General features: G+C 46.3%; 2 protein-coding genes across 3 annotated transcripts; one reads left to right on the top strand and one right to left on the bottom strand.

The window, feature by feature from the left end:
* Positions 1-18,856: 18,856 nt before the first annotated feature.
* HINFP (histone H4 transcription factor) lies at positions 18,857-33,151 on the bottom strand. 2 transcript variants are annotated; one of them, XM_063139205.1, is made up of 10 exons: positions 33,116-33,151; positions 31,032-31,207; positions 29,534-29,760; positions 28,215-28,326; positions 27,230-27,382; positions 25,176-25,253; positions 24,965-25,085; positions 22,562-22,700; positions 21,611-21,735; positions 18,857-20,483 (listed from the first exon to the last, which is right to left on the bottom strand). In XM_063139205.1, the coding sequence occupies exons 2-10, from the start codon at positions 31,195-31,197 to the stop codon at positions 20,009-20,011; spliced, it is 1,596 nt and encodes a 531-aa protein (XP_062995275.1). In that variant the 5' UTR covers positions 31,198-31,207; positions 33,116-33,151; the 3' UTR covers positions 18,857-20,008. The 2 variants fall into 2 exon arrangements, with proteins under 2 accessions (XP_062995275.1, XP_062995274.1); XM_063139204.1 differs by having other exon boundaries at positions 32,944-33,119.
* A 3,275-nt stretch (positions 33,152-36,426) lies between these two features.
* POU2AF2 (POU class 2 homeobox associating factor 2) lies at positions 36,427-54,910 on the top strand. Its single transcript, XM_063139363.1, has 5 exons — positions 36,427-36,436; positions 42,675-42,784; positions 48,052-48,094; positions 52,531-52,829; positions 54,500-54,910. The coding sequence occupies exons 1-5, from the start codon at positions 36,427-36,429 to the stop codon at positions 54,908-54,910; spliced, it is 873 nt and encodes a 290-aa protein (XP_062995433.1).
* The last annotated feature ends 16,435 nt before the right edge of the window (positions 54,911-71,345 follow it).

The raw sequence follows: 71,345 nt of genomic DNA, 5'->3' as shown, positions 1-71,345 counted from the left end.
TCACGAATTCCTGGGCTCAAAGGTATCCTGTTCCTTAATTCGCAGCATTCGTCCGCCTGCCTAAGCCTTTCTTTTGCACCTGGCTCTGGTTTCTCTTTTTATTTTTATTTTTACTTTTAGTATTTTTACTGCGCTGTGAGATCAAAGAAGACAGTGCAAAGGTTGCTTCACCTCTCAGGGTTCTAGCAGAGAGCAAAGTAGAGGTTAGGGGGTTGGACCGAGACTGGGAGATCTGGGTTCAAGTCGCTATGCGAACATGAAGCTCACTGGGGGTCTTCGGGCCAGACACGGACTCTCAGCCTAAGCTACCCTACAGGGTTGTTGTTAGGATAAAATGAAGAGAAGGAGAAAGACCATGTAAGCCGCCTTGGGTGGGATATAAATGTACAAAGCAAATATTTTATTTATTACATTTACGTCCTGCCTTTTCTCCTCTTGCAAGGAAAACTTATCTTATTTATTAATAAAAAGAGCAATAAAGACAACAAACAACAACAAAACAGCAATAAAAACAGGCAATTATATTAGGAGAAAGCCAGAGCAAAATAATATGTTTTCAAGGCCTTCTTAAAAGCCTGCAGTGTTGCAGTGATGGCCACTTATTCCAGAGGTAAACAAACTTCATCCCAGGAATCCAGACCTGGTTCTACTTCCACCCCCTTCTCAGGATGTTTCTATCATCCCCATATGACAGTCTTCCCCAACCTGGTGCCCTCCAGAAGCGTTGGACTGCAACTCCAGTTGGGAGTGATGGGAGTTGTAGTCCAAGGCCAATGGAGGGCACCCAAGTTGGGGAAGCCTGTCCTCAGGAGGAGAACTTCCAAGAGAACGCCTCACATCTCCGCAAAGGAAATGTCTCGCTGGATGGCACCACAGGTCCACAGCCTGGCATCCAGGTGGCTCCAGTAAGTCCTGAAGCAGGGCACAAAGGGCAGAGGAAATGAATGGGTCTACTCTAAGTAGGACTAGCATGGAATAGTGCCTGAAGCGCCCTCTCCTGTTTTGTCCCCTGCAGGTGGGATTCTGGGGCAGACTGCCTTGACCACAGAAGATCCATCCAGCTCTCATGGACACGGGTCAGGGACAGGTTTTTCTCCATTAATTTCTGTATCTTTTTACAAACAAACACCCAAGAATACCATCTAAGCTAGCTGTTATGCCCCATAACTTTTCACCAAACACATTCCTCTTCGGGGTGAGCATCTTCCAGTCCACAAAGCATGTGTTCAGTTACCACTTTGAGCAGCCCTTCCTAAATGCTGGTCCCAGTTTTTCAGCGTATCGCTGAGAGCAAGCATTGCGTAGTAGCGAAAAGTGTCGAGCTAGGACTGGGGAGACCCAGCTTCCAATTCCCTCCGACCCTGAAAGTCCTTCCCAGAACGTGTGTCTGGTGTCGCCTTTCCTTCAAAACCTGCCTTTTCCATGTTTTCCATGTGGCCTTCCATTAGTAAACATTGGCTGGGTTCGCACAACACCCTAACCCATCCAGCATGGCTTGTTGTTGAACTGTGGGTTATCGTGTTGTCTGAACATAGCAGGTTTTCCACAGGGTTGCTCATTAACCATGCAGTGTGTCTGAATAACCACCCTGAACAATCCAACAACACAGGCTGTGGATTCTCAAGGTGGCTTGTCTGAGAAAAACAAATACACTGCATGGTTAAGAAGACACCCTGGGGAAAACGTGCTGCGTTCAGATAACCCGACAACCCACGGTGAGTTAGTGGGTTATGTGAACCCAGCCATCCTGTGTTTTCTCATTATATCAGAAACAACACGCTTTGAGGTGGAAAAGGCAGAATTGGTGCATCATACCAGTGAGAAACCGTTCGTCTGGAAGACCTACAACTCTGCAAACTGCAAATCAGAATCCCAGGCCTGGATCTCCCTCCATTCATTGGAATGGCCTTCTGCTCAGCGCTCGGCTTCCTTGTTAGTCATATGCTTCACCCACGTCCACCTTGCCTGGAAGACAAAAGGCATATGGAAATGAGTGGCGTTAATTGATGCCAGGCCCGGCAATTGCCATCTGCTGCCCAACTTTCCCTGGGCTGGGAAGGAGATGAAGGATGCGGCACAGGCGATCAGCGAACAAACTGGGAATATAAACAGATACAAATGCCTCCGTTCTGTTCAAGCTTTATTTGCTTAAAACCAAAGGCCATTGCAAAACAGGGGAGAAAAAGGAGAACACCCCTCTCCAAACAAATCTCTAATAAAGGATCAATCAAACAATTTCCATCAATTCCGTCTGATTTTCAAAGCAGCAATTGCAAATAATGAAACTTGGTACGTAACGTATTTGTTGTGGTCGGCTAAAAGCGTACCAATTTTATCAAAACTGAACATCTCAGGACAAGAAAAAGAAAACAGGATGAAAGATCTCTGTATAGGTGGCCTTATGCAATATGGGCAGCACAGCAAATAAATTCGCTCATTGTTTTGCCCCCAGCCATGGCAGGAACGCAGGACCTGAAAGCTTCTCCAAAACTGAATCCAGGCTTTGAGCTGGAATTAGTTCCCCCACTCCAGCCTTCCTCAACCTGGGGCGCTCCAGATGTGTTGGACTACAACTCCCAGAATGCCCCAGCCAGCTGGGGCATTCTGGGAGTTGTAGTCCAACACATCTGGAGCGCCCCAGGTTGAGGAAGGCTGCCCCACTCCCTGACCTAGCTCTATATCGCCTCTTCTGACTGGCAGCCCTAATTCTCCAGGTTCTCAGGTAGAGATGGGACATTTCCATCACCTGGAACCTGGTTCTTTTTACTGGTAATGCTAGGAAGTGAACCTGCGGCCCGTGGAGAAGGGAAGGCCGCACAACAGCTGCATCCATGAAGAGCAGGGAGGTCTTCCCACACTGCACAGAACTCTAGGTCAGAGAGAGAAAAGAAGACCCAGGCAAAGGGAACTCATTTTACCACGGCAGACAGACCTCATCTATCGTCACAAGGCGATTTCCATCCCATTATCCATAGAATGTCTTTATCCGGCTCACTCAAATTTCACAAGAAATGTGCAAACAGCGGTGTCAAAAGCTTGCAGGTTTGAGGGGTGCAGGGCAGAGTCATCTTTGAGGCAGCTGGATAAAAGTATTACACTATATGGATTTCGGGATTTCGCACCTGCCCGTCTTTTCTGCGTTCCAGCGTGTGGCATGAACGCGCCCTCTTGTGGCAAGAATGGAGTTTTGCTGCCCCAAAGCACACTGAATCTGCTCCCAGATTTTCCCAATGGGTCTGGTAGGATTATGCCCAGGATTTGACTAGTGTCATTTTTGTTTCAGAAAGCAGCGGCCACAACCTGCTCTGATCTAGCAACTTGTACGTAGAGGAAAGCAGTTCCTTCTTACATTCCTTTGCACCCCGTAGCAGGGTTTGGCTACGCAGATTGCCAGAATGGATGGCATAGAAATGCAATCAATCAATCAATACCTTTCAGCTTAACCCACTGGTCTGTTGTGAGAATAAAAGCGTGCGTATGTGTGTATGAGCAATGGGGAGGGTATTTTAAGCTCCTTGGAGCAAAGGCAGGATATAAATCTAAAATAAACAATGCAGATGGACTCAGTAGGGGCATCCTCACCCACCCCAGTGGTATCCCCGAGTGCACCTGTTTCCTTTTTCTCACCCACAGGAGCGAACAGGAAACATAAAAGCAATGAAATTCTGCAGCAAACGGGACTGCGTGGATAATGTCATTACATAGCTTAGTCACTAGGTGGCCCTAGACTCGGTTGTACAAGGGCAGAGTCAAGAGTATTTCCTGTTGCTGTTTAGGAGACGACAATGCTCTTGTCTAGGTGTGTCCATGCCTCTAAGCCACCCAGGACAGACACTTGCATTCTCCCTCCCTCTCCAACCCCCCACCTCACCATGCCAGGCTGTGCGGCCCTTAAGTATAGGATCGGGCAGGGGCTGCTTTTAAATAGAGGACTCTTCTCTGACAGCCCTACCAATAGAGGACTGTCCTCTGCAATGTAGGGCACATGGACACACTGCTCCACCACCCAAATCCTGCCTGTCCTAATGGCAGCCATTAGGAATCAGTTACCTAGGGAGGTTATGGGCTCTCCCACACTAGAGGCCTTCAAGAGGCAGCTGGACAACCATCTGTCAGGGATGCTTTAGGGTGGATTCCTGCATTGAGCAGGGGGTTGGACTCGATGGCCTTGTAGGCCCCTTCCAACTCTGCTATTCTATGATTCTGTGATTCTATGAAATTACTAGTCCAAGCACAGCATTTCGGATGTGTTTGACATGCACCAGGCAGCTTGGCTGTCGCTCACTGCAGGAACCCTGCAAACTTGAGCTTGCTGCAGGAGATTCCTCCGTGGGGTCTGTGCCAGAAGGTGACCCCCACAGCATCTCAGGGTAAACATGCCTTTGCAGAATTCTCTCTCCAAAACTCCCAGTCTCGCTCTCTTCCCATCTCGTCTTTCTTTCTCTGGGTTATTTCCTCCTAGCTGTATATCTTGCGTCCTTTTGCTATTCATGAGCCAGCTCAGACCACTCAGAGGAACATAGGAAGCAGCCTTCTTTTGAGCCAGGCCATTGGTTCATGCCAGGAATCTTCCAGAAACGCTGATGTTTAGGAGCAAGGCAGAGGCAGTTACATTTCGCTATTTGCCTTCGGCCGCAAAACGTTGCCTGCTGGCTATGGAGATGTGAAAGAACCGCTTTAAAAGCAGACGGGCACCTCTATGACCCACCCCCCTTGTTCACATTTAAGTCAGGGGAGCTGCTAGACAGCCAGCAGCATGCTCCCCCCAACTCCCCAAATCTACCTCACAGGGTTGTTGTGAGGATAAAATGGGTAGTGGTGTTGAGTCACTCTTGAACACTGCCTTGGGCTCCTTGCAGTGTAAGAGTTTCTCTCTTTCCCCACACCCAGGACAAAAACATAGGCCCTTTCTACAACTAAGGATTACCCCAGGCAAATGGAGGGAGCATCCCTGCCTGCTCCTGGGATTCCAGGTGTCATTTGGATGCACAGGGATGATCCCGGGGAAAAGGCAGGTGTGGAAACAGCCATAGTAAGAATCTACAGGGCCCATCAGAGGCTGTGGTTCCTTCTGAAAGAAACACCCTCCAATATATTTTACATCACCTTTTCTCTCCCCAGCCCCATACACCTTTAGACACTTTCATCTGCATCGTCCTTACAACAGCCCTGCAAAGTAGACCAGTACTATTCCCTCAACTTGTAAACAGAGGGCCGAGAGGCAGCTTTGCCTATGATGGCGCTGTAAATGGGAGTCGTACCTACGGTGCTTGCTGGATCCCAATTCGTTTTCTTCCATTCACCCAGCGGCCTAAGGCTTTTCATAGCTCCCTCTCCTGCCCTCTGGTTAAGGGGTAGGAAGTCTGTTCAGGCAGGGAAGCAGTTGAAGGGTGGGGAGAAGGCAAACTGAGTGGCTGTGGCAGCACCTGCAGGGCTTCACATGCCCATCTCGTCCTACACGTGTGCCGTGGGCCACCTTTCTCCTTGAGGAAGGGTGCTCTTGGGAGCAACTGCTGCGGTGAGAATGTTTGCCTGAAAACCTAGCACATTTTGCTTTATCCTTCCTGTTAACCTTGGAAGATCTGCCACTGTCTTCCCCAGATCTCTCTCTCTCTCTCTCTCTCTCTCTCTCTCATCACCAGCCAAACTGCAGGCAGTTGGAAGGGATGTGGGGAGAGGCCGGTACAAGGCAGAGGAAATAAAGGCAAAGATTTCCACGCTGCAGTTGCATGTGGGCGTTGGGGGAAGAGACACTCCGCAACTACCTCCTTGGAATCCCCCGTTGCGGTGCTCCCACTTTGAGATGCTGAATGCCAGCAAAGCATCTTACTGGATCCGTGCAGGCCAGCAATGCAAGGGAAAAGCCTGCTCCGTCCTTGCAAGAGGGGTACCGACTGAAGGCAGTTCTCAAAGGGCAGGGCCGGAGGAACGTTTTGAAGCTGCTGTGTCTGTCTAGCTCAGCTCTGCCTTCTCCAGCCTTCCCCAAAACCTGCTGCCATACTCATGCCGGCTGGGAATGGTGGGAATTGCAGTCCAGCACCTCTGGAGGGCATCAGGGGTGGTCTACTCCCATAGTGCAGCAAGCACTCAGATTGAGCTTCTCTCTCCGCCCAGCTGCCTGGGAACCTTGAATTGACGATGGCAGAGGCTGAACCTGGGCTATTCCGCATGCAAAGCAGATGTTCTGGACTGAGCGATGCCTCTCGACAGCTAGGAACCCCCGTCACCTAAGAACCTCCCAATCCGTCGATGCGAAGGAGACCCCCGTCTTAAGCAAGAGCCAAGACGCACATGGTCTTTGCAACACAGGTTTTATTCATGCACAATTAGAAACGCTGCAGTCCCCAGCAACCCTTGTCTGTTCCAGAAACGGATCAGGAAGAAGACACACGCCCAGTTTCATCCTCGGGTGAGAATCCAGAGGAAGTCAGGCTTGCTTAAGACCTGCTGAAATCAAGAGGATGTAAGTGGGGCTGACCCCATAATAAAGATGTCTTAGGGCTAAAGAGCCTGGTTAGCTGTTTTGGACTACAACCTCCAGAATCCCTGATCACTGGCCATTTTGGCTGGAGCTTATGGGAATTGTAATTCAAACATTAGGAAGTCACCAGTTTGCCTACCCTGCCTTAGACCATCAAATGACCAAATTGGATAAAATTTGCATACACTTGCATAGAATCGAATCCATCCTTTTGGATGGTGCACGTGTACATTGTAGCAGGTAGCACCTTTGAAAAAGCACCTCTCTTATTTATTTATTTATTTATTTATTTAGAATATTTATATACAGCTCCCCATTGAAAAATTTCGGAGCGGTGTACAAGGTAAAATGAAAATAAAAACAGAATAAAACAGTTAAAACAAAATTTAAAAAGAAGCAAAAAACAGAAATCCAAAGCTGCATGTTAAAGAAAGGCTTCTTGGAATAAAGATGTTTTCAGGAGGCGCCGAAAGGAGTACAAGGTCGGAGCCTGCCTGACCTCCAGAGGCAGGGAGTTCCACAATTTCTCTTCTATGGAATGCTTCTTCTAAGTTGCTGCCTCCCACCTCTATGAAAAATAATTTTGTGGGTTATTTTTTTTTTAAAAAAAAAAGTGTTACCTGATTAATCAAATTTTCTTTTTTGGGTGGATTTAGGGCGCAATCCTATACATGTTTAGACAGAAAAAAAGTCCTGCAATTCCCAGGATTTCCCAGCCAGCCATTCTGGGAGTTGTAGGATCGTGCCCTAAAAAAGGCTTAAACTGATTACAACACTTAACCGCTTAAATCAGGCCCTCCAGATGTTGTTGAACTCCAACTTCCATTTGCCTCAGTCAGCAAGGAATAATGGGTGTTGTAGTCCAACGTAATCCAGAGGGCCACATATTCCCCAACCCTGGCTTAAAGGTTCCAGACGTAAGGTGCAAATGTGCCTAAAACTTACACAGAAGTTAGACGTTGTAACACATGGACCAGCTGCTGCTTTGGTGTTGGCTTTTATCCTGAGGAAGCTGCAAAACAGAACACGTTGGGTTTAGCATCTGGTTTCCCACCAGCAGTGCAACTTCTAGAGATCTCGGTGGAAAACACCAGGCCCCTATCCACATGACGGGTGTATACTGGTTTTGTTCTGCTTTAAACCAAATGATAGGGTGGCCACCTACTCATCCCACCACCACCCCAAAAAGACAGGCCGGAAAAGGGCTTCAATTTGCATAACATTTGCATACCCTGATAAGTAGAGATGCACATCTAGAAAGAATTGCTATAACTTAAATAGAAATGCAACACCCGTACTGGGAGAAATTGTGAGCAAGCGACCTATATGCCTTCCTTTTCAGTCTGCTGTTTAGATGCTAACTCTTGATGGGTAAAGTTTAAGGCACTGTTCTCCCTCTTTGTGGGTTTTTTCCCCTTTAAAGCAGACTTGGGCTGGGTACCCTCTGCAGGGACGATGCCTTGAGATAGAGGACTGTCCTCTGTAAAATAGGACACACGGACACCTTAAGAAATGGCTGAAAACCATCCTACATTTATATGCCGGACATTGTACTTTGCTGCTGAGAATGCTCTTAAGAGAGAACCCTCTCTGTCAGGATCTACACTACTGCTTTTAAAACAGTTTAGAACAACAGTGACAACTTTTGGGGCCCAGGACACACTCCGTATACAGTTTTCAAACTGTTTTCAAAGTGTCATATTCTGCTTAGTGCAGATCTGGCCTCCTTCTTCCAAACTACAGTTCCTAGAGTTCCCTGGGAAGAGTACAGGACTGTCAAGAGCACCCCAGCTAGATCAAAGCAAAAGGTTCACCCTTTCCCAACCTGAGCCCCCTCCAGAAGTCAACACTGATTTTCCACGTGAGTAGAAGGGGCGAGAATGTGTTGTGGAAATAACAGGCAAGCTTGTTTTATTTGTCTAACGCTTGCGGACCAGGGAATCCCGCTTTCCTCGCTGCAGACACACTTACAGCAGGGGACGTAGCAGTCACACTCACAGAAGTCACAGCGGAAGAACCAGCGGGTCCAGCCGGATTGCTTGGTGACGCAGGAGGAGATCTTGATGCAGCCGTGGTTGAGAAAGGCGCCCAGGTGCACCTTGTGGGGACAGGTGGAGGAGCAGCTCCCGTCGATGTCCCGCTCGTTGATTTCAATCCGGCCCCGGAGGCAGACCCCTTCACAGGAAGGAAGAGCAGAGGCAGCAGATGCGTTATACGTGGGGCTGCCTTTGAAAACGGTCCGGAAACTTCGACTGGTACAAAACAGGGCAGAACATTTACTAACAGGGACTGGCCGATGAGACCACATCACGCCAGTCCTTTTCCAGCTTCATTGGCTGCCAATCCAGGTCCGGGCCCGATTCAAAGTGCTGGTATTAACATTTAAAGCCCTAAACGGCTTGGGGCCAGGCTACCTGAAGGAACGCCTCCTCCCGTATGTACCTGCCCAGACCCTAAGGTCATCCTCAGGGGTCCTTCTGCATGAGCCCCTGCCAAAGGAAGTGAGGCTGGTGGCTACCAGGAGGAGGGCCTTCTCTGCTGTGGCACCCCGGCTGTGGAATGAGCTCCCTAAGGAGGTTCGCTTGGCACCTACATTATATGCTTTTAGACACCAGGTGAAGACCTTTATATTCTCCCAGTATTTTAACAGTCTATAAATACATTTTCACTTGGTGTTTTAAATTTCTAATTTTTATTGCTGCTGTTTTTATCTGGTTGAGCTTTTATATTGTATTTTGTACTATGGTTTTATACTGTTGTTTTATACTTCGAATGTTTTTAATTTTTGTGAACCGCCCAGAGAGCCCCAGCTATTCGGCGGTATAGAAATGTAACAAATAAATAAATAAATAAATAAGCAGAAGGACTCAGAGGGGGGTTCTGAGAAAAAATGAGCAAGTAATACAACAAGGCCTTTTATTTGGGGCACAGCGGTGTTGGGAGCAACACAAGGCGCTATTGGATCCTGGAATGGATCTTGGTTATGTTTTCCATTGCTTTGTTAATTGCTGAGGATCTGGAAGAACAGAGGACTCAGCAGAAACTTAAAGGTCAACTCTACACCTGGACATTGAGTGTAATAATTGAATAATTGTCTAAGTGATTGTCTTCAATTAAGGGTTGCAAGGAGTTGCATCATTGTACAGGTTGTCTATAAAAGTAAATGTGTTTTGCATGTTCAGTATCTTCTTCATCTGCGTCTGCTGCTTGTCCCACTATACAACTTGATGTGTGCTGTATTGACTGACCGTTTGTAAGTATTTGTATCTGTACTGCCATTAACTAAATTATACGTATTTGCCAGTGAAAAGGTTTGTTTTAACCTACAAGAATCTTTGCCTTAATTCATGTCTTTGCTGTCTCTTGGCTGAGAACCGCTGCATCCTCTGCTAGTCTCTGGAGGCCCAGACAGAGACTTAATACAAAAAGGTTATGTGCCAGAGTCCCAGTCTGTGCCATAACTAATCAGCTTTTATGCCATAACTCAAGAGACGCTTCCTTCTGAGGCAGATTTATGCAGCGAGCGACATCCGTTTCTGTGTAGATTGCAGGACACTGTGTTGATGCCTACATGGAGAAGCTAAGAGGTGAACTGCTATGTTGGAGAGGTTGTCAAGAGAAAGGAACGTATTTACATATGTGGTGGGAATGTGAATATGTACAAAAACTCTGGAAAATGGTGTTTAAAGAGATAAAAGAAATTTTAGGAATGGAGATTGAAGAGACACCTATTGTGGCATTATTATCAGTTTATGGAGAACTGAATTGTAATCAAAAGACAAAAGAATTGATAACGAATTTGCTAACAGCAGCAAGATTAATGATTTCTAGGAACTGGAAAGTTCAAGGGGATTATCATATAGAAGATTGGTATAAGGAAATATGGGACATTGCTATTAATGATAAATTAACATGTAACATGAAAGTTAGAAGAGGAATGATAAAAACGAATGATTTTGAAGGAATATGGAAACAGTTTTTAGAATTTGTATTACTAAAGGGGAGAAGGAAAACACCTCCAGAGGAAGTAATGAGATTTTGGAAATATGAATAAGATCCCGGGGTTTGAGGGAGCACACTTATGTTAATTATGTTATGTTAAATGGAATTAAGTTAGAACATATGTTTATTAAATTGTTTACTTTATATTATTTTGTATTATGGGGCATTGTTTTATATTGTATTGTTCGGATGTTTTAAAAATAAAAATTATTATATATAAAAAAAGAGGTGAACTGCAACAGATCTAAGGTTGCTGCTTTTCCTCCCCTAGTCAGGATCGCTGTGCCGTTGAACAGCTGCATGGTGAAATTCAGCAGAGTGCGGCTTTCACGGTCACTCCTTCTGCAAGCCCCACTAAGGCAGATAAACCACAACTGTGAGGCTCGCATGTGGATATGGGCTCCATCACGACATCTTAGCCACAGCCGACTTTGCAGAGCGGTTAGGCGTGTAAAATAGGGATGTGCACGGACACCCCCCCCGATCCGCCCCGCGGGCCGATCCAAAAATTTCGGATCAGGCCCGCTCCGCTCCGTGCCGCTCCGCCCATAGTCCGCTCCTCTTCGCCGCGGAGCTCCGGCTCCGAATCGGAGCTCCGCTTTGGAAGGGAGTGGCGCCAGGTAAGGCCCCCCTCCCTCCTCTCCCTTACCTGCAGAGACCAAGGGGGAGGGGGGCCTTACCTGCATCCGTCTGCGGTCCCTCGGCTTCTTCAATTGAGCCCGCAGCTCAACCAGGAAGTCTAGGCCGCGGCCTAGACTTCCTGGTTGAGCCGCGGGCTCAATTGAAGAAGTCGAGGGACCGCAGACGGACGTAGGTAAGGGAGAGGAGGGGGGGGGTACCGGGCCCTGCCGCTGTCACCGCATGGGCGACAGTGGCAGGGCCTGGTAAACCCCACTTACCTTTCTTGCGGAGCTCCGGATCGAGGTGAAGGATCCGCCTTCACCTCGATCCTCTTCGCCACGCTCCGTCGGCCCCCCAATCCTCTTCGCCTCCACTTTAAGGGCAGGCGAAGCACCCCGCTCCGCTTCTAATTCGCCGGTCCGATTAGAAGCGGAGCACATCCCTAGTGTAAAATGGGGCTGGGTTTGAGAACAGCGTCCATCCACCACTCCCAGCCATACAGCTGTTTCTGCTGAGCTAAAGTCCACCCCGCTCCTAACCACTCTTGCAAGCAATTACTTACGGAGGCAAGTAGGTTTGGGGGTCCAACGGCCACTGGACTGGCAGGCACTAGCCGGATCCCCCACCAGCAGGAAGCCGGGCCGGCAGCTGTAGCGCACCACCGAGCCCACCCACCAGTCATTGCCGTAGACCACCGAATTGAACTCTGCTTCTGGTCGGCCGCAGTTGACTGAGGAGAGAAACGGCAGGGGGGGGGGTGTTTCAGCAGCTTTTCGAGCACTGGCATGGATTGCATTTGTGGGGACAGACATGCTCACTGGAAGTTCTCAAACCTGGAAAACACTTTTCTCCCTCGGTGTGTTTGTTTTTGCGTTTGCGTGCGCGCGGCGGATGAGTTCAGCTCCTGCCTCTTGCTCTCCCCCGCGGTGTCATCTCCCCGGGACTCTCTTCGGTGTGTGCTCGCACACGCGCACGCCAACGCAAATACAAACACACCGAGGGAGAAAAGCGTTTTGCAGGAGGAGCCGCTGCCGCCGGGACGCGCCAGAAGAGCCGCCGGGCGGGAGGGGGGATTATTTGAATGGAAGAACACGCGAGGGGGAAGCAGCCCGAGCAGCGTCTTTGAATGGGGAAGAGATTCTTCCGCAGGTGGCGCTGCCTAGCTCACAGTACACAGAGTAAAGAAAGAGGCGCTTCTTTTAGGTACGTCTTTAAAAAAGGCGCACGGAAGCGCCTTCGCAACGACGTGTAGATCTGGCCTTGTGGTCAGCCAGTTTATCCCATTTCAACCCTTGCTTCTAAAAAGCCTTTGTCCCCGAAGAGAAAGCTCGCCTCCATTCCAGGTGAGCGTTCTGGATTCCCTAGCCTAGCCTTCTGTGCCCAAGTGTGGTCAGCCAGGTGCCTCTGGGAACCTCAGAATCAGGGACAATATCAGCTCCATATTTTGGAGGGCCCTTCGGCAAGGCACCGTCAACTGTCCCCCTCCCTCGGCCTTTGTCACCAGCTGCTCCTGCTCCTCTTCCTCTTCCTCATCATGGCTCCCACTTGCTTGCTTGGCAGTCTTGCTTGCTTGCTTGTAATCTCCTGCTTCTCCTCCTCACCACCACTGTCGCCTGGGCCAGAGCAAGAGGAGGGTTGCAATGACATGGAGAAGGAGCAACTCCAGGGTGCTCAGGTAAGTGAGCCCCTGCTGGGCTGTCGGCCCTTGGCAGGTGCCCAAACACACTGACCCTAAATGCCAGCCCTGATCAGCGAGGCAACAGCCTACTTCTGCCGTGTGTCCTCAGTATACAGAAGTACACAATGGGGCTGTTCAGAAGACACCTTAAACCATGGCTTTAATGGTGGTGCATAAGGCCTTTTGCTTTATTCACCATGGTTAAAGCCATGGTTTGAGGTGTCTTCTGAAACCAGCCTGGTTTTCTGGTTTAACCACCATGGTTAAAGCCATGGTTTAAGGTGTCTTCTGAAACCAGCCTGGCTTTCTGGCTTAACCACCATGGTTAAAGCCATGGTTTAAGGTGTCTTCTGAAACCAGCCTGGTTTTCTGGTTTAACCAGCATGGTTAAAGCCATGGTTTAAGGTGTCTTCTGAAACCAGCCTGGCTTTCTGGCTTAACCACCATGGTTAAAGCCATGGTTTAAGGTGTCTTCTGAAACCAGCCTGGTTTTCTGGTTTAACCACCATGGTTAAAGCCATGGTTTAAGGTGTCTTCTGAAACCAGCCTGGCTTTCTGGCTTAACCACCATGGTTAAAGCCATGGTTTAAGGTGTCTTCTGAAACCAGCCCAGCTTTCTGGCTTAACCACCATGGTTAAAGCCATGGTTTAAGGTGTCTTCTGAAACCAGCCCGGCTTTCTGGCTTAACCACCATGGTTAAAGCCATGGTTTAAGGTGTCTTCTGAAACCAGCCCGGCTTTCTGGCTTAACCACCATGGTTAAAGCCATGGTTTAAGGTGTCTTCTGAAACCAGCCCGGCTTTCTGGCTTAACCACCATGGTTAAAGCCATGGTTTAAGGTGTCTTCTGAAACCAGCCTGGTTTTCTGGCTTAACCACCATGGTTAAAGCCATGGTTTAAGGTGTCTTCTGAAACCAGCCCGGCTTTCTGGCTTAACCACCATGGTTAAAACCATGGTTTAAGATGTCTTCTGAATGAGACCAACCTCTGAATTGGTAGGGTCTGCTTAACCCTTAGGGCAAACTGCCATTCATAAACCACTCCTAACAGGCAAGGTTGGTTTCATTTAAGTTCCTGTATACATAAACAATGCCATAAATCAAATCAAGACCACTCCCATTCCATCAATCTGAGTGATCCCTTTAGAACAGCCTTCCTCAACCTGGGGGCGCTCCAGATGTGTTGGACTGCATCTCCCACAATGCCCCAGCCAGCTGGCTGGGGCATTCTGGGAGTTGCAGTCCAACACATCTGGAGCGCCCCCAGGTTGAAGAAGGCTGCTTTAGAAAGATTAACCCTTTTGTAATCCATCTTGTCCCATTGCACGTCCGCACACAAACCAATTACTACTATATGATTAGCTAAGTGCTAAACCATCTCGATTATGTTTTACCCTTGTGAACAACATCGAATGTCACTTATATAGATTTTATTGGGACGGGGAAAGGGTGCCAATGGTGGCTTGCCCAACAGTCTTTTGGCGGAGGTGGAATTTGAACCCACGTTTCCCAAATTTAAAGGCAACTCACAATCCATCACAGTGATTTTTAAGCGGCTCCTACCTCGGCAAAATGATTTGTATCCCAACCAGCAACAACTTCCGTTTCCACACTGGCTTCTCTTCAATTCTTTGTGTTTCCCTTTACAACCTCCCAAGCAGATCGGGGCCGTGCCAGACCAGTAGGTGTCCAAATTTGCTAGAGGAAGCAAAATTTAAAAGGTAATAAAAATGTGTGTTTTTAAAAAAATTCTTTAAGCAAAACCCCAATATAAACAGTGGTTCAAACTATTTCTGTAATCTGCTTGCCATATTAGTACAGTTGGATGGGATACCCAAAAATCTGGCATGCTCCTGCTATTAGTACACAGAAAATAAATAAATCTGGTACCGTACCTATGAAAAAAGAGTTGGCGTAGGAGTCATTGTTTATTTAAAATATCTGTATGCCATGTATTGCAAAGTGCTCCCTGATGACAAAATCAACAGCGTTTTATAAAGCAGAAAACAAAAAAGACCACACCATAAAAAACCCATTATTATTGCAATACAGAAGCTACTAAAAGCCAAAAAAAGAAGAAAACAATTAAAAAGCCTCAATCATATAAACCAATAAAAGTAATAAACAATTGTGAAAAGCCATAAAGCGGTACAAATTAATAAAACAGTGGCCCACAGCAAGAGATGTGTGGGGAGGAGCATTTGAGAAGGGCCTTGGTGGGGTGCAGGGGAGCCCCTCAGCCCCACCCCAAATAAAGGGTGCATGAGGCCCATGGGTTTATTCTTTTAAAAAAAATTAGGCTGTCTTTAATTATTGCATGTAACAGTGTGAGCTGAAAAGTCCAGTGTTCAAATGTCAGATGAGGTGTGGATTTATTGGATAGCAATAGACAGCTATTCTTAGTGCGTACACACACACACACACACACACTCGACAACCCCCACCCCCATGTAATGATACTTCTACTTCCCCCTTACAGAATTGTTGTAAATTAGTACTGCAATCGTTTATGTGAAGTACCTTAAACACTCTGAATGGTTAATACTTACATACTTTGAAAAAGAAGCAATAATACTATTTTAAGTGGTTTTCATTCTATAACAACGGCACAGGATATAGCATCCTATAATGGACAAAAGGGGCATTTACATATAATAAGTAACTAAACAACTAGAAGCAAACAAAAGAGAGGAATAAAGAGGGTAGCATCACAAAAACTAGATTCACATCAAAGGATCAAGTATGGAAGCAGCCATTTTTCATGTTTTTATTAAAGTGAAGACGAGTCTAAAGGCAAGTAATTTTGCATTTGGCCTGGAAAAGTTGGTCAGTATTTTGTTTGTATTGTGTTATCGTAATACGGCACAGGGAACATGTGTGTGTGTGTGTGTGTGTACACATTCGTGTAAGTAAATCTTTTTCTGGAACTACAACTTTTTAAAAAAGAAGTAGCTCAGAATTTTTATCCCCATTTTGCAGACACGTGACTGAGGCTGACGGAGGCTGTTCAAGGTGCTTCTAATGTGCTTCTGGCTAAGATGAGATTTAAACCAGGGTCATGCATTTAACGGTTGTGTTGCAACCTGGAAATTGCATTTGCACAACTAGCTTGCAAGGATAGACCAGCTTTCCCGTCCCGCTGCCACCCCACGACCTGGGACTCTCTGTCTCTTCTCCCAAAGCATTACTCCAGCCCGTGCATGCTGTTCTCAAGTCCTGGGCGAGGGGTCTTTATCCTTACCTTCCAACCTTGCGCTCTGCAAGTCAAACTTACCTTCCAGTTCCTCACCTGAGAGGAAGTCAAGCACAGTGAGCATGAAGAAGGCGGCTTTCAGCGCCATAGTACACATAGCAGGGCTGCTCCCCGTTTTTTTCTGGGGAGCTTCCTCTTCAAGTCGCTTTAACTCTTCCCCTTCAAAGGACTTGGGATCTGGGGGAGGAACTCCTTCATCTTCCCCCATGGGCTCAGCCAAGTTGAACTGGTTGCCCGAGGGCCTTGCAGTGGCCCAGATCCATTCTTGGCAGAGAGAAAAAACGGCCTTTGCGTCTCCTTGCCAAGATACCATGCAGGGCATGGAGAGAAATGCACCGGTGAGGTTGGGAAGTTCCCATTAATCCTTCTGCTAACCTCCCCACCCCCTTCCTGTCCATGCTCCGGATAATCCCACAGCACAAAGCGATTACTGACAACACATACTCTCTCTCTCTCCTCTCTTTTCCAGTTCCATAACGTTGCAGGACCACCAGGCCTGGAATCTCACACAGAGGCTGCTGCAATGTGGAGACACATTTGCAAAATTGTGGGGGCCCTTTCGCTTCTCAGATTATCTGTGGGAAGTGGTAAAACACAACAGATAAGAATTTGGGATTTGGAGGCCCAAGACTGGGTTACTTTGAACGAACTACAAAGCTTTTCACAGTCTAGCTCCTTCCTATCTTTCCTCTCTCATCTCATACTATTGCCCCGCTCGGGCTCTTCGCTCCTCTGATGCCATGTTTCTTACCTGCCCAAGGGTCTTTACTTCTCTTGCTCGGCTTCGTCCATTTTCTTCCGCTGCCCCTTACGCCTGGAACACTCTTCCAGAACATTTGCAAACTACAAGTTCAATCACAGTTTTTAAAGCTCAGCTAAAAACTTTTCTTTTTTCTAAAGCTTTTAGAACTTGATTTTGATCTGACTTTTATACCATTAGTTTTACTCTATCCTGTGCCTGTTTGGTGCATTCTCTTCCCCTTCTTATTGTTTTATTATGATTCTATTAGAATGTAAGCCTATGCGGCAGGGTTTCGCTATTTTATTGTTTTACTCTGTACAGCACTATGTACACTGATGTTGCTTTATAAATAAATAAATAAAAATAACAACAAATAGCAACTACCAGGTTGTTTTAATCCACTTCAACGGGGGTGGTGGTGTGAGACTAAAATGCCACAAGAGCCTACAGAATATTTCGGAAAATTCAACCTGAGGCAACCTCTGAAATAGAAGGCAGCTTCCTTCTAAGACAAGCTTGATAAAGGGCTGGATAAGGAGATTACATGAGGCTCTGTTAGGATAGTGGCAGACGCTCTTGTTAGGGGTGGGGGGTGACTTGGATCAAGGAGGCCAGGCCAGGCTTAGAAGGGCCCCAGTTACAAGCACAGCCGGTCTCATCAAGCCTGGGAAAGCTGCTAGTTCCTAAGACCCGGGAGTTTCCCAGCCTTCTCTGCCATTTGTTGCAGGCAAGTGACAGCAAGTTAGACTCAACTTCTTTTGTAAACCGCCCAGAGAGCTTTGGCTATGGGGCGGGATAGAAATGTAATAAATAATAATAACTTTGCACGAGGTTGCACCTGCATCGAAGCACACCTTTAGCTCCGCAATGCACGTGCCCCCATTTCAAGGTCAAGATACAGAATCCACACCACCATCTGTCACAAGCAAAAAAAAAAAACCGCACAGGTGCAGGGGCCCACATCGCCGTCGCCACGACCTGCTGGTGTCTGTTTGGTGCAGCAGGAAGTGGGAGATGGGAAGGGTCTCCTCTTGGGCTGCGTGTGCTGGGCCAGAGGGGGGCTCAAAACCAGGAAGAAGGGCCTCGTTGTTGCCAAGCTCCTCCAAAGCTCAGTGTGATGCAAGAGAGGAGCTGCTGTCCCTCCCCGCAAGATCTCTGTGTGAGGACGGGGCAGGATCAGTGGAGACCATAAATAAATGTTGCCAGCAAATACCTCCAAATATCCAAACCAGCAGGCCAAGCAGTAGGTAGCCAAGGAAGGCCGTCTCTCCCACCTGGCCACACCACTTCCAGAGTAGCCATCCAAAGTGGAGCAGAAACATCTTTCCAGCTCCAGTCTGGTCTGCAGAGGCCTCCAATGAGGGAGGAAGCAGCAGCCAGGCACCTCTCCATCGTGCCTGGGTCCAGCTCCAGCTCAGAGCCCCCTCCCTCCTCCTACCAACTGACACTGCAGAGGCCTCCAATGAGGGAGGAAGCAGCAGCCAGGCACCTCTCCGTCATGCCTGGGTCCAGCTCCAGCTCAGAGCCCCCTCCCTCCTGCTACCAACTGACACTGCAGAGGCCTCCAATGAGGAAGCAGCAGCCAGGCACCTCTCCATCGTGCCTGGGTCCAGCTCCAGCTCAGAGCCCTCTCCCTCCTCCTACCAACTGACACTGCAGAGACCACCAGTGAGGGAGGAAGCAGCAGCCAGGCACCTCTCCATCGTGCCTGGCTCCAGCTCCAGCTGAGAGTCCCCTCCCTCCTGCTGCCAACTGTCAACTAACTACTGAACTTTGCAACTAAGATTGTAGTGCCTGAATTTGCTTTCCTTCTCCCCCTCCTCCCTCCCAATCCTCTTTCCTTTTGTGTCATGTCTTTTAGATTGTAAGCCTGTGGGCAGGGGCTGTCAAGAAATACTTTTGTAAGCTGCCATGAGAGACTTTTTTGGCTGAATGGCAGCATAAAAATGCTTAAGTAAGTAAAGTAAATTAATCAGACACTGAGCATGGAAAGAACACCCATGCCCAAGACCTCCAAAAGGATTTTTTTTTAAAAAAAAAAATCCGGATGCAGCTCCCCTTCACTTGCGAGAGCCCCTGGCTCAAATATAACTTGGCCTCTTGAAATGTCACGTGGATCGTATCGGACCCAGTCACTCACACCTCCAAGGTAAGTGGAAAGAAACGTCACGCCCAACACAAGACTTGGTTGTGGTTTAGTTTTAATTAATATTTTCGTCGCAACACAAACCTTGCAAGCCAGGAGCTGGAACCCCCAATGTGGGGGAAAGACCCCTGGGCGAGAACCGGCTCCCCTTTTTCCTCAGTCTCTTTAGGGTGTGGGAGTCCCTGTGGCACATTCTTCTCCACACTGCTTGGGGAATGTGGGAGGAGGCACAGAGTGGGTTTCCCCCACAAGGCCCACAGCTTTCCACATTGCCCATATGGCTCCCAGACCACAAAGATTCACGCAGGGAAGTGGGGAAGGCTTAGCCCAGAAAAAGCAGGAAGCAACAAACGGCGGGGTAGCAACTGGAAACAACAAGGCTCTCGTGTTTTCAGGCTCTTCACTCACAGGGGACAGGAGAGCCAATGAGAAATCAGTTCTGGGACTAGAATGCCGAATAGTCTGGAAGGAACAGAGGTACAGTGAGTGGGTCCGGTGTCGCTGCCTATGTAGGGGGAATGTGATAGCCGAAAGGGCCTGGCTGAAGGCCAACAAGACCTCAAAAGGCCAGGGGATGGGCAGCTAGGCCTGCGGCAGAGGAACAACCGAGTCTGAGCGTGGCGCAAATGGCAAGGAAGGAGGCTGGCCGAAGACAAAGAAAAGAGAAACATTTCTGGCAGGACACTGGACTCATCCAAGGCAGGCAGCGTAAGGGTCGTCCCAAAACGGGCTACACAGCACAATGGTTCCACAGCACAATGCAACTCGGGCACAGCAGTCGTCTTCACCTTCCCACACAACTGTCGGGTGAACCCGTCCCTCCCCTCCCCTCTGGGGCTCCCTCCTCCTTCGCTTTGCCAGACCAGGCACCATCAGACCCCAGGGGCAAGGGGACATCGGTGTGGAACCTGGGGCCTGTGAAGCGCTGCTGGAGGAAACTCTTCCCTTTCCCAGGTAGCACCAGCTGACTGCCTTCGGTCCTCGTGACGTGCATAAAGGGAAGCACAGGCACCAAGAGCAGGGCACTTGCCCTCCCAAACCGCCCCTAGGGCCGGGGGGCCGGAGTTCGATCCGCGGGCCGGAGCCTCACACAATCTGAATGCCCAGCTCCTCGGCTGTCTTCTGAAGCCTGTCCATGACGTTCTCCTCGGACTCAGCGGCAAACCCGCTTGGCGCGACCGCCCGACTCTCCAAAGGTGCGTTGGCCATAACGTAGTACACCGTCTCGCTCTCCCCGCGCTCATTGGTCCTGTTCACGACGCGGATGATGGGGCTGGGCGGTGCGCTCAGCTCCCGGTCTGAGGATGCGTCGGCCTCTTGCTGAGCAGAGCCCTGGGGAGGCACAGCCGCTTGCAAGTCCACGTCGACAGTCTCCTCCGTCGGCGGCTCAAGGATGATTCCTTGCAGGCTGCCCTCGGCCCCCGCCAGCACCACGCACTGGGCTGAGTCGTCCAGCACCTCACCCTGCTTCTCCCGGTCCTTGAGCAGCTGCTCTGTCAGCTCTACGCTTTCATAGCGCACCAGCTGTAGCCGCATGTAGCCGTCTTCGTGTTCCTTGTACCTATGTGGGGTTGTAGAGGGAGGAATTAGTGGGGGGGGGGGGAGAGGAGAAGCCGTTCTGCTATGGGGAGTGGATTCTCAATACCACATAAACCAGAGAGTGGAGTCACAATACCACACAATTCAGACGGCTGCTAGAAGGACGGCCAACTCGTACGGATCCAAGGGACGAACTGGAGAGGTGTCAGGCCACCTCTTGGGCAAATTAACACAACGATTCTTTATATGGAAATTGCATCACAAGGTGATAAAATGCCTTAGAGGCGATATATATGGTCCCATAGAACAATTCCCCACCCACCCCCGATCCTGCATGGATATTAATATAACAGAAAATGGGTTCGACAACAAGAGAACACAAACGTTTACGATACCAAAGTTGAAGATGCTCAACAAGGGAGAGGGCCTTCTCAGTGGTGGCCCCCCGACTGTAGAATGATCTTCCCAGTGAGGCTCGCCTGGCGCCAACGTTATCTTCTCAGCGCCAGGTCGAGACTTTTCTCTTCTCCCAGGCATTTTAACAGCATTTAACAACGTTAAGTTTGTTTTTAATGGACCCCAGAATTGTTGCTTTTAAATGGATACTGTTGTTTTTATACTGTTTTTATGTTTTTTAAAAAAATTTTGTATACTTTTAATGTTTACTATTTTTAATGGTTGTAAACCGGCCAGAGAGCTTCGGCTGTGGGGCGGTATATAAATGTAATTAAAAAAATAAATAAATAAATAAACTTCCCCACCTAGCGGTTCTGTAGGGAGCCCAGATTTTTATGGAAAGTGCTGCAGCCTGCCTTTTAAGATCCCTGTAGAAAAGTGTCATAGCAAAGAATCTGTGGGCTCCTCAAAGGCCTGCCCCACCGTGAAAAGTCTCACAAGGAGCTGCAGGTCACGCTTTCGTCCCTAGGCTTTGGAGTCAGAGCACAGGGCACCTCTGCTTTCTTTCTTGAACCTTTGATTGCCTGGCCGCTGCCATTTCCACGCCCGCCCACCCACTAGCCAACCAAAGCTCCATGCAGCTCCAGTAGGATTTCCCCAAGAAAAGTTGTCTCATTTCCTGGCCTGCAAATTTGGGGCCAGGAAATTGGGAGGGAGGCGGCACTGCAGCTGCCCAGCCCTAAGTCTGCATACCTGAAGCGAGGGTGACCCGAAGGCCACTTGAACTGGTGCTTTTTCCTGAGATGCACGGTCAGATTGTTCCCGCGTGTGAAGCATTTGTCACAGACGTGGCATTTGTAGCGGGGCTCTGAGTCGCCCTGAGGGAAGCAAAGAGGGAACACAATGGCATGAAAAAACTGTTAGCCACAGACCTGGTTTGCCCGACCACCACAACCCACTGAGGGTTATTAGCTGCAATGGCTTGCAATGCTGGGTCTGGAATTTAGCATCCCGAGAACCAGCTTTCACGATCCTAACCCTAACCCAGAGTGCACGACACAGAATAATGGGCTCAAGTTACAGGAAGCCAGATTCCGGCTGGACATCAGGAAAAACTTCTTGCCTGTTAGAGCAGTACGACAATGACCTAGGGAGGTTGTGGGCTCTCCCACATTAGAGGCCTTCAAGAGGCAGCTGGACAGCCATCTGTCAGGGATGCTTTAAGGTAGATTCCTGCACTGAACAGGGGGTTGGGCTTGATGGCCTTATAGGCCCCTTTCTACTCTGCTATTCTATGATTTGGGTTTCTTTTTAAAGCAAGTTTTTAGACCCTATGGCCACAAAGACAGGCTTGAAATTTATACTAAAAAACCGCCTATAGTAACACCTTTAACAACAAGAGAAGTTTTGATTTGGGTTGCTAGCAGCAAAGGAGCCGAGCTTCAACAACTCCTCTCTATAACTAGAGTATTTTTCAGGGACACAAACACACAAATTAGCTGGTGCAGATATCAATCAGCTCTGTGCTCTACTCTTTTGCTAGACAACAGAACACATTTCACTTTAGCTGGAGCCCACGGCATTTTCTAGGCACGGCCCATATCCTGTAGGAATTCTGCAAAGATTCTGGTAGCCCCTCAAGATTCAACACTCGTTTGGAAATCAACGAAGAAACAGCCCCAGGCTCTCCCACTCCCTTCGCACCTCGTGAACCTTCTTGTAGTGCAGTTTGATGGAGCAGAGGGACCGGGCACTGAAGTTGCAGGTCTCAAACTCACAGCGGTAGGCCGGCTCTTTGCTGTGTGTATCCAAGTGCTTTCGTAGATCAATGAGATTCTTACAGCTGGAAGAAACGTGCAAAAGAAAGGATCTAAAACTCTAAGCGCAAAGACTAGAACAGTAGCTTATAATAGTCTGCAGAGTTCACAAAATGCACATATCATGTCTGGACTCTTAGTCGTAACAGCTCAGCTATTTTTGAGTGCGGAACAATTTCCCAGGAAGAGAGATCAGCTAAATTGCGGCATGCAGTCATTGCATTTCCCTACCAGTCTAAGATCCAAGTTTCTTCCACCAAGGAAACCTGTCCATGGTCATCATCAGAGGCCACCCTTGGGCTTCTCAACTGTGGTGACCCAATAAAGGAAAGCTCTCCCCAGGCAGTGGTGCAGCTGGGTAATTTCAGACCCTGCACTTAGTAGTTTTACGGGGCTCCCTTTAGATGGCCATGCTATTAATTCAGTTACGAAGCACACAGCTAACATTTCTCTTTGCTCCTAACCATTGCTCCATGCTTTACAACACTGTTTGCCAATCCTGATGACAATAATAATAGCAATACTCTGAGCATGAGCAATTTCCCATTTTAAACTCACTTATATTATAGCACCATCATGACTATGGGAATAAAATGGAGTTTGCTGCTTCTATCCTGATGCCCTCCTCACCAGCCACTCTTTGGGTAGTCGTTTGAGCCTAGCTATACCACTGTCCCCAGAGAAACTCACCCACTGCCAAGTCTGATGACATTCCAGCGTCAGGCAAAGACTTTATTTGCCCAGGACTTCCCATATTTCACGTAAGTTCAGCTTAACCATCCATCCTGCTGAATTTTATTGCTTTGTTTTCGCTGCTGTCCTGCTACTTTTATGCTTGTAGTGATTAATATATTTATGGATCTTAGTATTGTAATGTACACTACCCTGAGAATTTTATATGGAAGGGCAGCATAGATATGTTCTAAATAAAAATAAATAACCCCACCACCACCCGAGAGTAGGACAAGGCGACTTTAACAGCTTTCCCCAATCCCCCAATTTTGGATTACAATTCCCATCAGTCCCAGCCAGTGGCCAGGGGTGAAGGGGAGTTGTAGTCTGAAACATCTGGAGGACACCAGGATGGGGAAGACTAGTTGAAGAGATCAGCTCTTGAACCTAGAGATATTTAATTTAATTCATTATGGTGGTTTCCTCTATTTAGGGAATAGAAACCAAATGCACAGTTACAAGATGGGGGGCACTTGGCTCAGCAATACTACAAATGAGAAGGATCTTGGAATTGTTGTAGATCGCAAGCTGAATATGAGCCAACAGTGCAATATGGCTGCAAGAAAGGCAAATGCTATTTTGGGCTGCATTAATAGAAGTATAGCTTCCAAATCACGTGAGGTACTGGTTCCTCTCTATTCGGCCCTGGTTAGGCCTCATCTAGAGTATTGTGTCCAGTTCTGGGCTCCACAATTCAAGAAGGATGCAGACAAGCTGGAGCGTGTTCAGAAGAGGGCAACCAGGATGATCAGAGGTCTAGAAACAAAGCCCTATGAAGAGAGACTGAAAGAACTGGGCATGTTTAGCCTGGAGAAGAGAAGATTGAGGGGAGACATGATAGCACTCTTCAAATACTTAAAAGGTTGTCACACAGAGGAGGGCCAGGATCTCTTCTCGATCCTCCCAGAGTGCAGGACACGGAACAATGGGCTCAAGTTAAAGAAAGCCAGATTCTGGCTGGACATCAGGAAAACATCCTGACTGTTAGAGCACTGCGACGGTGGAACCAGTTACCTAGGGAGGTTGTGGGCTCTCCCACACTAGAGGCATTCAAGAGGCAGCTGGACAACCCTCTGTCAGGGATGCTTTAGGGTGGATTCCTGCATTGAGCAGGGGGTTGGACTCGATGGCCTTGTAGGCCCCTTCCAACTCTGCTATTCTATGATTCTATGATTCTATAATGTTCATCCACCCATGTTAGACAGGTGGGTAGATTGAGGACCTTATGGAGCAACAGCAGTTAGACCATTTGCAGCCAAACCTTGGAGTATAAATCGTTGTCTCTGTGTTTCCATTCCATTGAACCATCAATGTCTGTTTTTCTGTCGCTTGTCAGTTCTCCATAATTCCCAGTCTTGAGACAATGACGGCAATCCAATCGGTTTTTAAAGCGTGAGGAGACAGCACAAGAATCCCTCAGCCAGGCACAAAAACCATCTTCTCTGTGTCAATTTGCCACCCTAAAGCTCAGAGCTCACCTGGGCTTCTCTCCACCTTAACCCTGCAATTATTTTGCGGGCCCAGGGCTCCCCTCTTCCCGTGGCCAGCCTCCACTTACCTGTGGTCACAGTAATTGCACTTGAAGGGCCGCTCCTCGCTGTGCCGGAAGCGGATGTGGTTGCGCAGAGAGGAGGGCAGAGGGCAGGTCATGTCGCACAGGGGGCACTTGTAGTGGTTCACTGCACAAAAGGAGCAAGAGGGGAGGTCACCGCTGGAAAGGGGGAGCAGGGGAGAAGGGGAGGGGGGAAGCAGCCTCCACCACCACTCACCGTGGTTCCTCATATGGTCACGCAACAACCTCTCTGTGGCAAACCTCTTGGAGCAGTGGGAGCACTGGAAGCGCTGTTCTGTAAAAAGCAGGGGAGGAGGCCCCAGATGTTGAACAAAGAAAGGCGAGAGAGACCTAACCGGAGGGCGCCCCTCCCCTAGGGCAGCAACAACCAAGGCCGACAACCTGCCCTTCTTTTTAGGTGTCAAACCCTTTCTAGACCTTATTACTGTAAAAACCAGGCGTCATGGAACGGCCCTGTTGGTGAGTGTGCTGAGGCACAGGTGAACTCAGTGGAAAAGAGCACCTTTTATCCGCTCAGGCTGATATACCAGCTGCGCCCTTATCTGGACAGAGATAGCCTAGCTACAGTGATCCATTGCTCTGATAACCTCTCGTTTGGATTATTGCAATGCGTTATACATGGGGCTGCCTTTGAAAACGGTCCGGAAACTTCAACTGGTACAAAACAGGGCAGCACGTTTACTAACAGGGACTGGCTGACGAGATCACATTATGCCAGTCCTTCTCCAGCTTCATTGGCTGCCAGTCCAGGTCCGGGCCCGATTCAAAGTGCTGGTATTAACATTTAAAGCCCTAAACGGTTTGGGGCCAGGCTATCTGAAGGAACGCCTCCTCCCGTATGTACCTGCCCGGACCCTAAGGTCATCCTCAGGGGTCCTTCCCTGCGAGCCCCTGCCAAAGGAAGTGAGGCAGGTGGCCACCAGGAGGAGGGCCTTCTCTGCTGTGGCACCCCGGCTGTGGAATGAGCTCCCTAAGGAGGTTCGCTTGGCACCTACATTATATGCTTTTAGATGCCAGGTGAAGACCTTTTTATTCTCCCAGTATTTTAACAGTCTATAAATAAATTTTAACTTGTTGTTTTAAATTTCTAATTTTGCATTGCTGCTGTTTTTATCTGGTTGAGCTTTTATACTGTATTTTGTACTGTGGTTTTATACTGTTGTTTTATACTTCGAATGTTTTTAATTTTTGTGAACTGCCCAGAGAGCTCCGGCTATTGGGCAGTATAGAAGTGTAATAAATAAATAAGCATGCCTAACCATCGATAGGGCTTCTGGCAAAACAGTGATTGCACCCTCCATTCCAGCATTATTATTTTTAAAAAGGAAACGTTTCTAGTACACATAGTATACCAGAGGAGGGTGGGTGTGTTATTTACAAAGAACACTGTTCTTTGTAACACTGTTATACTGTTAGTTTTACCCTACCCTGTGCCTGCTTACCATACCCTGTGCCTGTTGGCATTCTCTTCCCCTCCTTATTGTTTTACTATGACTTTATTAGATTGTAAGCCTATGCGGCAGGGCCTTGCTATTTACTGTTTTACTCTGTACAGCACCATGTACATTGATGGTGCTATATAAATAAATAAATAAATAAATAATAATAATAATAATAATAATAATAATAATAATAATAACAACAACAACAACAACAACAACACAACAAAAGCTGTTTTGATCCCCACTGTGCTTTCTTTCACTTGTGAATATTGCTGAGCTGGCACAGAAAGTCAGGAACAGCCCATTTTTTTTGTCTGAAGGATGGAGTCCAGACATGAGACTCTTTCAATTCAGATACTCTGGACAACCTATTTTATAGCTCTAATGAACAGATGAGGTCTTAATGGTCCATATGATATCATCCCAAACTGCCGCTACGTCTGCCAAAAAGTAACAATGAGTGTAGGGGAGATGAATGGACAGACGGGAGACATATTCTTGTTCAGAGGAGAAAAAGAATAAGGGATACTAGGTCTAATTGTGAAAAAAGTGACATTTCAACAGAGCAACAGTGATATTTCAATGCTAGTTGCATGAAATAAACATTAAAGTATGAACATTTAGAGTTTGTAGTACTTATGGATGCAAATATAAGCTCATTAAAGCAAAAAAGAGAGCCTGCCAAGTGCTTTGGAAAAGGTCAAGAGTTAGGACTTTTCACGCCTGTCATGATTCCTTGTCCTCCCCTCACGTACACCAGTTGCTACTCCTCTGGTTCCAACTATTGGCTGCTCAGGCAGGTACTTACGTTCCAAAGCAGTCTGCCGGCGAATGTGGTCAAAGAACTTGGTGTTATTGGAGAACATCCCACCACAGGTTGGACAAGCGACCACCTTCTCCTGTGTGTGGCTGCGTAGGTGTTCACGCAACTTACACCGGCCTTTGAAAGTGCAGTCACAATCTAGACCCAAAGAGACAACGCTGAACGTCTGGCTGCCAATGAGTTTCCGGCCAAAGTATAAAGTGTTGGTTATTACCTTTAAAGCCCTACACGGTTTGGGTCCAGGTTACCTGCGGGATCGCCTTCTCCCATGCAATCCACCCTGCACACTCAGGTCCTCTGGGAAGGGTTTACTCCAGTCAGCCACAACTAGGCTGGCAACTGTTAACCAGAGGACCTTTTCTTCTGCCGCCCCCAGACTGTGGAATAGCCTGCCGGAGGAGATTCGTCAACTTAACGCGCTCTCCAAGTTTAAGACAGCCGTAAAGACTAGTCGCTTCTGGCAGGCCTACCCAGATGAATTTTAAACCTAAGAATTTTAAGATGCTGTGGCTGTTATTGTATATGCTCTTTTACACGCATGAGTATGTTAGGGTGGGTCTATCTTAGCTACTGCATATGAAGCATAAGATAATGCAAATAGTGCCATTCTCTCCCTCCCCAAACTTCATTCCCCCCACCCAGGAAAACACACACACTCATTTGATATGGTTTAAAGAAAAACTGGTCAAAGTTTGAGAATTGTTAAAATAGTACTTGCAGACTGGCACCTGAATAGGCATTTAACGTTTTGTAAATGTTGAACAACGTGGTTTTATGATATAGTTACATATGATATTCAATACAAGTGTGGAAATTTCTTTTCTTTTTTAAAAATTCCAGAAAACGTTCTACTTTTCATTCTGGACTAAAGCAACGGGAAAACTTTGGGTTGCTAAGATGTTCAGAGCGCCATTGTGCTCCCACATCGCCCAAAGGTTAATACAGGAGTTAATACAAGCTTAACTCTTACCTTTCCAGCCACAGAAGACCATGTGATTCTCCTTCCCAACTGCCTTGTACTCTGTGCAGAAGCTGTGATCCTCCACATGCCTGTAGAACCACTCGGGGTTATCAAAAGCACGCTGATGGGAAGACAGAGAAATTAGAATAACTTCTTAGTGCACTGTGAGTGGGACAGCCAACAAATGGATCCATCTCGTAAGCTGACTGAAGAGCTTCTGTTACAGAACTGCCTATAAATAAATAAATGGTTCTACAATGCGAATTTCAATCTACTAAGAAATCTTGGGAAGGAAGGGAGGCTTGCACAAAATGAGCAGGAGGCATCCCAGGAGTGTTGTGTCCTGGCTTTCTAGACTTCATCAGGGCAGAGATCCATTTGAAAATGAATACGGATCTGCAAAGGTTCCAACACTCAAAGGAAAAAAGGGTAGCAGTATTCTGCCTCATATAACCTTTCCTTCAACTCATACATCCTGGAGACCGCTATTGTCGCAACAGCGTTTTCATGCCCCAAATAAACATCTCTTCAAAAAAATAATAATTAATGAATAGAGGTGGCAATCCATTTAAGCATTCTCTATACCTATGCACAATGGAACTTTTTTTCCTTTTTCTTTAAAAACAGTTTTCAATGCTGTGTACAGGGTGTCGGTGTGGCCATATTATGAGGGAGGCATGGCTACCACCAACCTACATCCTTCTCAACATGACCCCCAGGCAACATCTGGTAAAAGTAATCTGATGTCATTGTATTAAAGCATTTCCCTGCACGTGCACACACACACACACACCAAATGCCACTGGCTGCCACTTGCAGGGAAATGTGTGATGCAATGTCATCCCATTCAGCCTTTCTTCTACCAAGTTATCAGGGAGACACACACTGGAAGCAGCCATGAACTTTTCAAACAGTGCACTTATAGCCTCTGCCAGTGAATTTCTGGGAAGGACACAATAGTTCTCTGGATTAGGGCAGAAAGATGGAGACTGAAGGAGTTTCTAAAATGAAATGAAGTTGAACAAATGTGTATCTGCCTGAAAAGAGGCAGCTGGACAACCATCTGTCAGGGATGCTTTAGGGTGGATTCCTGCATTGAGCAGGGGGTTGGACTCGATGGCCTTGCAGGCCCCTTCGAACTCTGCTATTCTATGATTCTAACGAAAAAGGCATTCGACTTACTGTTTCTCTCTCATAGTACGCTCACAGAACCCACCGGCCTTAGGATCTGACTGCTCTACAACCTCATCCACTGAAAGGGGGTCTAATGGGGAACAGCCCACTTGATAACCTGAAGGTATCGCCTGTCTTCATGCGGCATCTCTCACCTCACAGTACTCCCAGAGGCAGAGGAAATTCTCCTGGATCTCAGGGATAATGTTCCGGCTCTGAAAGTCCAGCTGACAGGGAGTCAAGTCTGACTGGCTCTGTAAGGCATGGAGTCCCCACTGCTTCAGCTTGGTGTGGTAACAGTGGAAGTAAACGTGGCGGACCAGCTCTGCAGGGCTCTCAGGAGAACAGAACCCACACTCTTGCCAGAGGCAGGTGTACTCTTCTGAAATGCAAAAAGAGAAGGATTCCCATTTGTGGCAGGTAGGTGAAAGTTGGCAGGAACGAGGCACGGATGCACAAGCTACAATAACGTTCAAGGATATTCCCCTCCATCACTGGAAGGCGCACCACAATCTTATTTCATAAGGTCTCTTTTCAGTGGCAGTTGTTAGCATCTGGGTCCCCCAAACCAGAAAAACCCCCACTTTTGGATATGTTTTGTAAAACACAGACAACTTTCACAAAAAACAAAAACAAATTTGATGCAATTTGGTGTTTCTCAGACTATCAATTAGGCTCCCTTTCCTAAGCCTATTAGAGCTTGCACACATTCACTACCTACCTAGAAGACAAGTTTTCCTGGTTCCTGTACAGCCTAAGCACCACCATGGCAGTAGCTGAAGTAAATGGACCATAGCAGTGAAGGACATGAAGAACCCACACAATCCCAGTGGGATCATGGCCACACTTTGAGAAATCTTGAGTACTAGCTGCTTGTTGTTGTTGTTTATTCGTTCAGTCGCTTCCGACTCTTCGTGACTTCATGGACCAGCCCACGCCGGAGCTTTCTGTCGGCCGTCGCCACCCATAGCTCCCCCAAGGTCAAGTCTGTCACCTCCAGAATATCATCCCTCCATCTTGCCCTTGGTCGGCCCCCTCTTCTTTTTGCCCTCCACTTTCCCTAGCATCAGCCTCTTCTCCAGGGTATCCTGTCTTCTCATTATGTGGCCAAAGTACTTCAGTTTTGCCTTTACTACCATTCCCTCAAGTGAGCAGTCTGGCTTTATTTCCTGGAGTATGGACTGGTTTGGTCTTCTTGCAGTCCAAGGCACTCTCAGCATTTTCCTCCAACACCACAGTTCAAAAGCATCTATCTTCCTTCGCTCAGCCTTCCTTATGGTCCAGCTCTCGCAGCCATAGGTTACTACGGGAAATACCATTGCTTTAACTATGCGGACCTTTGTTGTCAGTGTGGCGTCTCTGCTCTTAACTATTTTATCAAGATTTGTCATTGTTCTCCTCCCAAGAAGTAAACGTCTTCTGATTTCCTAGCTGCAGTCAGCATCTGCAGTAATCTTTGCGCCCAGAGTTATGTTCTAATTAATCAAATCAAACAAGTAAGTGCAATTATTTTGGCAAGGAAAGGGAAAGAGATCTGAAATGGTACGTGGAAACAGTTTGATTTTTCAGAGACCGACATTGTAACTTACACTAAAAACAAATTCAGGGCCAGTTGCTTTTTGTTTGTTTTTAACTGCACCCTGTTCCCCTTACCAAGAGAATCCACCTCATCGTCCTCATCTTTGCCATGGAGATGCTGCTGCAAATGCTTTGACACGTGTTCACAGTACTCCTCCATCTTTGAGGCTACAAAGCTGCACATCTCCCATTCACACTGCAGAACCAAAGTTTCCTTATTGACTACCTTCCCAGGAGGCATGATAAGAGTGCTGAGGAAGAAGACAGAGAACAGATTCAATCTCTCCTACATTCCAAGACTAAAAGAAAGGCCCATCAAGGTAGAGTAAGGATTCCCCACTCTCCAACACATACTCCTGATTCACATTATGCCTTGGGATTTTATTTATTTATTGCATTTCTATACCGCCCAATAGCCGAAGCTCTCTGGGCGGTTTACTGAAAAACTCTTGGGTTATTTGGCTTTCGAAAAGCACCTACCTTCCACAATTATGAAAAACCTAGCTTTTTTATATTCCCTCATCCCCAATGTACATACATCATGCATCACATCTGTGACTGCAATGGCCATATGCACATGTATAGTTTGGGGTAGAGGAGACAGTTCTGACATTTTTAAATTTTGAACTTTTACAACATCGCAACAGAATGCTGGGATCTTTGTAAAGATTTATAATTTCAAATTAAATCTTCCTTTTTTAAAATTAACACTTCCCATTTCTTATTGAAACTATGGTATAATTTTATTTGGGTGGGTGGGTGTTTTTAAAGCTTCATAGTGAAGTCCAGCACCAGGCAGAACAGGAACCCATACTCAGCAACTGACAGTTCAAGTATACACCTGTCTGTTAAACACCAACACATTTTTACATTAAGTCTACAAGCCTATACACACTTACCTGGAAGTAAACCTCACTGAACTCAACGGGGCTTACTTCTGCGTTGTCACGCACAGAATTGCACCAGGCATGAGTTAGTCCCAGTGTGATATGGGGCAACGTTAAGAGAGAATATTATTATTATTATTATTATTATTATTATTAATTTATATAGAACCATCAATGTACATGGTGCTGTACAGAGTAAAACAGTAAATAGCAAGACCCTGCCGCATAGGCTTACATTCTAATAAAATCATAATAAAACAATAAGGAGGGGAAGAGAATGCATCAAACAGGCAGTATAAAAGTCAGAGCAAAATCAAGTTTTAAAAGCTTTAGGAAAAAGAAAGCTTTAGGATATAATAATCCATTCATTTATTTAAAGTATTTATATTCTACTTTTCAGTTGACGCTCACAAAGCAGTTTACACAAAAGTACCAAGCACAAACAACATCATAAAATATACAATAACAATACAGATATATCTGTATTGTTGTATTATACAACAATAGTATATAATGCTGTATTATACAGCACCATGTACATTGATGGTGCTATATAAATAAATAATAATAATAATAATATCTACACCAGGCTTTCGAGTGCCGAAGCCGTTTCAGATATGTGATCGCAGTAACTCCAACCACCCCCCTGTAAGGTAGGCCAGTATTATTATCTGTGTGAATAATACTGGCCTATACTGGCGGCTGCCAGTTGGGTTCACACGTGAACAGAGGACACAATTCGGTGTCCCAGCTGTGGCACAATGACACACATCAACTCCAGCTACTCCCCTCCCTTAAAGTAGGGGGTGTGTGGGGAGAAACAACACAGAAAGCCATTTATAGTTCATTTCTGGTGATGATGCTACTGTAACCTGCCTTGAACCAAAGAATAGGGTGGGCTGCCAATATATATATATATATATATATATATATATATATATATTGGAAAGTTATGTTTCATGGCACGGGGCCCTTATCTTTTCCATTCCAAGCAGAACCCCTCCATATACTAAATCCCCCCCTCCTCAAACGCAGCGTTCCTCCCCTTCGCCCCCTTTCGCTCCGTCCCCGCTCCCCGCCCCATGGCGAAGGGCTCCTACCCAGTTTTCTAGGGCTTCAAGCAGGGCGAAGGAGGACCTAACAAGGGGGCTCCCGCTTCCTCCCACTCAGGGGCCCAACAGGCGAAGAGCTACGGGCTCGGGGGACGTAGAAGGCTTTCGGGCCTCGAACCCTGGCTCGGGGGCAGGCACTAGGCCCCGTTTCCATAGTTACCGTCAGTTTTTCCTCCCTGCTAACTTCCAGCGCGAGAGCAACTCCCCCCCCTTCCTCCACCTGTGAGCTCGCGAACCGCCCGGACGAATTTCCTCAACCAATGATAGCGCCAGAAGCGGCCCGGATAGCCAATGGCGTCGCGTGGGGAGGCGGGGCTTAGCCGGGCTGTCAAAACATAAAGAGAGTATCGCGGTGTCAGCTCCGGCTGGGAACAGATGATTCTCATGGGATGGTTCCGCCTTGCATTGAAACCCCCAATGATGATTGATGATGATAATAATAATGTATAGAAAAGCTAAGCGGGATAGGAAAAGACGGGGAGGGAAGGAGGGAGAGAGGTAGGAAGGAAAAAAAGAAGAGGCGAAAGAAATAATTAGACTCCAGCATCAGTGTAAAAGTGGGCAGATTTGGGACAGACAGAAGAAAGTACTTCTTCATATAGCACACAGTTGATCTATAGACTTTGCAGCCACAAGATGTGGTGATTTGATTCAAACTGTGTTTTATGAATTGCTCTCCCTAGACTTAAATGTAATGTTCATTTTAAGATGTTTATTAAAAATGAACTGAGGGTTTTATATATTAAGTTTTACTTGAAAATGGTACACTGCCTTGAGAGGGTTTTCATGTCCCAAAAGATGGTTTAGAAATCTTTTTAAAATTCGTTATCATCATCTCATTGGCTGTTGTGGAAAGCAAGATACTGGACTAGATAGGACGTTGGTCTGATCCAACAGGGCTTTTTAAAATGTCCTTAACACAGAAACAGGATCCAGGAATAAAGACGGTCAAGGAATGAATCTAAGGCCACTCGCAGAGTGCAGGACACGGAATAACGGGCTCAAGTTAAAGGAAGCCAGATTCCAGCTGGACATCAGGAAAAACTTCCTGACTGTTAGAGCAGTACGACAATGGAACCAGTGACCTAGGGAGGTTGTGGGCTCTCCCACATTAGAGACATTCAAGAGGCAGCTGGACAGCTATATAAATAATAATAATAATAATAATAATAATAATAATAATAATTCCTGCATTGAGCAGGGGGTTGGACTTGATGGCCTTGTAGGCTCCTTTCAACTCTGTTATTTTATGATTCTACACCTGCCTTCCCTCCCCCCCCCCCCCGGATCATCCCTGTGCATGCAAATGACACACGGGATCCCGGAAACAGGCAGGGGCAACCCCTCCATTTTCCTGGGATAATCCTTAGGTGTAGAAAGGGCCTAAGATCAAGAGGTTGTAAAAAGGAGTCGCCAACCGCAGAGAAAACAAGGCACAGAGATATACAGCCCAACAAACCAGTCCTGTAAGGCTCAAGCACTGGAATATTTATACCTTGCCAAGGTGATCAAGCAGCGAGTGGTAGCAGTAGTAGGTGGAAATCACCCTAGAGCTGGAATAAAGCCACCAGTAGGCATCAACAGGGATGTCAGCAGTACAGTGGCACCCCAAACATCTGCATGCCGAGCTCTGGTTTTTGACATGCACCACCATCTCTCACACTGGTCACACAGAAAATAAAACCAGTATTATTAAACGAAGAATTATAAGCACCACGTTCCTGTTTAACACACCCCTGATTTTATGTTTGTTAAAAGTAAAAAAATAGTTGAACAAGTAAAAAAAGGTTGAACAAGTTGACGGTCTTCTTTAGTCCGCTTTGTTAATTAAACTCAAATATTGCCACTGCTCTCTAGTGAAGCTGAACTTGTCTACTGATTGCAAGGAACTCTGATGTGATGAAGAAGCAACGCTAGGCTCCTGGCAGCTCAGATGGGGGAACCTGTCAGTTCCAGGGATTTCAGACCTTGAGAGCAGAATTCACTTTTCACGTTGTGTTTCATTGAAATTTGGCAAAGTGTAAAAATACCTCTTTGTCCTGGAACATGATATGTCATGTATTGCACTGTAGTTGATTGCTATGCCAGGAAAGGAAAATGACACCAGGACTTGTGTAAACAACTCGCTCTTTGCACCATCCCATAATATAATCCAGCACTTTGCAGCTGCAGTTCACTATCAAAGAAGAGTAAACATGAACCATTTGACTATTCATCCAGTTGATGGTTTATGCTAAAGATAATGGATTGGATCCCAATTTAGTCATCCTTAGAGTAGTCCCAATGAAATCTATGGAGCAGGTTATTTATTTATTGCATTTCTATACTGCCCAATAGCTGAAGCTCTCTGGGTGGTTCACAAAAATTAAAACCATCAAGTACAATTCAAGTTATAAAACAAAACACAATATAAAAACACAATATAAAAGTAAAATATAAAAGCACAACCAGGATAAAACAGGGCAGCAATACAGCCCAACAGGATAGATAAATGGAGGGCTTAGACTGCTGTGAGGTATTTTTTGTTGTTGTTGCTGGTGTTCTTTATGCTGCTTTTGATTTTATTGTTTTCTGTCTTATTTTACATTTAAATTGTTTTTGTTCTTGTTTATTCATTGTAAGCCACCTGTAGAATTTTGTTACAGATACCGAGCAAGATGGTTCCATATTTTTTGTCTGTTGATTTGTTTTTACATTGGGAAATTCCAGGAGATTTGACAGCAGACAGGGCCTCAGATTTAGCTGGCCTTCTATTGTATAGTGTACTTTGAATAATATAAAGGCTCAAGTAGTTTTGCAAAGCTGGCCTGCAAAGGCTCTAAAGCTTCAATCCTATATCATCTTTAATAGAAGTTAGCCCCATTAAACTCAGTGGGACTTACTTCTGAGTAATGTATATGATTGCGCTAGAAGGCTGTAATCGATGCACACTTACCTGGAAGTAAGTCTTATTGACCTCAATAGGGCTTACATCTGAGTAAACAAACATAGGATTGCACCATAGGACAGAATATTTAGTATTTAATGGGTCTGGAGGCAACTGAGTTACAAAAACTCAGTTCTAATAATAACCCAAGCAAGCCCATTTGGACAACCCTAAAAAGACTTGAGAAAGTTAAAAGTATTATATACCATGAAGTATTACTATTATTATTTAGTAAATGTACATTTCATTTATTTATTTTTCTCCTTTTTTTGCTACCTTTTGGTCAACTGAAAGAACCCTTTCAGCAAGCTCCTCGCTGGTCATGCAAATTGCATCTAAACAGACATCAAAGGATTTGCATGTATACAAATCCCAGGTGAGCCGTTTTGGAGACATCACCTAAAATCCTGGAAAAGGACATTTCCGTCTGGCTCAAAATTGAACTTGACCTTAGCAGCGGCTTCAGTCTCGGATGGGAAGTTAATGAAGGCTGATTACCCCAGACATCCTGCTGAATCAAGAGGGGAACATTGTCGCCATTGATCATGGAAACGGGTACGTGTTGCTGGCTACGCTTGTGTGACAAAATGTACACAATTATGATGGTTGCTTGAAAGATCCATATTCGAACATTGAAAGCGTATGGGTCTATGTATACTGTCTCTGTAGATGTAAGGCATAAAGAGGAAACGGAGCCTCAAATGGTTTTTAATGCCAGATGCATGGCTAATAAATTAGTGCCTAAGAGATTGTGCTGAGAACTGGAAAGTCCCCAGTTCAAATGTTGCTTCACCGTGTGCCTTAGAAAAGCTATGATTGCTCAGCCTTCAGCTGCAGTATGGGGATGCTGTTGATCTGTTTTACAGGGTTGTTGTACTAAGGATTACTAAATTAATGGCTGCAGTCTGATGATCATATATATCAGGTTAATAAGCCGAGATATAAATGGGACTTTTGCCTTTGGAGGTAGTCCCTTCTCTTTTCCCTTTGTGGTGGGCGTGAATGAAAGGTGGAGGTTTCCAAGTAACCATAGTGTCCTGTGCCGTATGAACCAGGAAACTGTTAATATGAGATTTGGAACTAACCAGAATCTTAAACTAACTTCAAACTCTGGCTTAATATCCTGGCTCGCTTCTACACTGGTAACCATCATTTCTCAGTTCAATCTAAATGTTGGGTGCGGTCATCTGGAGTTTTGGAGTGTGTTGTCATCAGTACCCTGATGACATGCAGCTAGGGTGACCATATGAAAAGGAGGACAGGGCTCCTGTATCTTTAACAGTTGTATTGAAAAGAGAATTTCAGCAAGTGTCATTTGTATATATGGGGAACCTGGGGAAATTTCCTCTTCATCACAACAGTTAAAGCTGCAGGTGCCCTGCCCTCTTTTAAATCTGGTCACTCTAGTATAGCTCCTGCACCTTTAACTGTTGTGATGAAGATTGAATTTCATCAGGTTCTCCATATATATGCTGAAATTCTCATTTCTATGCAACTGTTAAAGATACAGGAGCCCTGTCCTCCTTTTCATATGGTCACCCTACATGCAGCTCTACTTCTCCTTTTCATCTTCATCAGGTGAGGCTGTGGATGTGCTGAACCGGTGCCTGGCTGCGACAATGGACTGGATGAGGGCTAATAAACTGAAACTCCATCCAGACAAGACTGAGATGCTGCTGGTGGGTGGTTCTTCTGACTGGATGGGGGGTGTTCAACCAGTTCTGGATGGGGTTGCACTCCCCCTGAAGGAGCAGGTTCGTAGCTTGGGGGTTCTCCTAGAACCATCTCTGTCGCTTGAGGCTCAGGTGAACTCGGTGGCACGGAGTGCTGCTTTCTACCAACTCCTGTTGGTGACCCAGCTACGCCCCTATCTGGACAGGGATAACCTAGCTTATTTATAAATAATAAATAATAATTTATTACTTATTTATAAGTAATATATTATTTATTATTTATTTATAAATAAATAATAATTATAAATAATAAATTATTTATAAATAATATATTATAAATAATAATTTATATACAAATAATAATTTATATATAAATAATAAAATATAAATAATATTTATAAATAATAAATAATAATAAAATAATATTTATAAATAATAAATAATAATAAAATAATACTCTGGTAACCTCCAAATTAGATCACTGAAATGCCCTCTACGTGGGGCAGCCTTTGAAGATGGTTCGGAAGCTGCAGCTTGTGCAAAATGCAGCGGCCAGATTGATAACTGGAACCAGAAGGTTCTAACGTATAACATCGATTCCGGCCCGCTTGCATTGGCTGCCTATACGTTCCCGAAACCCAATTCGAGGTATTGGTTTTAACTTATAAAGCCTTACACAGCTTGGGACCACAATACCTGATGGAACGCCTCTCCTGACATGAACCTCCCCGTACACTGCGCTCAACATCTAAGGTCCTCCTCCGAGTGCCTACTCCGAGGGAAGCTTGGAGGACGGCAACAAGGGAGAGGGCCTTTTCGGTGGTGGCCCCCTGACTGTGGAATGATCTCCCCAATGAGGCTCACCTGGCCCCAACACTGTTATCTTTCAGGCGCCAGGTCAAGACTTTTCTCCTCTTCCAGGCATTTAACAGCATTTAACAACACTAAGTTTGCTTTTTAACGGACCCTAGAACTGTTGTTTTTAAAATGGATACTGTTGTTTTTATACTGTTGTTTTTGATGGTTTTAAATTTTGTATACTTTTAATGTTTACTGTTTACTATTTTTAACTTTTGTAAACTGCCCAGAGAGCTTCGGCTATGGGGCTGTATATAAATGTAATAAATAAATAAATATAACTGGGGAACTTTGGTTAATTGAGACTTCCATAGGTATTTTGTCCTATGTACTGACCTTGTATATATTACAAAGACCTGCCTGAATGATTGTAAGGGGGGGGGGGGGAGAGAGGCTGTTTTTGGCCCCGTTCACTCCAGCCCACTCAGTACAACAATAGCCTCAGACTTGAAGCCAGGCAGGTGGGTTTGCAGTAGTCTGTGCAGGCGGTGCACTACATTTGATATCTTCAAATATAGTATTGGCTTTTCTAGGGAATCTAAACCCGGCACTTTGGATAGAGCTCCTTTAGAGTTCTGACTGGTTCCAACTGAAACCCAGAGATTCACTGCCCCACTGACATATTGTGACAGCAAGTTTCATACATTAATTAAGAGAAGTGTATTTCTATGCCGCCCAATAGCTGAAACTCTCTGGGCAGTTCACAACAATAAAAACCAGAACATACAGTAAAAACAAGTTTAAAACTGCAGTGTAAAATAATAACAATAACAATAACAACAACCAAATAAAACCTAGCAGCAGCGCAAAGGTCTGAAATACAGTAACAAGTTTAAAACAACAAATTGTAAGACTAAAATGCCTGGGATAATAAGGTTTTCATTTGGCCTCGAAAAGAGCACAATATAGGTGCCAGATGAGCGTCTCTGGGAGGCTCATTCTACATACATCCGGGGTGCCACAACTGAAAAGGCCCTCTTCTTAGTAGCCACCAGCCTCACTTCCTTTGGTGGGGGCTCCTGACTGAGGATCACTGAAGACAATCTTAGGGTCCAGGCAGGCACACATGGGAGGAGACGATCCTTTAGGAAACCCGGCCCTAAGCCATTTAGGGCTCACTTTGAATTGGGCTTGGAAATGGACTGGCAGTTGGTGCAGATGGAAAAAATTACTGGCACAATATGATCGTGTAGGCCAGTCCCTGTTAACAACCTTGCTGCCCTATTTTGGACCATCTAAAAGTTTCCAGACTGTTTTCAAAGGCAAACCCGCACATAAGCGATTGCTGGAATCTAGACGTGTTATGTGCAAGAGCTTTCCTTCTATCTGATGTCGATCGACTGCCGATCAGTTTCACTGGATGCCCATGAATTCTGGGGATTTTTGAGAGAGGGGTTAAAATATTGCTCTATTCACTTTCCCCATGCAATACACTAGTTCTGTTTACAAATTACTGTTGCTATCATCTCTTGGCATCTCTTGCCAGCTGTGTGATTTCTTATGTCTCTTAGTTGGTGATGTCAAATGTTTGTAAATAGCACTTTTTAAAAAAACCTGCAAAACTGGAAGTAAACAAACATTTGCAATAGTGTTTTTTGCATGCTACAATTGAATCAAGTCCAAGTATTTCTGAAAGTGCTGCATTGTCATGTCTTCTTAGACCAGCCTGCAGATAGGAGAGATCTAGAAACTTGATGGTCGGATTCTTGTTCTTCTTTTTCTACTTCTTCTTTTCCTCCTCCTCACTTATCTAATTTTTTGGGGGGGGTGGGGGTGGGGAGAGAAATTAACCGTACAAAACTAATCTGGTCGTAGCAATTTATGCCGAGCAAAACCTCAAACATCAACCCACAAACAAGCCTAAATTTAGAAAGGTTAAACCAGAATTCAAAAAGATCAAACCATTCCGCTGTGGGGCATGAGTGTTTGTTTTAGCTCAGGAAATGCTCGCGCTTTTTGTTTTCTAAAGGATTAAGTGGAACTTCAAATTCCCATCTGTAACATTTGACTAAAAACTCTCCCTAGCTCCACTTTGGTTTCCACAGGTGCAGGTTCTTTCCATGGGCTGATCCCAATGGAAGGAATGAAAGGGAACCTGTCTCATTATCGTAGGTTGGCTGGTACAGGGCTGGGCACACTTAAAAGCAAAACCTACAAATGGCGTATTTGAAGTCACAGGTTTGGAAAGATCCAGAAGAGAGCAATTAGCAATTTTATGGGTGGAAATAATCCCCTTTGTTGCAGGGAGCTGGGACGTGGTTATTTCCGCAACATGCAATTACATGAGGAGGAGAAGCAGAGCTTAACCCAACTAAATGTCTTATTCATAGATTTGCCACCCCCTGCCCTGTCCTGTCGCTGGTTAGTCATTCAAAACAACTATTATTATTCATTTTCTGTTTGGAAAAATATAACCCAGAGTCTGAATATAGCAACAGCTCAAGGAGTCCATTCAGTTAGCGTTTTAGTGGGGAGTCCTCTAATTCCACACTTGCAAAACAATACATGAACATAAATCAGCTATCATTTGAATTTAGCACTTCTCTGAATCTTGCAGCGGAGTTCTCCAATCAAAAGTGGGTCCAAAAAATGTGTATGTTTGGGAACCATGTGCACAAAAGTATGTATACTAATGAAAATAACATTCAAAATGCATTATATTAAGACAATTGCTGCAAAAATGTGAATAATAGGCAACCTCGCATACAAAAATGTGTGTATTTAGGAGAAACGGAAATGTGTATGAATTTTTATAAGAACCTTTTAAAAAAAAATTCTCAACATTTGGGATGAAACACATTTAAGATTGGAAAAACGAGGAACTGAAATTGACATTCCTAATTTAAGAACAGTTTAATCAGTAAGAAAAAGAGAAATGGCCACAGCAGTAAAGTAGCAGATATGCTAGTCTACATAAAACTCACATAAAAGCCGTTTCTCATTGAGAGCTGGGGCCATTATGTTGTGGGCAAAAGGCTGATGTGTGTGAAGCCCTGATACAAACCAAAATGCTCAGGACAGGAGGCTGGAGCTGCTCCCTTTCATGGAAAGGTTACAACCTTTGCAGCTTATTAGCTTAGAGGTGGGGACATGGGTAGAAGGGAAATTATACATGGGGTGGTGAAGAGAGAGAGAATTTTCTCTCCCTTGCTTATAATGCTAGATCCTGGAGTCATCCAATGAAGTTGAATGGTGGGAGATGCAGGACAAGCAAAAGGAAGTCCTTGTTCACACAGTGCAGAGTTAAACTGTGGAATTCACTGCCACGGCTCAAAACTTGGGTGGCTTTAAAAGACCAGTTCACGGAGGATAAGGCTATCGATGGCTACTAGCCCTAATTGGCCATATACTGATCCGAGACGGCATGCATACCAATCACTGGAGCAGGAGAGGGTTCTTGCCTTCATTTCCTGCTTGTGGGTTTCCCATTGGGGCCATTGTGGGAAACAGAAATCTGAACTTGGTAGCCCTTCGGTCTGATCCAGCAGAACTCTTTTTATATTCTTACCTCCTACATTGGACTTTGGCAGTCCCCCACCCCACCCCTCAAGCTCACCGTGCCCTGCCTCATAACCTACCCCAATACAACTGGATTTGTGCATATCCTTAATGTCGATCAGGAAGCATCATATATTATTATTATTATTATTATTATTATTATTATTATTATTTGTATCCCGCCTTTTGCCCAATGCTGGGCCTCAAGGTGGCCTTGCAAAGTTTAAAATATACATGGGGGGGGGAACAAAACCATAAACATTTAAAATACACAACAAAATTATAAGACATTAACATAGATGGAGGGCCAGATTATTCTCCAAAGGCCTGCTGGAACAAAAAAGTTTTAGCCTGCTTCCAAAAGCCCATCAAGGAGAGAGCCAGCCTAGCTTCCCCGGGAAGAGAGTTCCAGAGCACCGGAGCAGCCACCAAGAAGGCCCTCTCCCATGTTCCCACCAAGCGTGCCTGTGTAGAAGGTGAGACTGAAAGAAGGGCTTCTCCAGAAGATCTCAAAGCACGGGCAGGCTCATAAGGGAGAATACGGTCTTTCAGATAACCTGGACCAGAACCATATATAGCATTCTCTCATTTTATTCTCACAACAACAACCCGTGTGAGGTAGACCAGTCCACCCAGTGAATGACCTGTCTGAGTAGGGGATTAAGTCTTGGGAAATGTGGGCTTCTTTACTTATCAAGCCTTTCCTTCTCAGAATTCCTTCCCTTTTTGACACCCCTCTGCTCATGCTTCTGCTCCTTGTTTAGTTTCCGCAGACTATGGCAAACGGGTTTATCAAGGTGTGCGGGTGAAGCACACAGTGAAGGATCTGCTGGCCGAAAAGCGTTTGAGGCAGACAGGTGGCTCGCGGCTGAACGTAAGTGGACGTTTCTTCAGAACATAGTCACAAGGCTTTGGCCTGCAGGAGGGATGCCCAAGAAATCTGCAACGGATTCAGATGAGTTCTGATTTCTACGAATCAAACCTGTGGATTCCAACAGGGACCGGTTTTTTCTCAGTCACACAGATTCCATGGACTTGCAAACTGGTTTTTCACTTTGGGAGGGCGAGGGGGGGAGGACAACGATACTCAGACTAATGCATCTTACTGCAAATGCAAATTAGCAAAAGTAGAATGAAATTCTGGTTAAAAAGATCCGGTTCCGTTAATGAATGGATGATGGAACAAAAGACACCTGATTTCAGAAAATTGAAACATCCTTGGTCTGGAGGCATTTGTTGCAACATCCTTGCTTTGGGTCTGATTCCTTCCTGGTAACTACCTGGAACTTTCTTGCTTTATTTATTTATTTATTACATTTTTATACCACCCGATAGCCGAAGCTCTCTGGGCGGTTCACAAAAATTAAAACCATAATAAAACAACCAACAGGTTAAAAACACAAATACAAAATACAGTATAAAAAGCACAACCAGGGTAAAACCACGCAGCAAAATTGATATAAGATTAAAATACAGAGTTAGAACAGTAAAATTTAAATTTAAGTTAAAATTAAGTGTTAAAATGGAAGGAACCAGTCCTAATTTGTTGTCTGGGACCAATTGCCACTTGGTTTCTCCACTCCCAGATCCGCTTCCTCAAAGGAGATTCCAGTGCCCAAAGCGAGCAGGTGCTGAGTCTGCTGGCAAGCGAGGCAGTGATCCAACGTAGCAGAAACCTTCTTGCTCCTTAAAATCCTCCTCTGTGGATTTTCTATTTGAAATATTCTCCAAAAGTTCTCCAAATGCTCAGCTGTCCTCCAAATTTCCTATATTTGATGTCCAATGATACTTGATTTCAGTATCTGAAAGTTGAAAACTGATGGCATTTGATAGCTAATATGCAATGATGTTTCATACTTGACAGTGATTGATGGATGGCACATCATAACATTTCATAGTTGATTGCATTCGTTAGTTGACACGCAATGGTACGTAGCATCGCACCATATGGGATAGCTGATGTGCAGTGGACCGCTATTTAGTATTCGGCATCTGCTTATGCAATGTCTTATTTGAGGCCTGACAAAACATTCAAGAGTTGCCAGCAAACTTCAAAGAACACAGATGTGAACTTTGGTAAAAATTTCATCTTCAAAAACATGAAGACGGATTTTAAATTTAAAAATCCACTTTAGAACAACCCTGTAAGGTGGGTCATGATTATCATCAGCAGCAGCAGCATCACCCATATTACAGATAAGGGGCTCGTCTACACCAAGCAGGATATTCCGCTATGAAAGCGGTATATAAAAGGCAGGAGCCACACTACTGGCTTTATAGCACTATTAAAGTGCACTGCAGGATCTACACTACTGCTTTATAGTGGTACTGAAGAGCACTGACAACTGTTGGGGCCCATAACACATCTACACCAAGCAGGATATTGCACTATGAAAGCGGTATAAGGTATGTTTCAATGGGTCCCAACGGTTGTCAATGCACTCCAGTGCTGCTATAAAGCAGTCGTGTGGCTCCTGCCTTTTATATACCGCTTTCATAACGCTTTCATAGTGGAATATCCTGCTTGGTGTAGATGAGCCCAAGGAGCTGAGGTTGAGAGAGTCAACAGCTCACCTAAGGCATAGGTGGGCGGAACGTAGTTCTTGAGGTGCTTTGGACTTCAGCTCCCAGCATGCCTGACCGGTGGCCATGCTGGCAGAAGCTTCTAGGAGCTAAAGTCCCAAACACCCACCTTCTGCCTACCCTTGGCCTAAGGCTATCATGGCAGATGCAAGAATGGAACGTCCTGACTCACAGCTCTTATTCCTAGCCTATATGGTGCACTGGACTGATCAATAGGCCTGTTCAGTCCTATCCAAAAGCTGCAAGGCAGAACAAACTTCCTTATTTGCACAGACAGCCCTCTGGCTAGGCTTGCGACTGTGTCGTCATGCACGTAGATACGGACACAGTTGTCACACAATATAGATACTATAATAATCCCAAAGCAAACACCAGGTGAGTGGGTGTGATCCAGCCTATTGATGGAGAAGGAGCAAAATCCCTGTTTGCGGCAGATGCATCCAGAGCGGGTCAGGGAGCTGTCAGTGCCTACGTCTGTGTGTGTTAGCAGGTGGTCTCTTGCTAAATGAGCCATCCGAACTGACAAATACGCTTCAGGGTTTTGAAGGCCTGGCCGTTCTCTTTCAAATAATCATGAACCCCCCTATTTGCATGCCGATGATGTACGCGCAGTTTGCATGTTTCGTTTCCCAGGATTGCCGCCGAGGGCCGCATCCACACGCAACCGCGAGCCAGAATGCTGGAGAACCCTTCCCTCTGCAAACTAAGTGTGCCGCTGGTGCACGCAGCCGATTCGCCTTGCCCACTTGGCTGCTCCTGCTAGCGCGACTAGCTCAACAAACCAGAAATGGTTTGTTTAGCGTGTTGTCTGAACCCAAGCGAGCTAGCGGGAGAAGCCAAGCAAGCGTGAATGGGCTGAATGCACCAGTACAGAGCTCGCTCCAGAGTGAGGGCCAAAGACGCTCATGGTGGTGCCGTTCTAGTAGTGGGCGGGGCCTAAAGGCAAAAGAGGTGGGGCCAGAATACCTAAAAGACCAACATATTTTAGCTTAAAGATCTTAACTGTCAGTAGCTAAGCATTAGGCGAGGCATTTCAGCCTTTTAGAGTGGTGTGCACCAGCTGGGACACTACCAAAGAACCAGTAGTTGCGGGAAAGGGGTCTTGACCATCTGGTGGGCCAGATTTGGATCTCTGTTGGCTCACATTTGGCCCTCGGGGCTGAGATTCAGCATTACAGCTTTTCCTTTTAGGGTTTCAACCTGCCAGGGCAAAATGTTATTTATTTATATTTATTTATTTATTAAATTAATATACCGCCCCACAGCCGAAGCTCTCCGGGCGGTTTACAAAAATTAAAAACAGTAAACATTAAAAACAAATATACAAAAATTTAAAAGCATTAAAAAAGCATATAAAACAAAGCCCTATGAAGAGAGACTGAAAGAACTGTTTATGTTTAGGGTTAGGGTTAGGGTTAGGGTTAGGGTTAGGGTTAGGGTTAGGGTTGTAGCTATTGTAGCTCCTGCAGCTTTAACTGTTGTGATGAGGAGGTTTTCACCAGGTTCTCCATATATACAAATGACACCTGCTGAAATTCCCTTTTCTATGCAACTGTTAAAGATACAGGAGCCCTGTCCTCCTTTTCATATGGTCACTCTAAATAAACCCCAGTGAGGACCGGACCGGCCATAGAACACTGGGTGCTTCCAGCAGAGGGCTCCTAGTGTTACCAGTCGAAAGGGATCTTTTTCTGGTAAGAGAAACGCTGGAAGAATTTGTGGAAAACACAGGGAGATTGCGAACGGACGATGAAATCGTCTGGATTTTCACCAGTGAAGGAACGAACCTCATCCCCTCGCTATTTCTCTCCCTTCTCCATCCCTAGCTTTCGTCTTTCTCTGTATCTGCTTTTGGTTTCGATACAGAATTAAGATCTGGGCATGAAGTGGGAAGAGCTCAGGCAACTACTTCACCCTCTCTAACTAACACCTGAATCGTGAGGGGTTGAAAAGGGACCATCGCCCAGTGGTACAGCCCATTCTATGCGTCAGGATTTGATTCCTCGGAGAGTGTCCGATGGATCACGTAGCAGCAGATGGGAAAGACCTTCTCTACCTGAAACCCTGGAGAGATGCTGGCAGCCAGAGGAGACACTATTGGCTAGATCAGCTTTCTTGAATAACCATGCTGGCTGGGGGTGATGGGAGCTGTAGTCCAGAACACCCCAGGGGGCACCGGATTAGGAAAGGCTGGGTCAAGTGAATGAATGCACAAGACAGCTTCCTATGTTCCTAAGAGGCTTCTCAGAGCAGTTGTGTGAGTCAGTTCCGATACAATCTACGGAAAAGTGTCCGCTCCAAGGTGCTGGTAGGCTATCAAGTCCCGTTCACGTCTTTGTGTATGTTCTTATTTCGTTTTATTTTCAAGTGTGGCTTGTGATCTAATGAGCTTATTTCCATGGATGAACACATGCCCAGGTGGGAGCTGAGCCTTGTTAACCAAAAGGAAGTCTTGACACTGGCAAATTTTAATTCAAATCTAAACCTCTAAATTTGGTTGCTTGCCATGGCAGGAAACTCCTGTTTGCAGTATGCAAACTGGTGGAGGCTGTACTCCGCCACTCCAGGCTGAAAACCAATGGGACCATTTACTATTAATTGTAGTTGACTTGCTTATAATAAGATGGGGGATTAGCATGTAGAAAGTGGTCCAGCTGGGTTCCAAAGAATATACCTGACTCCTTCATCATCACCAGTTTAAGGCCGGCACTGAATTTGGGATTGGAACTTACTTGTCCCACCTGGGATTGGAACTGGGCAAGCCTCTATTTTTATATATTTATTTCTTTTATTTAAAATATTTCTCGGCCACCTTTCAGGGCAGAAGCCCTCCCAAGGTGGTGTACAGCAGTAAAACACATAAAACTAATATGATATGACAAAGAATACAAACAGTAAGAATCTAATAACAAGAAGTTCAACAACATAAATAGCAATAAAAATAGCAACAAATGCGATCATATTGGGAGGAGGCCAGAGCAAAATGCTAAGTTTTCAAGGCCTTCTTAAAAGGCTGCAGTGTTGGAGCATGGACCCCCAATGGCAATGTATTCCAATGGTGTGGGGCCACTGCAGAAAAGGCCCTCCCACCTCTCTGCACCCACCTGACTGCTCTCACAGGTGGGCAAATCTCTTTCTGATCTTAAACTGTGGGCAGGCTGATATGAGCTTAAAGGCCGAAACCAGCACTTTAAATTGGGCTCAGAAACACACCAGTAACCAGGGTAGCTGAAAGTCAGTTTCTAGGGTTCACACCGTGGAGAGCTCCTTTTTAGTTCTGACTAGTTCTGATTGAAACCCGGAGCAGATTCTCCACCCTTCTGTCATCAGAGCCACCAGCCTCTACTAGATATAAATTACAACAAAACAGCCAACCTATTAATCTGTCTACATTTTATTTTGAAGCCTAGGATTCCACTGGGATTCTTAAAATATAATCCAGTTGAGCTTGCTAAATATGAGAGGGAAATTTATTATTATTATTATTATTATTATTATTATTATTATTATTATTATTATTATTATTATTATTTTAATATGTCATGCATTTCCTTTCAGGGAAGTGTCGCTACAACTCAGTCATCCTTTGTCACATTGCCGGGTAAGTATATTTTTACAGAGAAATGAACAGGTTACATTTTCATCCTGATTTTCTTCCTTCCTTTATGTTTAAAAGCAGTCAGTATGGCTAATGACTGCTTGTAAACGTAACAATTTTATTACTGCAGTAGTAAAACACAATTTAAAACAGGAGGCATAATAAAATAATAATGTCGAGTTTGCTTTGGACCTTAACAAAACACGAGCAACTTCACAGCAAATAAATTCAGCTTCAAGCAGAACTGATAATAAACATTACGGAAGCAAGCATGAAGGTATTTGGCATGACGTTTATGAAAGTGCAAGTATATATGTTTAATAATTAACTACAGGTCAAAAAGTAAACAGTAGAAAAATACAAATAGTTAAAATCCACATGGCAACCTTAAGACAAAACAATATGAAACCCCATAAAGCTTCCGTTAGGAGCTTGGTCTTGACTGAATGCGTTGTGTCACTGCCTGGGAACCGGGCTGTGACAAATGAATCTGATGTCCCTAGTGGCAAAGTCTTTGACTGTAGGAATTTTTATTCTTTTCCCACACAAAACCAATTAAAAAAACACACAATACACAAGAAAGAAAGAACAATTACAGAAATAACACCCTACAACACATAAAAGAAAGAAAAACAAAATTACAAGTTAAGATGAACTTCCGATTTTCACAACAACAAAAATGGGTGACCATGGGCTCATCTACACCAGGCAGGATATTCCACTATGAAAGTGGTATATAAAAGGCAGGAGCCACGCTATTGCTTTATAGCGGTATTGAAGTGCACTGCAGGATCTACACTACTGATTTATAGTGGTACTGAAGTGCACTGACAACTGTTGGGGGCCTTGACACATCTACACCAAGCAGGATATAACACTATGAAAGTGGTATGAAGGTGGTATATGGTATGTGTCAATGGGCCCCAACAGTTGTCAATGTACTGCAATACCACTATAAAGCAGTAGCGTGGCTCCTGCTTTCTATATACCACTTTCTCGATCCTCCCAGAGTACAGGACACGGAATAACGGGCTCAAGTTAAAGGAAGCCAGATTCCAGCTGGACATCAGAAAAAACTTCCTGACTGTTAGAGCAGTACGACAATGGAATCAGTTACCTAGGGAGGTTGTGGGCTCTCCCACACTAGAGGCCTTCAAGAGGCAGCTGGACAACCATCTGTCAGGGATGCTTTAGGGTGGATTCCTGCATTGAGCAGGGGGTTGGACTCGATGGCCTTGTAGGCCCCTTCCAACTCTGCTATTCTATGATTCTATGATTCATAGTGGAATATCCTGCTTGGTGTAGGTGAGTCCATTATCTTCTCTTCTACCATAGTTACACAAAACAAAATTCCCCTCTTTGTTTTATCGTACAATTTTTCTTAATCCTTGAATCCACAGATAAACAAGTCCTTTTTTCCAAATCCCTGCAAAAAGTCTATTAAAGGTTTCCATTCAGTTAAAAACCTAGATGTTGTTTTTTCTCTAATTATCGACGCAAGTTTTGCCATTTCCGCCAACTCCACCATCTTCAATGGCCATTCAACCGTAGCGGCCAAGTCTTTGGGATGGATGATAGGCATTCATGTTCCTAGAGCAAGACAAAAGAGGCAGCAAGGAAGAACTCTGCAGTTTGAATCTGGAGGCTGAGGGTGCTTCCAGATGAGGCGTTTATTGTGCAATCGCTGGGCCTCCGCTGTCTTCTAGCTTCATTACACCAGGGTTATGAGCCTCGTGTGGCGCAGAGCGGTAAAGCAGCAGTTACTGCAGCCAAAACTCTCCCCATGGCCTGAGTTCGATCCCAGCGGAAGCTGGTTTCAGGCAGCCGTGTCGGGTCAACTCAGCCTTCCATCTTCCCGAGGTCAGTAAAATGAGGACCCAGTTAGCTGGGGGAAAGGTAGTAATGACCGGGGAAGGCAACGGCAAACCACCCCGCTATAAGGCCTGCCAAGAAAACGTCAGCAAAAGCTGGTGTCCCTCCAAGAGTCAGTAATGACTCAGCGCTTGCACGAGAGGTTCCTTTCCTTAAAAAAGGGGGGGGGAGAATTACACCAGGGTTATACTGTGCAATCACTGCGAATTGCATGCAAAGGACTCCGAAGTTTTCCAGCTTATAATCTGCTTTGACTATGAAGTACTCCCAGGCATCCTACTTTAATTGTGCTATAAAGCCAAAAGACCCGCCCTATTTTGCTACTACTTTTGGAGCGAATCATTTGTTGTTTTCCGAGCGGCCACTGGGGGCGCAGGAGCAGGATTTGATATGTTTAAAGTAAAAATTAAACAAATGCTTACATCTGCATAAGTTTCAAAGATAAAAACATCAAAATTGGCACAGTAATAGATATTAAGGAGAGCTTTACGCATACCAAATTTGAATCGGATTGGGTCATCCGTTGATTTTTTAATTATTTTTTACATTTCCCCCCTTAAACCCTTTTCCTGGTATGCAAAGGATCTTAGGAGGGCTGCCGCCCGGGGTTTATTAATTTATTATTAATTTATTAATAATAAATTAAAAAATTATTATTATTAATAATAAAATTATTATTATTATTATTATTATTATTATTATTATTATTATTATTATGTGATTTAGCTAGCAACAACAACAACAGCTAAACGCAGTAGGGGATAATTCAAGGGAAAGAGGCACGTGGGATGAACCCTTTCTACTCTTAGCCCTCCCATGTTTTCCCACCATTTCTTCTCTCCTTTTCTTAAGAAATGGAAAAGACGGAATTCCTGCACAGCACCTTCCCATTGCTAGTGCAAACTGTCTTGCTTTCACATTAGTCATTGCCTTTGGAATGGGCAGCTGTCATTCGCTCGGGATGTTTCCCGCCGAAGGGCTCCAACGTTTCTTCCTTTGCTTTTGCTTTTTTTTTTCCTTTTTGGAAAGAAAAAAAATGTATGAAACTCTGGGAGCGCTACAAATGGAAGGTGTCGCCCCCCCCCCCCCACTGTAATGTTCCGCGAATGAGGCAATGTGATTGCACAATAAAAGTTTCATCTAGAAGCACCATCATTTTTAAAAAAACAGATAATCCAGACACCAACTCACTTACATGACAGCGTTTTCCATGTTGGCCTCTTGTGTGTGTGTTTTTTCTGACGTGATTTGTGGTGGTTTTTACTGATTTATTTAATTTTATCAGTAGATTTCTATATCGCCCAATAACTGAAGCCCTCTGGGCAGTTCGCAGCGATTTAACCCATAAAATGCAGCACGATAAAAGTTTAAAACTACAGTATGAAAAATTAGAAATGAAATCCAGCAGCAGTGCAAAGATTTAAAAAGGGTGATTTTTTTAAAAAAAAACATTTTATAACTTATATCCTTTCCGTTATCACAAAATGATCCCAGGATGGATCGCAGTGCACAGTATATCGTAATAAAATGAATAAAAATGCATAGTATCAAAATGTCACATACATCAGCTGTCAGTTACCTTGCTGTAATACGTCCAGTCATGTGATCAAAAGGCCAGTAGTAAATCTACCACTCGGTTGCAAACTCAACTGCAATAGCTATTGAAGCTTTACAGGGTTACTATCAGTATTAATTTCCACCTTGCTTTTTTAATATTATTATTTTAAAGCGGCTTCTCCTCCTCCGTGGCTTTTTTTACATCGATCCCTGTTCACTGGTATGGCTTCTGAATTGCGCCTTATGGGGCAATTCTATGCATATTTAGACAGAAAAAGGCCCTACAACAACCAGCATGCTCCAGCCACCTGCACACTTAGTCAATTCCTGTTCCCAGCTTTGGGTGTTTGGTTGCATGCATGCGGAAAACTTAGATTACTGGTTTTCTTTCAGCATCCAGTGCAATTGCTCTTTATTTTATTTTCTATTCCTACAGTGCTGGGTCCAAGGTTTGCAGAAACAAAAACCAAAAAACTTCAGAAAAAATCATAATGAAAGTGTGCACCACACACGCCTCTTTCCCTAAAAAAGGCACAGAGAAGAGTTCCTGCCCTTCCTAACTTGCTTATTATTTCATATGAAATTCCATGTCTGCAGTAGCCCAAAATACTTTTGATTAATTGGGCAGCAGATAAAGAGATAGCTATAGGGATATATAGCTATAGTGCAAGAACTTAGGAAAGCCACAGAGGGAAAGCACCATCTTAGATGAGACATGTCCCTTCTCCCAGCCACACAAGGAGGGATCCCTCTTCTAAGAAGAGGGATGCTTCCTTCTCCTCATCCAAAAAACAATGGGAGAGTCCTTCTTGCGTCAGAAATGCCATTTTACCCGTCTACAATTTTCAGCAATTGATTAATTGACCAAACTTCATGCGATTAACGGACAAGGCTTTCTTTATCGGATGTGACCGTTCAGGTTTTGACATGTGGGCGTTCCCTCTTCATCTTGCCTCTTCCTTGGCTTCTGGTGCACTAGTAACCGGGCTTCCTTTCTCCATTACTCAAAGGTTCCGCCGCCGTGTCTAGTTACTACGGAGTTCGAAGGTCCCTAATGGCAGACATGGATTTACAAAGCAACAAGCAGATCTCTGGCGACGTCTACGCTTCCTCCCTCATAGCCAAGCCGTTTGCGTATGACTCCCCGGCAGTCCAGGGCTACCCTTCCATCCTGGACACCCATTTCATGGACCAATACGTCGACCACCGGGCAGCATCCGTCACTTCCGGGGCCTCGTCGCTCCTTGGGGCCTCGCCACTGACATCCATCATGCCGTCCTTTCCAAGTGACGCAGCGCACTTTTTAACTGTGAGTAAGGGGCAGCGGCTGCAAGTGGGTCAGGTGGAGAGGATGTCTGAAGGCCCGTGTAAGCGGGGAAAATTTGCAGCCTTCCATCACGGTTGGTTCAAGGTTTCTGAGGGCCCCTGGGGAAGACTCAATCCATGGACCCCCTCCATCAGTGGGTCTACCTTCTCACCGCCATTGTCACCAGCTCCTCTTACTCCTCTTCCTCTTTCTCATCATGGCTCCCCCTTGCTTACTTGACAGGCGGAGAGCCAGGGAGCAAGCAAGCACCAGCGTCTCTTGCTCCTCCTCCTCTTCCCCACCATGATCTGGGCCAGAGTGAGAGGCAGGGGAACAAGCAGGTTGCCATGGTGAAGAAGAGGAGCAGGTCCAAAACCCTGCTGGGGTTTGGGCCTTTGGCGACCCCGCCCTACCCTAGTGAATCAAACCAGCATCCTGTTACTCAGAATGGCTAGCGGGGTGCGTCCAGGAAACCAACACGCTGGTCATGAAGGCAACGGCCCTCTTCCACGTTTCCTTCTAACTGGCATTCAGTGATAGTCATCATGGCTGATCGTTCTAGATCGAACTCTCCTCCTCTTTCTCCTCCTTTGTCATAAATGTTCCCAATTCCAAAGCCATCCAGTCTAGCGACCGTCAACACAATTTGCAGCAGTGGAAGGCCATAAATCAGTCTCCAATGGCCCGCCCCCACTCCAGGTGAATTAGACTACAATTCCCACAATCCCCAGCAATGGTCACGTCAGTTGATGATGATGGGGCTTGTAGTCCAGCACATGTGGAGGGACTCAAGTTCTAGTAAGTATTATGAGACAAGGAAAATAAACCTTCTCCCATTCATAACTTCATAAACATCATTCATGGCCCTCCACCTTACTTGACTTTTCCCTAAACTAAAACCCCCAGACTCCTTAGCCGTTCCTGGTGGGGGAAGATTCTTCAGCCCTTTTCATCATTTTCTGCCCCTTTTCCAGCTCTACAACATCCTGTTGGTTCTTTATTTTTAAACCAGACTTGTACAGGACAACTCTTCAAACAGAGGATGTCTTCGGATAGAGGACTGTCCTCTGAGAGCCATTGAAATAGAGGACTGTCTGCTCTAAGACACATGCCCCCCCCACGAATGAATGTCATTCAAATTGAATCACATGGCCTCTTTGACATGACGGCAAGGCAGCTGTCCTCTGCCTAATAAAATAAAAGGAATTCTAAACTCCAGAGGATACTTTCTGCTCTTAATGCCGGTTGCTGTGCTTGCAAAGTGCAACGGCATAATTGTGGAGTGTGTCCACCCCTGATCATGGCTCACCTCCTGGCTTTTTAAAGCTTTCCCAAGAGAAGGCAAGGAGCCATCTTTAACATTTCATTTCATCCAGGTATTATACTTCTATGCTGCCCCTTAGCTGAAACTCTCTGGGCAGTTCACAAAAATTTAAAAATATGTTATACAAAGTGCAAAACCATTTCCATAAAAACATATAATAGTGTTAACAGTTCTCTCTCTCTCTCTCTCTCTCTCTCTCTCACACACACACACACACACACACACACACACAGAGAGAGAGAGAGAGACTCCCACCCTTTGCTGCTCCCCATAATGTTGTCCGGCCGTTTGCTCCCCTGCCTGCAACCCTTTGAGAACTTTTAGCTCTGGTTTTCTCTCTTCCTCTCAGAGAGACTCCTGGGAACCACCCTTGCCTGACAGCCTCGGTCAGTCGGATGAGTGCTCAGAATCCTTACAAGGGTCTTCCGCTCCTGGCTGCCTCACTTCACACGAGCCGGGAGGCTCTTCCCACTACAGAAGCCCCAGCTGGAGTTCGCCGCTCCCTGGAACTCCGTCCTATCCTTTCCACGCTCTCGAAGATGTCCACTACGCAGCAGGCTACTCCTCTTCCTCCTCCTCCTCCTCCTACCCTTTCTCCTCTTTTATGACCACCGTGGGCAGCGATCTCCCTCCCAAGATGTTCCATGCCTCTTCAGAAGAGTCCTCGGACGCAACGCCTCTCCCCGACAACAGCGCTCTCTGGCCCAAGGAAGACAGCAGCCCCCTCTGGGGGTTGTACGAATGTCGAAGGACTTACTAAGCAAAGGGGACAGGACGAGCCCGCCTTTACAAACAAATTGAGCAAATACTAAAACTCTAAAGGTGGAAGGGGACCTGACGATCGCCCTGGATGAAAGCGGGATCCTGCAGTATCCTACCGTATCACCCAGATCATAACAGGCCTGCAGTAGAAAGTGGAAAAGGGAAAAGCGTGCCATGTCCAACAGCACATCTACTTGGTGGATAGGCCATAGCTCAGCGGTGGGGCATTTGCTTGGCATGCAGCGTGCCCCAGGCTCAAAAGAATCAGGTGGAGGCAATCGGAAAGTCTCTTCTAGATGCCCCAGAAAGCCGCCGCTAGTCATTATAGACAGTACTGGGCTCCAAAGGAAAAACCGTCTGCTCTAGAACCCAGGGACTTCCTGCGTTCTTATGTAGCCACTGCAAAACCTTAACGCTGTCTATGGGCCTGTTAATCCTCTTTGTTCTGTTTTGATACAGAATTGAGCTCCATGCACTGTATTAGCATTTTCTTTCCTGTTTTTCCACTACATAGCCCCTAGATGGCACTGTGGTATAGCAGAATAGCACAAATACACAGGCGGAAACCGTGGTTTCTTGCACGTTCACAATTAAATCTTGCATTTTCCGTGCTCTAAAAAACAAACAAAAACCTGAAAGTGCTGGTTGGACCAGAAGCAAACTGGAGGGTCATGATGTCGTTTTAAAAAAAACCTGTATATAACTGTGAGTAGGGAAAGATGAGCGCATGGTAAACGCCTCATGTAGAAAAGAAAAAAAAACCTATATCTTTACAAATATATGGAATGTTTCTCCCCATCTTTTCTCTTCCAGTGCAAATTACAAACTGGGTACACTGAATACCCATCCAATATGCAGCCTTTTGAATGGCACAGAACCCTTCACTAGGGAACTTTGATGTATGTCTAGGAGGTGGATGTAAAAGAAGAGAGCTATGTAAGGGAAGAGAGCGAAAGCGGTTTGCATAAGTGGGAGTACTGTACAGCAGGGATGGGGAATGTGTGGCCCTCCAGATGTTGTTGGATTGCAATGCCCATCAGCCCTGGCCAGCACAGCTAATGGTGAGGGACAATAGGAATTGCAGTCCAACAGCATCTGGAAGATGACACGTTCCCCATTGGACCGGAGAAGCAGAAGCTGATTGGGGTGCTTCACCTCCCCTTAAGGAGGAGGCAAAGAGGATCAGGGGAGCAACGGAGCGTCGCGGAGCGGATCGAGGTGAAGGCGGATCCTTCGCCTTGATCCGGAGCTCCGCAAAAAAGGTAAGGGGGGTTTATTTGGCCCTGGCGCTGCCGCCGCCGCCCGTGCGGCAACAGCGGCAGAGCCAGGTAAGGGGGCAAGGGGGAGGAGGCTCTTACTTGCATCCGTCCGCGGCCCCGCGGCTGCTTCAACTGAGCCCGAGGACTCAAACAGGAAGACCAGGCTGTCTTCCTGTTTGAGTCCTCAGGCTCAGTTGAAGCAGCCGCGGGGCCGAAGATGGATGCAGGTAAGGGGGAGGAAGGAGGGGGTGGTTACCTGGCCCTGCCACCGCTGCCTGTGCAAGGTAAGCCAGGTAAGGGGGCAAGGGGGAAGGGGGTCTTACCTGCGTCCATCGCAGTCCGTCGCCGGCTTCACTAGAGCCCGCGGCTCAACCTGGAAATGTAGGCCGCAAGCGGGGCCTACAGTTCCTGGTTGAGCCACAGGCTGTAGTGAAGCTGGCAGCGGGCCGGGACGGAAGTAGGTAAGGGGGAGGAGGGAGGGGGGCTTACCTGGCACCGCCCCCTGACACTGCGGAGCTCCAATTCGGAGCCAGAGCTCCGCAGCGGAGCGGAACGGACTCTAGGCGGATTAAGGCAGGGCAGAGTGGGCCCGATCCGCAATTTGTGGATCGGGAGCGGGGCGGAGCGGGGGGTCCGTGCACGGCTCTAGTTCCCTATGCATGCTGCTTCGTAGCCATCTTCCTGGGGTCCGTGTTCTGTGTATATATACGGCTTTTCACTCAAAGCGGCAGTTGAACAAAGTTGTGAGAAAATGTGGATTCCCAGGGTCTTCTGTAAGACAATAGAGAATAGACATTGGTGAAAGGAAAATTATCTGCCATCAGTTACTGAGTGAAAAACCATCCTTGTTCCACTATGTCTTGGGGCAAGCAGTGTTTATATTCCTTTGCTCCACCACTGTTATAAATTTTCTTTTCTATTGATCTTTTTTCTGTATTACAAAGAAGGAAATAGAACCGGTTGACTGAAAAATAGCAATACCCCCACCCACCCCAAGATGTGAGGAGCTTCATATAAACTGCAATATACAGCCACAGTATGGATTCCCAGCACTGTCCGTCCCCCAGTTTACAAAACGCCTGCCCTTATACAAGGCAGAGTGTGTGTGTGCAAAGGTAGGCCTTGCATCCTGCAAGGATTCTTGCGGGGGTGAGAGAGATGTTGGACGATGGACGCTCTGTCAAAGAGGGATGAGCCATGAGGTAGGAGTCCGGGTTTTCCATCATTGCACTCGGGATGTAAGAACATCAGAAAAACCCTGCTGGATCTGACCAAGGCCATGGCTAGACCTGCCGATATCCCGGGGATCACCCCGGGATCATCCCTGTGCGTTCACATGACGCACAAGGGATCCCGGGAGCAGGGAGGGATGATCCCTCCCTTTCCCCAGGATATCGGCATAGCCTTTCCCCCCACTTTTTCCACGGTCTTGGGATGATCCTGAGACCGCGGAATGTGTGGGTGGGCATCACAGGTTGTCCCGGCTCCTCGCGAGTAACCGTGAGGAGCCAGGCACGGGGCACAGAGCTCCTCAGGAGCTCTGTGCCCATCGGGGGTGGGGTGGGGTGGGGAGACGGAAGGGTTTTAAAAAAACTTACAGTTTTTAGACGAGCGTTCATATGCTCCTCCTTTAAAAACAACAAAAACAACATGGCGGCCTGGATGTCGCGCGCCATGTGTAGACAAGGGCAACAATCTCGCAATTATAAAATTGAGAGATTGTCGCCCTCTGACCCTCTTGTCTAGCCATTGCCCAAGGCTCCATCTAGCCCAGCACTCTGTTCACACAGTGGCCAACCCGCCGTTGACCAGGGACCAACAAAGCAGGACAGGGTGCAACAGCACCCTCCCACCCATGTTCCCCAGCAACTGATGCACACATGGGTGGGAGGGTGGTGTTGCACCATGTCAGTCAGATGAGTGCTCAGAATCCTTACAAGGGTCTTCCGTCCCTGGCTGCCTCACTTCACACGAGCCGGGAGGCTCTTCCCACTACAGAAACCCCAGCTGGACTTCACCCCTTCCCTTTGCCATCACAGAACAGTGACATCTACTTCGTATTAAAATCTTACGTGAGCAGGATGGGCTTGGTCTGATATCTAAAGGTTTCTATTGGAACCAGGCAAGTCTTCCAGGGTAGGAAATTCCATAACCAGGGTGCCATTACAAAAAAGGCCACTCGTCCTGATAGCTACTCAACCTTGACATGGGAAAGGGTCTTAAAATAAGAGCAGGCAGGCAGTTCGTGAAGGAGAAAGTGTTCCTTCAGATACCCCCGTCCCAAACTGTGCGGGGCTTTATAGGTCAAAACTAGCACCGTGAAGACAAGCTGGAAACGAGTGAAATTTCTTAAGCGCTCTGGGGGGGGAACACGGGAGAGAAATGGGTAGCGCTTGGAGGGAGAGAGAGTGGGGGAGGAATTAGGTTCTGGCATTATATGAATGAAGGCATATAGAGTTACTCAGAAGAGGTGCTTCACACATGCCGGTCTCCCCTTGAAGTTGCAGTAGTCCTTGTTCAGCACAGGCCTTTAGTCGGGGTTGTGTAGATGCAAAAAAAAAAAGAAAGATGAAGAAGTTGACATTGTTCTCCAAGCCTCCCTTTCCCCTCCTGTCCTGCTCCCCCACATTTGTACTCTATTTTGGGTGATGCTGATGTGAAGCAACCGTAACTGGGAAATCATGTTAAGTGCCCCAAAACCCTGAAAAACCCAAATGTAACGGAGAACAGCGAGCACTATGAACAGTGCAATGGCTGCAGGAGGGACTGTGGACCTTCCAAAGATATTTCAGGGCCGCCAGGGGGTGCTGTGCATTCACTGACAACTCTGCACACCTCATACACCGTCAGTGGGGGGGGGGGGAATAGCATCCACCTAATGTAATGATGACGGCTGCTTTGCTGCATTCTGCTACAAATAATCATTTATTTATTTATTTATTTATTTATTTATTTATTTATTTATTACATTTCTATACCGCCCAATAGCCGGAGCTCTCTGGGCTGTTCACAAAAATTAAAACCATTCAGAGTATAAAACAACAGTATAAAACCATACTATAAAATACAATATAAAAGCTAAACCAGATAAAAACAGCCGCAATGCAACATTACAAATTTAAAACACCAAGTTAAAATTTATTTATAGACTGTTAAAATGCTGGGAGAATAAAAAGGTCTTCTCCTGGCGTCTAAAAGCATATAATGTAGGTGCCAAGCGAACCTCCTTAGGGAGCTCATTCCACAGCCGGGGTGCCACAGCAGAGAAGGCCTTCCTCCTGGTAGCCACCTGCCTCACTTCCTTTGGCAGGGGCTCACGGAGAAGGACCCCTGAAGATGACCTTAGGGTCTGGGCAGGTACATACGGGAGGAGGCGTTCCTTCAGATAACCTGGCCCCAAGCCGTTTAGGGCTTTAAATGTTAATACCAGCACTTTGAATCGGGCCCGGACCTGGACTGGCAGCCAATGAAGCTGGAGAAGGACTGGCATAATGTGGTCTCGTCGGCCAGTCCCTGTTAGTAACCGTGCTGCCCTGTTTTGTACCAGTTGAAGTTTCCGGGCTGTTTTCAAAGGCAGCCCCACGTATAATGCATTGCAGTAATCCAAATGAGAACATTACTTGCCTGCTGGTAGCCATTTCTTCCCTTATATTCACTGGATCATAGAGTTCAAAAGTACCCAATGGGTCACCCACTAGCCCAATTCCCTGGGTTTCAGGCCACCATGAATGTGCACTCAGAGTCCCCATGCTCCCAGCCTGAACCTAAATCTGCTTATTCAAGGAGCAAACCCGCCAATTCAATGCCCTGGTGCTTTCCATGGTAGAATTTTCCAAACAGCCCTGTGAATTCTGTTGCAGCAAAAGCAGCAACAACTAAAGGTCTTGTAGACCCTTAACAGCTCACAAAGATTGGCACTGGTGGCCAGTTGACTACCGAGCCAGATTCAAGGACATATAAAGCCCTACGTAACTTAGGACCGGGTTCCTTGAAAGGTCGTTTCCCTCTATACGGATGCATTAGTCTGCTGCAACCTTCAGGGGAGTTCTTGCTGTCCGTGCCACATCATGCAGAATTCCATCTGACGGCAACCCAGCAATGGGCCATCTCTGCAGTGGCGCTTCTCTGTGGGATGCCCTTCCCCTCTGTCAGGCAGTGACGCTCATGTGCTTTTACCAACGATTAAAAACCCAACTCATTTGCCCGGCTTTTCCCCAACGGTCAACTTGTCGAAACGTTGTTGTGCTTTTATAAGGATGTCTTTACAATGAATTGCAAACCGCTTTGGAAGGTTTCAAAATGGGAAGCGGTACATAAATATCCTAAGATAAATACATAATAAATTTATTAAGACAGAATGAGTTTTTGTGGACTAGAGTTGTGCATCTGATGAAGTGAACTGTAGTCCACAAAAGCCGATGCCATAATACATCGATGGCTCCTGAAGGCGCTAAGAGACCCCCTGTTGTTTCCCCTAGACTCGTATTTGATGTTTGGCCCGTGGGGTATTTGGGTTAGGGTGGGTGATCAAAACTGGAAGCCCACTTGATTTTACCCTCATAAAGTATCCTGGAAGGAACCCTGGGGAGCGGCTGCCAGTCAGTGTCAGCCAAACTGGGCTAGATAGACCAAGGGTCTGATTCAGTACAGCTTCCTATGTTTAATCTCCCTTCCCTGTGATGGAGCCCCAATCCACCACCAGCCCATCATGCAACTGCTTTTGGGGAAAGACCTTGGGAGTTCCACATCACAACTAGCTTGACCCTTAAGATCTTGTAGAGCATGGCATTCCCGCACCTGTCCACCAGGTGGTGGTGTTTACAAAAAAGCAAAACAAAAAAACCCACCACAAACGAACCCAAATACAACGCCCCCCCCCCCCAGCCTGTAGGGTTCTTTAGAAACTTATCACTTTCCATTTGAATGTCACCAGAGTGAGGCCTCCAAAACGTGGTCACCAGCTCCCATCCCCTGAACTGAGTGGTGCGTACAAAATAGCACATCCTAGAATCCTCTGCACTGCGCAGAGATTCCATGGCGAATGCTGGAGAGGCTTCTCAAGAGACATAACCGAATTTGGAAGGATCCTCCCCTAGTGAGAGGAAGTGTGAAAAGGCCATGGTATGTCTCCTTCAGGCCAAAATTTGAACACGTTCACACAACAATGTGTCCCTTTTAACAACGGCACTTTTCTGCTGTCACCCGTGGAGGCTCCAAGGTGATGAAAACGTTTCCGTTTACTAATGTACCTGTTTTGTATCTCACAGAAAGGTCAAGAGAGAAATGCTGGGTTTAGAGCCAGCATGACCACTGGGCAGAGGGGACATTTGTCCCAGGTTCACAAGAGCCCTGTTGTTGTGTCTTTTGGAGGTCAGCAGTGCTTCAAACCACTGTGTCCAGGGATGGGGAAAGCCCAGAGCCATTATGCAGAACGAGGTGGTAGACAGAAACTTCTGATCTGTGCCACTTTAGACTGCCTATTTCAGAATACTTCCCCCACTCTGTTTATAAAGACAAAATTCCCTGCAACTCAGAAGGATGGGTTGAGCAAACCCTTCTCCTTGATACACTCCTTTACTACATGCAGGGAGCTCTCCGTGCAAAGGAGCGTATAAAAATGCAACAGACACACAAACTGTAGTCTCAAATGGCACAGCCCAGAATTTGTAGGCCTTATCTCTGCTGGCTAGGTGAACAAGACAGAGAAAAATCTTCTTTAAGACAGAGCAAAATCTTCTTTAAGATGTGTCTTGTTTTTAGGGGTTGTTTCTGCAAATGGAAGTTCATTGAGTGCCCTCCTTTGTCACCCGGCTCTTTCCCCTTTGTCAAATCCTAGCGACATTTGAGCAAATACGAGAACATCGGGCCACAAACATCATGAAGGTAGCCAAAGCAGGCAGGGCCCCAGCACCAAAGGTTTCAACCTCCACACCCACCTGTAGCTTGACATTCTTTCCCTTCTTGGTTATTTTCCCCCCCCAAATCCTGTTTCAACTTGCTAGGATGGAAACTCAATCCCTTCAGGCTACGTGTGTGCAGCTGACCCAACCTCCTCGGGTTATTCGGAGCTGTTGCCACATCTCATCTGAGGCTTTAATCAAACAAGACCCAGAGAGGAAAACGACAAATATCTCTCTATATTTTTCAAGTAAGCCTGGACTTTGCCCCCAAGAAAAACAGGTTAAGGAATTCAGGCACCACGCAGCGAACCAGAAAGCAGCTCACTCTCTAGTGCGGTTTGCAACTCAGAGTTCGGGCACAGTTCTCAGGGAATCTGTTAAAGACCAGGCTCAATCCAAGTTTAAGAATAGACGATCCCAGTTGGATCAAACGAAAGATCTCTCGGTAGTGGGACGTGGGAGAGGGCCTTCTCTGTTGTGGCACCCCGCTTGTGGGATAGCCCCCCTTTGGAGGCCCTACTGGCACCGACACTGGCTTCATTTCGGCACCTGGTTAAAACAGGCTTTTTATCGAAGCCTTTGAGGGCTAAATTCTCCATGGTTACACACAGTTTTAATTGTTTTATTGCTTTTACCGGTTTTAATCTGTTAACGATTTAAAACATTTTTATCTGTGTAAATTATGTTTATATTGTTCTGATTTTATCTGAATGGCACCCTGAGATCCCAGTGATCATAGGCCAGGATCCAAATGTTTTAATAAAAATGAAATAATGAAATAGTCCAACATTTTATTTCCAGCAACAGGAAGCTAGAAACAAAGGCCACCACCTCTATGGCCCAGACGTGAAATACCTGAGTTATTGTCCAAGGGGAGAACATCTAAAATAGCCTTCCCAACTTGATGCCTTCCAGGTGTTTTAGACTGCAACTCCCGTCATGCCCAGCCAGGCATTGGGAAAGGCTGTCCTAGAAGCATGTACAGAGTGCAGGCACACCAACAGAGGAAGTGAAACTTGCACATGCATTTGTACAAAATTATATTTTAGAAACTGAATCTGACAACTTTGCTGGTCTATGCTGAATTCTTTAATTCTGAGGAACATGTGTATTTTATTGCTGGTGTAGGCCTTGTCTTTGTTTTTAACCTGTAGCTTCCTTTTGATTGTGTTGATGGCTGGTGCTTAGCTATGGATCCTGCTTTGAAATGCTCAGCTCATACATGGATAAAAAAGTGCCCTGAACATGTGCAGAGTGTATTTCTGCCATGCCGCATGAGCAGTCAGTGGTGGGGATTACTTGGAAGAGCCAGGTTTGAGAAGCTCCCTCTTGTCAGTGGGCCCCAACAGGCTCAGCTGGCAGCAGCAATGGCCGCAACCCAAGTGTTCTGTCAGACAGCTGGCTCAAGCTGCCATTTTAATTACCCACAATGCACCCAATGCAGCATTGCTCCAGAGCACTTTTTGGAGCATATATGGGAGAGAGAGAGAGAGATTTCAGTCCTACAGCTCCCAAGCATGCATATTTGATCAAGTTCTGGTTGAATGAGATTTATTTATTTATTACATTTATATCCCACCTTTTTTCCTCCAAGGAACCCAAGGCGGCGTACATAATCCTCCTCCCCTCCATGTTATCCTCACAACAACAACCCTGTGAGGTAGGTTGGGCTGAGAGTCTGTGACTGGCCCAAAGTCACCCAATGGGTTTCCATGGCTGAGTGGGGACTAGAACCCAGATCTTCTGACACCCAGTCCAACGCCATAGCCATTACACCATACTGGCTCAAAGCAACAGCAGTGGAATACTACATGCTTGGGAAGTTTAGGAGCCAAATATCTTTCTCTCCCCTATTCCCATAGACAGGCCAGTATAACGATCCAAGGTGCTTCCTTTTGGTTGTGGCTGCTTCTGACTGAAACCCAGAGCCGATTCGCAGCCCACTGACATCAAAGCCAGCAGCCTCCACTGATCCTTGATCCTTAATTGACATCAGGCAGTGGATTAGAGCAGCCTGCCCCCAAGTATGTTGGGATGCAAGTCCCATTGCATTGGCCCTACTGGCTGGGGATGATGGGGATTGCAGTCTAACACATCTGGAGGGCGCCAGGTTAGGAAAGTCTGAATTAGATTAGGTTCAGGTCCTCACTCAGCCAGGAAACTCGCCAGGTAACTTTGGGAAAATCAAGTCAAGTCTGATTGATTTGCATGGCCCTTCTCAAGATGGTTTCACGACAGGTAAGCAATCAGTCACTCTCACTCTCACCATCGCTCAGCGGTAGAGCAGCTACTTTGCACACAGATGGTCATAGGTTCAATCCTCAGCATCTCCAGGTAAGACTAGGAAGGAAACATGCCTAAAACCCAGAGAGCCATTGCTGCCCATCAGTGTTGACAATACTGAGCAAGATGGACCAAGGGTCTGGCTCAGGATAAAACAGCTTCCTCTGTTCCTACCTCACAGGGTTGTTGTCAGGATAAAGTGGGGAGGGGCATGTACAAACTCTGAGTGCCTTAGAGGTAGAGCGGCATTGAAATGTAATTGATCGACAGATACTGCGGAAGTGATTCCTGGGGGATTCCATGCCACCTTTGAGCGTTCCATGATGATTGGAAAGGTTAGTGATCCATGTAAAACACATAAGGGCACAATCCCATGCAAGTTTACACAGAAAATAATTCTACAACTCCCAGCATTCCCCAGCCAGCAGTGTTTGGGGACTTTTTTTCCTGTCCAAACATGAAGATTGCAGATGAAAGAAATCAATACATGAAATCGTCGGAGGATTTCTCCGCTGGTGTAAACAGTAGGAAGTGTGTCAGCACGTCCTCATGAGCGGTTGATACCATGAAGTACAGTTGGAAAGGTCATCCGGTCAGTTAACTGTCTTTGCACTAAAATTAGAACGAAGCATTAAAAATGTGCATCATGGATGGATACAATTCGGGTTGTACAGTATCGCTATCACAGCCTCCAAACCCACATGCCGTGTAAACAGATCAGGACTGATTAATTCACAGTAGTGGCAAGGTAGTCGTGCATTTAGAGAGAGAAAAGTCCTACAATTCCCAGCATCCGAAGCTTCTGCGGCTTGTTAATTTCAACGTCAGCCATGTCAAAGTTGATCTTCAATGAACTGGGCACATCACACAACTGGTTTCTAACTATATTACATTTTCCTTTTTGAGAGAGAGAGAATGAGAGGGGAGACAGGAAAAGAAAAAGGCTGATACAGAGGGCAAAGAAAAATATATAATAATAATAATAATAATAATAATAATAATAATAATAATAATAATAATAATATCATCCCGCCTTTTTCCCAGAACTGGGACTCAAGGCGGTTTACAAGATTAAAACATGTACAATTAAAACATATAAACATAAATTACAAAAGTTAAAATAAAATTAAACCTACAGTAAAATTAAAAGCATGTTAAAAAATTAAAAAACTGTAACAGGTTAACAGGTCCAGTATAGTTCCAAAAGCCTGCTGAAACAAAAAAAGTTTTTGCCTGCCTCTGAAACTGTAGCACTGTGTAACTGTGTAACTGTAGAGGGATAAAAGTAAACCCGGAACTACAGATTAAAGGCTAACATTTATTGCTTTAAAATCCAATCCTATGCATGCTTACTCAAGGTATTGTATTGAAGTTCAGCTGTACTTACTCCAAAGTAAATGCGCGTGAGACTGCAACCTTAGAATATCGTCCATTCAGAATTGAACAGAGTTTTTTTCTGGTTGGGGTTTGACTGGTAATGTCCAATTGTTTCATAACTACCACTTTTTTTACCTTCCAATGATTCTTGGGTGAGGAGCTACTGTTCAGATTTACATTTTATTGCCAGAGAGCAAAGACACGTTTTACAGCTCGAAGTTCTTTGCAAGATCTTGCAAGATATTCCGGAGATTAGTTCTTCTTCCCTCATTCTTAAACTTCATAAAAATAATTAGCATTTAATCTTCGCGACCTCTGTCAAGAGATCTCCTGTGTGTGCCCTTTCTCTAAGAAAAATCTCAACCTTATTTTTGGAACGTTGTTTTCGATCTCCCTCTGCCCGTCAAGCATGGAACTTTTCTTATCTGGATGGATACTCATTGTCACTGTATCCGGAGTGCAAGATTTTGCTTCCCCAATTTAAACAGAAGGTGTATATATCTATTTAGAATAAATAAAAGAATACCACAGCCAGACCAGTTTGCTCCATTCTTACATTATGGCTACCCAATTTAAACAGAAGTTTTAGAGGGGATGTATTTATCTTTAGACAAGAGCTTTGAAACTCACCCAATTCAAACAAACACATGCTTCCTTTCACAGACCTCCAGCTGGCTGGCTTTTTTTAAAAAAGAAATTAATCCATGCTTTTGTTTCTAAGATGCACAAATTGCAGTTCTCTTTGTTGATGATGTTGCAGAGCATGGTAACAGAACACAGTAACAGCTATCGAACCCCAGAACCTGTTTTGAATGCCAGAACTCAGCCATGTAAGATTGAAAGTGGTGATGAGAGTGCCTCTGAGCATGTGCAGAGTGCATATCTCTCTCTCTCTCTCTCTCTCTCTCTCTCTCTCTCTCTCTCTCTCTCTCTCTCTCTCTATATATATATATATATATATATATATATATATCCCCCTCACCAAGCCACCAAAGCCCACTGTCACACATCCGGACTCAGGGGCAGAGCTTTCATGCAGAGGATTTAAGATCTGGCATCCCCTTTTGGTTAAAAATTAACATTCACTTGCTACAGGTGAGTGATGTGTTTATCTAACTCAGTGGGTACCCAGTTCAGAAGAAGGGCAGCTTCATGGCCAAGCCCACACCCACACCCACCCCAAGCAATCCACACAATCTGTGAGCCACTTTTCCATGTTCCTCTTCCATGTTGGCTGTAGTGCTTCCATCATTAGCTATATCCTTCCTCTGAGCTTTGAGGAGCAGTTAGGGGAGCGAAGTGGAGGTGTGTGGAGGGGGGGGGGAAGATGAATTGACAGCCATTCCTTCTGCACAGATATCCTGGGCTTCTCTTACATCTCTAAGGAGTCAATAATCCTCCCTAGGATACTTTTCAGGAGATTTTGCACAGATCCAAAAAAGAAAAAAGGAGAGGGGAAAAGAGGAAAGAGGTGACAGTGTGTTTGCATGCACAAGAGAAATGATGGAGAGATCAAAAGCTAGTAAGAAGAAAAAAAGAGTATTTCTAAACTCAGGTGAACACCACTCCCTAACTCAAATCAAGGATATTTGTTGAGCTTTAATTTTTTTTTAAAAAAATAATGAACTGGAACAATGACCAAATTATATTCATAGTAGATGATTAACTGCTTAGCCTACATTCTGGTTGATCCAGCTGTCCCTGGAACCTTCCATAACCTCGTGGGGAGGGGAGGAAAAGGTGCGAAATTTGGGGAAATTTCACCTGAAATGTCATCGCTCACTCCATCATGTGCCCTGGCGAGGGAGCGCAAAAATATCCAACCGTCCCCAGAACATTCCGTTCCCAGAATGCAATCCCAGAACGGTTCTATTAAGGGGGAGGCATAAATAGGTCTATGCAATGCCGATGAGGGGAAAAGAGGGGGGGGGTTTGCAGTGGGGCAACACACAGAAGAAATGGCAGTGGAAGAGAAATCACAGCCCCTTGGCCCCGGCCACCATTTGGCACAGGCCTCACCGGTCTTTCCTGGCTGTGCCACGCCCCTCGAGGGCCATCTTTGCTCCCAGAAATCTCCTACGTGGCCCCCCAAAGTGCACCCTGACCCCCAAACCCGCCCGGTCAGTTGCAGGAGCACCCCAGCCACTGTCCGGAGAAATGGAATTCCTGTGGGAGACCCTGTCTCCCTCCTGGACGAAAATACTGACCATCTTCAGGGGTATCTGCTTCATTTGTGGAAAGAAACCTAAAAGGTTGCAAATGTCCCCCAAACAGGGGTGCCAGAGAGGTTGTGGCAACGACCCTTATTCCCTCAGACCCTCTGCTAGATGGGGAGATGCTGAATTTCACTCCAAGGTAGTCCATTTTGTGGAGCCTTTGAATATTCAAATTGAAACTATCGCGCAATCATTGATTGTCAAATCATTGGTTTCTACAGGTTTTAAATACTTGGCTTGTGGGGAGAAAAATTCAAACTTATATCTGTAGGTATAAAACTTTAATATTGTTTGTCTCCCACTCGAGATCTGCAAAAAGGATTTGGAATTATTTTTTAATTGAAAAAATCTTTGTTTTCTTGTGTGTTCTCCTCTTGCATTAGGAAGCCAAGCTGAGGATCCCTTTTTTGTCCACACAGCATTCCTGGGTCTAAAAAAAAAAAAAATCTATATAAAGTTTCTCCATCGTCTTGTCCTGCAAAATGTCAGGTAAGTTGAATTTCAGTATCTCTCTTGTTGGGGTTTGTGGTATTAATTCTCTCTCGTGTGTTTTTGGATAGTTTGCCTTCAAATAAAAAAGGCTGGAAGGGGGGTGTGGAGAGACAGGGAACGAGGAGAAGGAAGTCAGTGGTTCCAAAATGCAAAGAGCAATGAAATCAATGTTTTTTAAGTGCATGCACGTTTAACTGAACCCGATGCAAACTCATATACATAAAATATACACATACACACCCAACACCATTGCGTTGGGCTATCCCGGGAGAGCGGCTCTCTCTCCCCAACTGAAAGTGCTCTGGAATGCAGCTGCTCCAAACTTCATTGTGAAAGCCATTCTTTTAACACACACACACAGAGAGAGAGAGCGGCAGGCTGCTAATTCTTCACCAACTTGGTTAAATTTGCACCTTTCCAGCAACCCTTTGGCAATTCAGCCTGGGGAACCAGGGGCTGAAGGCTTCAAGGTCAATAAATAAATAAATAAGAATTCTCCCCTTCTAAACGCAGGTGCAATTTAAGACTCCAGCAAGCTACCTTGCCAGGTGTTTAGCCCTGGATTTTAATATTCAGGGGACATCAGAAACCCCCCCCCCAGCCTACCCACTCCCAGAGTGGGGGTTTATCCAGCCGCTGGGACTCTCCCCGCTTGCCTGGAGGAAGAGGAGAAGCTGGCTGAATGCAAAGAAACCCTAACGCCAGAGGTGTGGGGGACGCTTTTTTTTAGGGGGTGCGGGGGTTCCCTCCTTATCTCCGGGCTTGTGCTCAGACGTCCCCCGTGCTATGCCACTTGCGTCCAGCAGCGGCGCTGCCGCGCAACCGAATCCACACGGGACAAGGCGATGCGCTCCCGGCCGGGGCAAAATCACGTTTTGCCTGCCCGTGGCTGGTCCACGCGCGACAAGCCCCGTGGCGTCCTCTGCGCAACCTACGTGGATCTGCGCATGGCCGGGACGGTTCGCTAAGGCAATTGGGGAGCCTGGGAGATGTGCAAAATTGGGGCATTACACTGGAAGGCAATGGGTACCGGGGGGTTGGGGTGGGAGGCGGTCGATTGCCAGTGAGAAAAAACTAGGGTCAGGAGAAATTGGGGGGTGGGGGAGGCAAATAAAAGAGGAGGAGACGGACATTTCCGAGTAGGATGGAGCGGCGAAGTAAGCCCCACTGATTTCACGGCGGCCAAGAATGCAACTTTGCGGGTGGAAATCAATGCAGCTACTTCGTTCTGTAAACACGCGGTGTCCGTTTACCCGAGAGCTAAAGCCGTGTTTCCTCGGAAGTAAGTCCCACCGTGCTGCAACGCCCTAACCCACGCGGACTTGAGGAACAGCCCTTTACTTCCGAGGGAAACGCGGCTGGGAAGGGGCTGCAGCCCGAGCTACGCTTCCTTAGGAGTAGAAGCACCCCACACACCCCCGGGCCCCTCCCGGCTTGGAAGGCGGCGGGGCTTCCGCCCGAGTAGAGAGATTCCTCGGGGGGAAGGGGGGAGCCCCGCGGAGCAGACCCGATCCGCCCACGCCGGAAAGCTGGCATGGGGTGGGGGGGGGGAGCGTTTGCACACGGCGGCCGAGGCGCGCGGGGGAGCCGGAGGGGCGGCCCCGATCCGGCTGGGCCGCTCGCTACTCACGGCGCTCCGTGGCCCGCCAGAGGGGCGCTGCGCTGCGCTGCGCTCCCGGCCTGCCTGCCTGCTTCCCGGTTCTCTTCTTCCTCCTCCGGAGCCGCGCTGGGAACGTGGCCGACTCTCCTGCCCAGGCCTCCGGCTCCCACCCTTGCCCGTGCCCGGCGGGAGGGGGGCGCACGGAGGGGGGGGGACACCACTCTGGCGGGGCCGCTGCCAGACAAGCTCTTCCCACTTTTACGCAGCCCGCCTTGCGCACGACCCAGCCAGGGATCCGCCGGGCCGCCCGCCTGGGTGCCGGAAGGGACGGCTTGCTCCCGCGGGGGTGGGGTGGGGTGGGGTGGGGAGCCCGGCTGCGATCTTGCGCGCGCTTACTTGGGAGTAAGCCGCATCTGAGCCTTGGCATGCGGGCGACTTGCACCCCTCTTTTCATTTAAAAGGATTGGGGGGAAGGCGCAGTGACCCCCCCTCTCCCCTTTCCCTCAATCCCCTTTCTTCCCACCCCTTGATTCCCTTGAGCCAGCTTCTGAGACTGAGCCCCCCCACCCCCTTCTCAGCCCCAGGACGTGTCTCCATAGCGGTGGTGAATGTGGTGCAGGGGAGTCCGGAAAAAAAAAATGCAGCCGGCTGGACTGCAAAGCAGCGCTAGAAATCTTCTCCTGCAGGGATCCAAGGTTTTTGGAAAAGCTCAGGGGTCCCAAATGGCCGCATTCCAGATCCAGCCATGCCCAAACACTTCGCGTTGCAAGAGGGAACACTGTGATTGCTGTTGGGGAAATTCATTTCTCCTCCCAGCTGCTTTGAGGATTGCAGCTAAGCTCAGAGGGAAGGTTTTTTTTGGAGGGGGGGGAGCAGATGACATCAGGGTTCCTGATAATAATAATAATAATTAAAAAATGTCCCTGTGGTTCCTGGCACGCCATTGAGCCATCCATAGGGCTCCCCGCTCTCCCCTCCCAAAGTAAACATGGGATGCTTTCAGGCAAGACATTTGCAATAGTCCTTCCAAATTCATAGGTGTTTTTTTTTTGGGGGGGGGTGTCCAGATGTTATGTTCAGTCGGTAGCCCTCCCATCTTTTTTTTACGGCTGCTTCTATTGTTGTTTTTTACTCTAAAGCAGCCTTCCTCAACCTGGGGCGCTCCAGATGTGTTGGACTGCATCTCCCAGAATGCCCCAGCTGGCTGGGGCATTCTGGGAGATGCAGTCCAACACATCTGGAGCGCCCCAGGTTGAGGAAGGCTGCTCTAAAGAAACCAGTTAAGGAAGAAAAGACGAAATAGCCT

The sequence above is a fragment of the Elgaria multicarinata genome, chromosome 12 (genome assembly GCF_023053635.1).
Source record: "Elgaria multicarinata webbii isolate HBS135686 ecotype San Diego chromosome 12, rElgMul1.1.pri, whole genome shotgun sequence".
Classification (NCBI taxonomy): Eukaryota; Metazoa; Chordata; class Lepidosauria; order Squamata; family Anguidae; genus Elgaria; species Elgaria multicarinata.
The sequence above is the reverse complement of the archived record's forward strand: the minus strand, read 5'-3'. Positions and strand labels throughout refer to the sequence as shown.

Bases quoted from the DNA above. Each gene is read 5' to 3' on its own strand.
- HINFP (XM_063139205.1), bottom strand. From the start codon at position 31,197: ATGCCTCCTGGGAAGGTAGTCAATAAGGAAACTTTGGTTCTGCAGTGT. The intron at 22,701-24,964 runs GTAAGTGGAGGC...CGTTTCTTCCAG, and splicing joins TGCAATTACTGTGACCACAG to CTGTAAGAATCTCATTGATC. The intron at 21,736-22,561 runs GTGCGAAGGGAG...TGCTTCCCTCAG, and splicing joins ACTACAAGAAGGTTCACGAG to GGCGACTCAGAGCCCCGCTA.
- POU2AF2 (XM_063139363.1), top strand. The intron at 48,095-52,530 runs GTAAGTATATTT...CATTACTCAAAG, and splicing joins ATCCTTTGTCACATTGCCGG to GTTCCGCCGCCGTGTCTAGT. The intron at 52,830-54,499 runs GTGAGTAAGGGG...TCTTCCTCTCAG, and splicing joins ACGCAGCGCACTTTTTAACT to AGAGACTCCTGGGAACCACC.